We start from the raw sequence: 52,083 nt of genomic DNA, 5'->3' as shown, positions 1-52,083 counted from the left end.
CATTTCACAGTAACAGCTGACACCTTCAGTCTGTTTTCTAAAAAATGGTACCCCTTTCATCAGTACAAAAAAAGTGAAAACCCAAACCTGTTACATCAATCTCTACCCCTCTACGCCCTCTACATGCCGCACTCATCCAGTCATGACAGGGAAAGACTGACACACAAAAGCTTAAAAACTCTCTGCTTCGGGACATTTTGATAGGATGAATATGATGCTGGGCCGTTTTCTCACTCTCACGTCAAAAATCGTGGCAAATTTAGACCGAACACCTTTATCCATCCCTCCTTATTCATATTTATGAGAAGTGAGTGACAAACTCATTGTGTGGTAATTACAGTGTGGTGAACCTTCATTGTCTTTAGATTGGTAGAGACTGAGACATGCTGTGCTTTGGCTTGCTGCACTAATGCAAACCTCTTCCATGTAGATATTATTAGTCACTGTTTGCTTAGCAACCACAACACATGTCTGACAATTTTGTACAATGAAAATCTTTAGCCCAGAGTTTATTTTTATTTTTGGCTTTGTGGATTCACAAAATAAAGTAAAAAGGAGAGGACATCGGGGATGGCTGCTACATGCGCAGCACTGGAGAAACATTAACTCTTTTGTTATGACGTGTTTTCTACATTAAATGTTAAATCAATAGTCGAGGAAACTTATTGAAATAGGTGTGCTGATAACATTCTGAGTCCATCATAAAGGATAATTATCGCTATTTTTTTAGCCACTGATCGAGTGCAGTGCAGCCATTATCATATTCTCAACAGAGAGCATCATGTTCATCTGACCTATGGATTAATTCAGTTCAATAGGTCATGTTAGGCTCAATAACCTGCGGTTAAACACATCAGTAAAATGAAAGCATTGAGTCTGTAGAAAGAGAAGGAGGCAGTAAAGGGCATGAGCAGCAGGGGGCACCAGTAATTCACAAGCATAAATCTAAAACCAGTGACTGACAGACATTTAATACCTTTTTTTATCCATGAGGGTAAGATTAAATCAAATTCAGTTGTTTGTAAGTGTTAACAGGGCAGACATCATGTCTCAGCGTATGATTTGTCTGTATTATTCTTGTTTTTAAGCACTTCATGAATGTGTATGCTTTAGCAGTACAACATGTTCACTATTTTGACTGCCATTTAATATTCTGTATTATAGAGGATACATATCACTTCCACACAGTGCAAAACAACAGCCTGCCACCCTGGCTTCTTCAAATGAAGAAGTCCAAAAAGATGTTGCTGTCTGTTTACACTCATCCTGCCACAATAAAACTGCGTACACGCCTGTGGGAGCTCAGCCAATATCAATACAGCACCTTCGGTGTCAATTATGCTCATTAGAGGAATAGAAAGTGGCGAAACTCCTGACTAACTGCTTGAAAATCATTATCCCAGTAACTGAACCACAATGCAACTCAACTGTAAGTGTTGTGGGCTTTTTTTTTTTTATAACCCAGTCCAGCAGCTATAAAAAACAGCATGTGTGCAAAGAGGCCAAATATCAGGGCACTATAAAAGATTTGCAAACCACTTGAAGATTTATTTACGTCTTTTTTGGAAACAGTGCTGCTATAACTTGGAGTTGGTGCAGGAGAAATTTGCTATTCTGCAGAAATGTTGTGACTACAACCAGAACAACTAAGGAGTCAGTGTCTAAATTTTCTTCACAACATAAATATATTTTAATGCTCTTTTAGGAAGGTGGTTGTAGGTGGGGTTAGCATTTACTCTAAACTAAAATATATAACAGAAATTCATGATTAACAGTCTAACTGGCTATTTAAAAGTCAAATTAAAATTCAATTGTAGTCTTGTCTTTAATCACAAATGTGTGGAGTTGCACAATTCTAAATAAAGTATGCATTAATTGTAACCAATTTGATGTCTGCACATTTTAAAAGAGAAAATAAACAAACATTGATTTCTCATCTGTGTAACATGCACCAGCATTTGTTTTAAATCAGCGCAGTGCTCAGGTGATATCAGTGCATGTACCAGTGGGCTGCATGTCTGAAATACAGACATGATGACAGACAGGGGCCTTTGTGTTGCTCTCAACTAAGCTCATATATTTCCATAGTAGCACTGATTTCTGAATGAAGGCTGATCCTGCTGACTACATCCACATTAGTGTCCTGATGTAGTAAAACACAGGTCTTACAGCAAAACAAACCACATGTAATGACACTGATTATCCACATCTCTGCATTCTTAGCTTGAGCCATGGATGTTGCCATAGTAACACGAGTATGTCTTATCAAGTACGGCCCTTGTGATTTTTTTTCCCCCTGCAACTTATTTAGGCTGTTCACTGTAGGTATGACAACAGGCTGTTGAGTTGTTGCATTCATTTCCATGTTAATAGAGTTAACGGGCATTGTGTGTTAGCTTAACCTTTGATCCTGCCTTGTCAAACTGTTGTCAGCCAATATTAAATTAGGCTGCTAATGGTGGCTTTTTATGCAAATGATGTAAAAATGCTCAAAACTATAAATAGGCAGAACTCAGCTGAGGGCTAATATGATAGTTTCTAAGATATCAAAACATTTACATCATTCCAGTGACCAGACTGTGAGAGGTCTTTTGTAATTTGAGGTGCTGATATTAATCTGAAGGCTCAGCATGCAAACAGCAGATTCAAGTCTGCTTATGAGTTAAAGCATTTTTGATTTGCAACAAATTATACATAAATAGGAGTAATATCACTGACTTGACGCCCCATGTCACCAATCTGGAGAAACTCTTTAATCTCTGTTGCATTTTGCTTGCATAGCAGATCCACAAAGTGCAGATTTTATTTGAACTTGGTAGTCACTTTTTCACTTTGTAGCTCCAAACTCATCACACACTTGCGCTTCCTCTTTGGATAAAAAAATAATGAGGCTGTTTGATGTGAGACCACTACGAGCTGTAATGAGAGGAGTAGACTGTTCAGGACACATGAAAGCTCTTCAGTCCATTTGGACCACGAGCAGCCATTACAGCACGGGACTGAGACACCGTGGAGGTCTGGCTGACTTTATGAAGGGAGTACAGGATTTAATGATGGAGGCAACAGCTAAACCTGTCACCCTTTTAACTCCTCATGGAGACAAAATTCAGAGGTGTTAAACACAGGGAGACCCGCAGCATTTGGGGGCAGAGTGAATGGGCCATAAGAACAGAAACGTGGTCACATTAAAAATGGCAGTGAAACATTCAGGTGCAGTAGGAGATCACAATTGAAGAGATTCTGCTACATAAATTAAAGCCCTTGATTGTACCGGCACTGCGACTGTTTAAGTGATTGTTCAACTTCAATCATACTTCTCCATTTGTTCATAATGATAATTTCTTTGAGGGTTATTCACTTCAGAAGGAAAAAAAAACCCTGTTTAACAATCTACAAAGTGATGAGTCCATAAATTATCTTGTTCTCTCGTCCAGAGGCAGGAAACAGCACGTCTACCTCTCATCATATCAATCTCTGCCTCCTTCACAAGACGCCACTGTCAGTGGTGCCAGCAGAGACACAAACACAGAGAGAAGATGAGTAGGAGGAAGGACGAGCTGATGGTGATGGAAGGATCAGCATCTCTTCATTTATCTACAGGACGCTGGAGGAAGAGCCCCAGCTGAGAGAGGGTTAATATTTCTCCAGTTTAAGTTCTGAGAGACTTTGTGATTTGTCACCTTAGAAGCAAGCCGCAAGTGACAAGAATCTAGTTAATGGTTAGACCCAGCATCCTGCCACCAGGCACCATTTTGGCTCCATGACAAAGGAAGGCCTGCCTCAGCCTCTTAGGACACTGTGGACGAGCAGGGGGGACCATTACACGATCTGTCTCCCCAAAGATGGCAGTTCCTGATCAGTTAATAAGTAACGGACACCAGGATGCATCCATCCTGAGAAGTGACATGCAGTGTAAATGCACAGACACACAGACGGTGGGAGCCCAATGCTGATGCTGTAAACATATCTTGTTAACAGGAAGCAGACCCTATGCCGCCACAGCATTGAGTGACAGGATCACAGATGACTAACAACAACACAGCACAGACTCCTTTTTTTCCCTCTTCTTATGTGTCCTCACTCAGCGTTTAGGCTGCTAATTTTTCAACGCTGAATGAGGTGTTATTACCTCTGCTTGTCTTTGATACAGGAAAAGTATTGAGGAGCAATTAAATGCGAGGATGCATTCATGCTTTTTTTATGAAAGCTGAATGTAGCACTTTTCTTTGTACATGTTCGTAAATCAAATTGAGTGTTTATTGTCAGTCAGGTGACACATGCAAGGAAATTATGCTGATGTGTTTGGTGCATTACAATAAACATAGAGGTATAACGAAGGATAAGAAATTAACACAAAAGCACATCTTTTACCTAGAAAATAAAGATCCTTGTTCTAGCAGGTTATGAAAGTAGTGACACCTCTCTGTGAGCGACAAAAGACATGGGAGGCTAATCCGTTTTATGTAGCATTTTTAATGCCTGTAACCCTTGCCAGCCAAAGTGAGCTACGGTATGCTGTCAAATCATCTCCTGTTGACATTTTCCACTGCAAGGATTCTCAGTGAGTGGTACTTTAGACACCAAGATGAGGTTTTCTGCCCAAAAACCCAACTTAAAAAGGGACAGGATGGATCAATAGAAGCGTAAGAAAAACGTATTTATCCATAAGTGGTAGTACTTCAAATTTAATTTTATTAAATTCATAATTAACATGCGACAAAAAGATGATAATCCTGATTGTGTTTGTTCATGTAATGCATGTTTTAATGCGGAAACTATATATGACATCATAGAAATAGATTTGAGGAAGCTGTTAACAAGAAAATGGAAAGGAAACATGCCTTGATGACTGGAAACATTGACTTTCCGAAAACTCAGGGGTTGATAAAATGCATAAAACAAATAAAAAAAATTAAATTAAATTTAAAAAATGCTGTAATTCCTGAAGTGGAGAGTAAATGTATTTTAATGGGGCAAACAGTTATCTTTCTTTGAAATGCTGTAAAAGGCCCCTTTATAAATAAATGAAACAAATAAAAGAAGTTATTTTAAAAATGTAACCTCCCATTACAGTCTCTTTAAATTCTACATAAGCAATTAGAAAAACTACAACCTAAATCACAGTGTTAATTCACATGGTGATTGCTTACAACACGAGACAAGAGACTGTTGGGGCCTGCAGTGAGAGATTTGATGTTTAAATGTGTACTGCTGATCTGACTCATACATATGAAAGCCCCCATTTAAAGCACCAAGATTCACAGGAGAGGGACAAAACCTGTCTCCTCAGATTTCCAACACCCGACAGGATTAAGATCAGAGACGGCTTCTGTGTGATATACGACGGCAGCTTCTTAGCTTGGGAAACATACATACTGTACTCAGTGCACCCCTGGGTGACCCCAGCATGGCTCCTATACACTCAGACAAGGAGAGACGTCACTCTCCTTGCACTCCCCTCTGTGGAAGTGACAGTCCATCAGCAGCCCAAAACCAATGGGAGGGCAGAGTGGCCATTGTGCCAGGGGTGGAGATTCTGTGACGCTACAGCTTTTGCTATCATGCTAACAAGAAGCGGGGTTTAGCAGAAAGTACAAGCAAGCTGTGATGGGAGAGGCATTCAAACTGATCCTTTACTGAAGTCAGTCAAGCAAAGTAGAGAATTGGTTCAAACAGCCCTGTTTTCAAAAAAATTATGAGCATTTTTTTAATGTAAGAGACCTTCCACACATTATGCAGCTTGGTGACCTTGTATTAGAGCATTATTATTATTTTTTTTTTGCTGGATACAATTTTATGCCAGTCAAAACACTGTAGTAAAATCTAAATCTGCAAAGATAGTACGGCTGCCAAAATAACTGACTGATGTAGAAGAATTTATTTGCAGTTGTAGCAAGAGGAGAAAAAATGGCAACAAATTGACCTCTTCTCAAGAGCACCTCTACTACCACATTTATGGTTCATAATGTAGAAGGGGGGGGGTTCCCTTGTCAAATCTGATTAGTATAAATAACATTTAGTTATCTAGAATTGGTCATGATACTACAGAATAGAAAAGAAGAAAAGAGAAACCCGTTTGAATCAGGTCTCACTTACTCTGGGGGAATCCCACCTGTTCACTATACATCATCACACTTACTACCATATAACTGTTACCGGGTAACACTTCTATGGTAATGGAGTCTTCTCAGCCTTTTAGCAGTGTGAACATTAAACTGAGCATTTTGATTCCCTATCAACTTAAAACATTATAGCCTCCTTATTTGTTATAATTTGCTTCCAAGTGACAGTTTCCACTGAAGGTTATGTTAGCCAAGGTGAACAGGACCCCTGCTGGAATACTTATTTTTGACATTTGTGTTGTGATTTAGCTCACCTTCTGCTCAGAGCTTTGCAGCTGACATGAACATAGTGAAAAGGAAATGTCTTAACATTTTAAATCTTGTCTGTCATCACTACAGCTCATAGTGGGAACTAGTTTATGTTGATCTGCTGCCTCTGCCTGGTCTGCAGGGCAGGATCTTGCTCCACATGGATGACAGTTGGAGACCAGTGGCTTCTCAGGGGGATCTCACATCTGTGTCAGCTCTAAGTTTTTGCCACAGTGCCAACAGGCAGAGGTAAAATGTGTCATGTGACCAGGTTGCCTCTAATATTTCTTTGGCTTTTGAGAAGGGCTGAATGATTTTGGAAAATAATCCAATTGCAATTTTTGGACCAATATTGCCATTTCAATTTAGCATGCAATTTGTTATTATTATTATTATTATTATTATTATTATTATTATTATTATTATTATTATTATTATTATTATTATTATTAATAATAATAATAATAATAATAATAATAATAATAATAATAATAATAATAATAATAATAATAATAACTTATTTATTTTATTTGTTTATATTTATATATTTTTTATTTTATTTTTATTTTTATTATTATTATTATTTTTTTATTTTTTTGGGGGGGGGGGTCTTCTGTATTATTCACTAAACACAAGAAAAAAATCATTTTATAGTATTACCGACACAACAAAGTATACTGTCAATATATAAACAATTCTTTCCTGTAGGCTAGGCCTACATGTTACTATGAAATGAGATTAATTGATGCATGAATTGATTTGAAAAACATCTTTCTTTTACTTACTTGATTTTACTTCAAGCCTTGTAGATATGATTTTTTTTTTTTTTGCTGAAAAAAAACAGCATTTTGAATTTTGCTGGTTTGAAGGAAGAACAAGATGATTTTTTTAATTTTCTTTTTTTTATTGCAGCCTTTGTGATTTGTAAACTGCACTCTATTACATTGCAATGTCAGTTTCAATTTGATTAATTTTTCAGCCCTTTTTTTGAGAATTCATTACCATTTTTGTTTTTTGGTCGATTAAATTAGAGTATTTAATGCAGCAGGGGAACAAATACAGAATGGATTGAATTGACCAGACCACAGTACAGTAGGTTCAAATAGAGCAGAAGAAAGTAGGACAGATTGGATCAGATTCAACAGAAAGGATGAAAAAAATGAAGGGAAAATATTGAATCATGAAAATAGTAGAATCAAAGAAATGTAATATTGTCAGGTAAAAAAAAACAGAGCAAAGTAAAACAGTGGAATACAATCTGATTCATCAGCACATAACATTAAAATAGAAAAAGATCCAGAGTAAAACTAATGGGATACAGTGTAAGGGAACAGGGGAGATTAAAAGCAGTGTTAAAATTAGGAGAGTATAGAATATAATACAGCAGCAGAGTGCACTGAAAACTAACACAAAAGCCCAAAAACAAAGAATAGAATGAAATAGCTCTCCTCGTTTCAAAACAGCAGAAACGCACTTATGATCTTAAAACCTTACAAACAGCCACTGTCTGATTCTCTCCGTGTGATTCAGGTCACTTCTGTTCCTGTCCAGAAAATAATGGGGCTCTGTGTTCTCTGTTATTCTTCACTAATGGCTCCAATTCACAACTATCAGAATTTTAGCGCGCATTAAAACAACTGTTGCGAGCAGACAGTAAGAGGGAAAGAGAGAAAGAGCGGGCTGCTAAGGCTGAAGTAGCTACATTTTGCATACATTTCATGGAGCTTCAAAGAGCCATGCTTGATTTGGCTGGTTAATTTAGATGCAGAATACATACTGTAGTTGGCGTTTCAAGGCTGCTGGTGTGCACATGCAAATCGTCGCCCTGCTTGACGGCAAGGGGTGCACTGTATGAGTCGAGCATGTTCAGCCCACTCGTTTTTATACTACTAGTCTTTATGTCCCAGCTCTGCCTCCTCTCCCAGGCTCTGATTCCATCTTGGCAATGACAGACACACACACACACACACACACACACACACACACACACACACACACACACACACACACACACACACACACACACACACACACACACACGTCCTAATACACTTCCTCCTTCACTCACTTCTTTCTCTGAGCGAAACACACATGCGCACACTTTCCTTCAGACTTCGACACATTCTCTTTGCCTCTCTATGGGTGAGCCATCATTATCTAGAGAGAGTGCCAGTGTTTGGCCACACTATGCCTCCTTCCCAGCATTCAGCTGAAGATATAGGCTGCTGCAAGTGACACAGCTGTCACAGACTCGCCTCATTACTGCTGTAGCAAATGTCAAAGCACTAAAGTAATCACTCATGGCTCTACTGGACACCTGGTGATTCTCTCAAGATTTATTTTAAAGGAAAGAAGAGTTAAAGTTGTGTATTGATGGTGGTGTTTTACACATTTATCATATAGCTTTTATTTGCGATACTGCTGTATTCTAATGTGACAGTTAGTTTCGAGCCTTTTGCAATGAGTAATCGCATGATCGACATTTTTTTTTTTTTTTTACACAGGCACAAACTTTCTTCAGAGTCATTACTGTCAATCCAGAATCTAGTTACCTGCTCACTGAGTTCATGATACATTGTGTATGCACCTGGTAACTATTTCTAGTAGGGATGCAATGGTATCCTCAGTGTCACTCTATTACAAGGACAACTGATTTCTGGGTAAAAAGTGTAGTTTCATTTCAGCCACAGAGGAGCAAAGTGGACAGAAGTGGGAACTACAAATACCATCGTTCCATTCTTCGTGTTTTGCTTGATGCTTCAGACCCAATACTGAAAAAAAAAAAAAAGGAATTTGCCATCTGTGGATTTCAAAATTGTGGATTTTCCAGCAGCTTCAAAGTTTGTTTTGTGGTAGCATTAAGTTACCCTTTATATCAACAAATAAGAGAGGAGAAAAGGTGATGTACAAACAAAAAGCTACAAACAGACACTGCCAGATTGCAGTGACCTGCCTTACCACAAAAATGTTTTTGTTTTTCCTAATATCTCAATAAAAAAGTAAATATCACATTGTGGACTTTATTATCATCAGGTGTTATCATGTCATGGGATTTTAGATTGTTACATCCCTAATTTCCAGTCATTTTACAACTTTCCCCCTAAACAAAAATCCACATTCCTAGTCTTGAGTGTTAGTCAGATTGCACATCAGTCTAATAACAGTGAAATGGAAAATAGATTCAAGAAAAAAAAACATCGGAAAAAAAACACTGGTTGTTATCAAAACAGGATAATTTACCTTATTTTTTGTTAACATGCAACTGACATAACCACCTGTTCACTAAACATTATCCTGCTTGTTAGCTGGCTGCTTTCTCTCGGGCCTTATTTTGCTCAGATTAGTGCATTGGACCTACCAATACCCCATACTCCATGTTAGCAAGAGTTAGAGGAACAACCATACTTATTCCCACTACATACCTTAAAGTATTTCTGCCGACTATTTTCCTTTCTAAAAATGTATTTTAAGCTTTTTTCAGGCTACAAGTTGCTAAAAAAAAACAAAAAACACTGGCATTTCTTTGTCTTCTGTCTTACTGTAGATCCCAACTGTTTTGACTGATCAGTCACTGTTAAGAGGAAGTTGTAGTATCCTGCTGACAGCTGATGGGGTTAATGATTAACAGTTCATTCTATTGTCATTAGCAGCTGTGATCACAGGCGTCCAAACTGTCCTGGACCACAACCAGGCACTGTCAAGGCTGGTTATGTAAGTTTCCTCATTGGGTCAGTAGTTACTCTGAGTCTGTTGGTTGAAAGTGATGAACAAATCTGTCTCAAGTGTTAGCATGCTCAACTTTCTGAGCAGTATGTCCCCCTGAGCCAGAGCAGGGCTCAGAGGTCTGTTTGTTCTCAGGTCAAATCTGGTGTCCTGCTGTTGGCTGTGGAAACACTTCCACTCAGTATGAGGAGAGGACAGAAAGTGTTATTCAGTTTGGTTTGTATAAGGTGAAGAATTAGGAGATTTTTTTTTATGTACTGTCCCTTTTATTGCTGCAAGATTTTCCTAAAAAAAAAGTCTGACATCTCGTCTTTTTACTGTGACAGATTCATTTACATACAAGATGTTAGATATTGTTCAGATTTTGCTCCCCTCACCCTATTAGAAGTTCAAACTGACTGTGTATGTGATGTTTGATCCTTGCATACAGCACTCCAAGCTTTCTTTCTTGTTGTTTTCTCTTGATGACTACTCATGATACAAATTCTCTGTATACTCATTTGGGGTCATGGGCAGGTTGCATTATTTGAGAAGTGGTAATGGCATTTTATCCTTCAATTCTGACCTCAGTCGTTTTTTTTTTTTCTATCTGAAGTAGCTTTTGTGACCTCTTCACTAAATCATCTTAAAAATTTGTATGAAGTATACAACAGCAGGAGCAGTTACAGGGGAGCCATGTTACCAGTGCCTCGAGGAACGTAGCTCCATTATCCAGCTTGATCTTGGATTTTAACATCTCTTAAAGAAAATACATGAACCTTTGGTCACTCAATAACCAGTTAAAAAACTCCTGCCTGTCTTCTACTTTTCAGGACTGAATGATAATGAAGAGTAGTCAAGCTTTTTGGTTAGCTACACTACAAGGTATTTACCTCTGTAAGTTTGTCACATTTTGAAAAAAGTATGGACACATCACTGTCTTCAACAGATTAAAGTCAAAACACTTTAATTTCACTCTGCTAACCATCTGCGGTGCAGTTTGTCACCTTATGCATAGAAACAGGTGTAACATGCTTCTAAAACTCAACATCAAATGCCAAAGAATTATGTTTCGGACAAGCTTGATGTCATTATATTTATATTATTATGTTATTAATATTTCATATCTTAATATTTTTTGTGATGTGTTCATTTATCTGGCAAATTTTATTTGTTATATGTTGTTTATATGTTTGTATGAAATACTTTTTCTCTGGCTAGGACAATAGGCTTTTCTCGCAATTCAATTCTTTACAATTTTTGGGGTGCCAATTTGATTTAAATTGCAATTCTTTGATATTTTACAATTTTTGAGATTTTTAGTTTGCTGTTTTAACACCAGACCATGTGAAAAAGTTAAGTGGTGATGATAATGTCCACAGACTATATCAGGAGCCATATTTTCCCATAAAATGCACATCATGTGAGTCAGAGAGAAACGATGGGCTAGAGAAAAGTGGTAACTTTTTTCCATCCCAGTTTATAAACAAAGACTGAAATGAAGGATTTTTTTTTAAAGAAAACAACTTTTTTTGACAAAGAATCCCAATTTTGATATTGTCAAACAAAAAATCCTCATATATTGCATAACGTTTTTCTTTTTTTGCACTCCTAGCTTTTTGAATGCTCAGATGCTGCGACTCAGTATAAGACAAGAAGCTAAACTCTTTCTCAAAAAATCTTAGAGAAAGACTTTCATCCACTTTCTTATCATTCACTGTACTCTTCATTTCTAAAGTGAAAAGATACTGTAGCATGATGAATCCAGAACATTCCCTTAAATTCAGGCAGTGATGAAGTACATGCCAGGTCATTCTGGATTTGCTTCCTTTCTTGTGTGAAATATCTTTGCCAGACTCCTCGTCTCATGACTCTGACAACATAGTGTGTCACAAATTACATATTGTGTCAGGACTTCTGTGGACTGCAAAAGTTTAGTCTTTAAAAATTCAGTTTATTTGTTAGGAACCAAAAAGCAGAACCATTCATGCACCTTGCTGATCTCACATTTTTTATAAATGAAGAACTAGTTCCCAGTTGTATATGAGTTGATGTCTTGATTGCAGACTCTGTTGACAAATGCACTGACCATAACATTGAGTGTCTAATAAAAATGGGCACATGATTCTGTTCTTCTTGGTGCCTAAAATAACTTCAGACTTTCTGCTCTGGACTGTACCAGCCTGAAAACTCTGTCTTGTTTATGGGTAATTTTAATGCCTGCACATGCATTGGCTCTAAAATATGTCATCAGTGTAATATGTCAGCACCCATCGAGGCGACATGTTGGCTTAACTTCCTGTGAGGTGGGCAGTTAGAGGCCTGTCATCTATATTGATAGACAGTCAATGTTTTGTCAAATTAAGTTACCTGTTTTTGAATTCAAAAGTAAAAATGAACAAAATTGCTTATTGGAGCTTAGAGTTGTCAAGAGGTTTTGCTATGTCCTGTTCTGTCCTGTTCTGTCCTGTTCTCTTCTGTTATGTTATGTTATGTTATGTTATGTTATGTTATGTTATGTTATGTTATGTTATGTTATGTTATATGTTATGTTATATGTTATGTTATATGTTATGTTATGTTATGTTATGTTATGTACTACCGGGGATAATGTCTTTATTCTCTCCTAAAGCAAAAATAATGAAAATTCTGCATCGTCAGAGCAATAGGTTGAAGGCAATGATTACCGGCCATAAAGGTGTTCGTATTGACTGAGTGGTTACTTCCATTGAATGTGTCATGTAATGTGTAGTAGGAGTAAACTCGTGTTCTGCTGCAGCATTGTCAGGGCTCAAACCTGGAACGTTCCAAGGGCGACTATAAATCTGCCTCTGTAACTGAATGACTTTAGGGTCATTCAGCTCACTGTATATATGTTCAGTGCTTTCCATTCACTCCGGGTGCAAACCACGCTGCGAGGCATAAGGAGTAGTTTCTATGGCAATGTTGTGCTGCCCAGGACTAACGTGGTAGACTGGACTCCTTGACCCCCTGAGTTGAACTGTAGTTTATGAGCAGAAAAAGTTCCCCTCCTAATCCTTATCAGAAACACAAATGAAGAATTTGGGCAGCAGAACAATGGAAAGAATTAGGCACTTTAAAATGTTTGCATAACGAGCTCCTTCTGGCTGCAATGGTTCTCTTCTTTTTAATCACCTGCACTCTCCAGACCACCTACACCCTTCTTCATGATCAGATACAGGACCGACAGGCTGCTGTATGATCCGAGGAATTAATCTGCTAAGCCTGATTGCTATTACCGCCATGCGATTATGCACCTTGATTACTGAGCCCACCCCAAGGACCATGACGTGCCCGGGTGCACATTTTAAAGGTGCGCATAAAATTATGTGGTGATTACCCCACAATAGATCAATCCAGCGGCAAATGAGACCGTGTAGCCATATGGACCGTCTCAAGTAGGACTGTGATTATTAATAGGTACTTGAGGTGACCTGATACCTGAAGCCTGAACAGTAGAGACTGCCTCCAATCCTCCATATAAGCAAATAAATTCCTTTTTATACATTCTGAAAGTCATTATTGGATTATTGTTGTAGAGGTGGGACTGTTTGGAGTTCAAGCATGGATAAAAGGGATACTGCGCTCTTCAGAGACTACTGGGGCTGCACTTGTCCCTCTTAAGGTAGACTTCAAATCTTGAAGTAGTGGCATAATGTGGATGAGTTGGACTTTAAGGAGGGTGCAATGCTCCACTTCGCAGCCTGTATATTATACATCAGCAGAAGGTCAGTATGTGTCTGACGTATATGATGCAAAAGAAGTACAGATTATGCAGGGATTAAAAAAATCAAACTTTTGTGTGTCAGTCAGCAAAAAGAAAGCTTGTGCTCACTACATGCAAGTACATATCATTCTGCAGTGACACTTATCCTCAGAATTTGGGGCCACCTAATCCTTCACTGTCAATTTCAAGGTTTTTTTTTATTTAATCCTGAGCCAAAGTATTCATTTGGGAGAGCAGATAAATAGTGCTATTGACTTACCCAGGAGCAATCCTACATCAAGCGATTAATTGGATGAGACAATAAAGAAGAGAAATCACATCTGTTCATGGTTTTTACATATGGAATATGTTAGTCACACGGAAACATGGCCTCAGATAAACCACCCCAATGTAACAGTCCTAATGTTAACATATTTGCATTTGAAATCTCCTGGCAAGGACTTAATGGACTTGATGTGCTACCATTCACAGCAGAGGTCTACATTCTGAGAAAGCATGGTTCTCAGTGGCGGTCATGTGCCCTCCCTGCACAATTACTTAATGGCTTCAGCAATTACGCATATCTACAGGAGGAAAAAAAAACAAATGTCAGGGAGTGGAAAAGAACTGATTTATGCCTTTAGTCTGCAACAAAGAATGAGGTATGAAGGTTTACGACACTATGAATGTATTCTATAAAGACAACACGGCTAAAATTGTGCGCACATGCTGTAGATATATCAAGGGCCATTTACAGTATGCAAATGTGAATTTGAGCTTCCAAATGCACAAACGCAGAAATTCCATCACTGGCCAGAGTTCAATAACTCTTCAGTCTTCAAGTGTGTGGATAATGGTCACTGTGACTGCACATCACAGCAATTCAAAGCCTCAACTATCCATCACTGGACAATGTTTGCCACTAAAACAACATGAACAGGGGAGTGCTGGTGGATGCTGGTTGAGCTGTGTGCTGTTGTAAGTGATGAAGAGTGATGGACAGGGGAGGATGGGTACATACTATTCACAGTGCTCCATGTGGCAGCTCACATTTTCACACTGCTGCAGTATGTTTGTCAGCTACAGGCAACGCAGGCACTTACGCACTGCCGTGGGCAAGCAAAGTAGTGTTCTGCCAGTCAACTGCGTCATGGGGACATACATGTGCGGAGTCCCTGCTAATACATGTCTGCATAGTTGGCAGTGACAGATTGTAAGATCTTTGCATCAGAGGGAAGTTGCACAGGGCATCTTTCAGTCCCTCTTTAACCACAAAAACAACAGATTTCTCCTTTAAGTTTTTTTCTTTTTTGACACTCGCTAAGCTCCCTAAATCTGTCGCTTGCATGTCATTTTTTGACCTTAAAAATAAGTTCTAAAAGTGCTGGCGATTACGGCACTTCACATGTAAATGTAGAAGCAACTGGGTCCGTGTGTATAGTAATTTTTGGGCTTTTAAAACATGCTCTCAAAATCAGAAATGACTAGCTGGCACCACAGTTATTTCTTCATCTTTTTTTTTTTCAAATTCAAGTAGATATGTTTCTGGAGCGATTTCATCAACTGCATTTCCAAGAACGCACAGGCAGTTTTGATAAGAGGAGACTCCAGAACCACCTATCCTTGAGAGCATTAAAACGCCTCATAAGTGGATATAAAGGCGTTAAGCAGCTGGGGGAAAAAATTAACATCCTTCTTTTGGAAAACAGATGAATGAATGAACAAAGGATTGAATGAACTGAGAGCATCAGATCATGTCACTAGCATGGCAGGAAAATGTTCTGTTAAACAGGCTTCCTGTAGAGATTAGCATGACACCCATGCTGCTTCTCTCAGTATTTATAACACAAGAAATTCTTTAAAGTGGAGGGGGGTTCACAATGGAAGCACTGACTAATAGGACTTTCACTTTAATGTATCAACTCAAGTGTGTGAGTCACAGGAAAGATCTGTGATGTCTTATATTAGGGCTACAGTATGGTGCCACAGGTGGACTGTTGTAATGTACATTTTGGGTGGGATACAGTCATTTGCACGCTCTGTAACAAGGCCTGAACATGTATGACTGAGATTGAACATTTCAAACATAGACAAGAAACATGCTGCTTCAAGAAAATGTTTATTTTGTTCGTAAACTTTTCATAAAAATAACAACATCAATATTTATTTAAAGTATTGTAGAAATTGTGTATGTACAAAATCTTTACTTCAACAGTTAATATAACTTAAGGCGAGTTAAATTACTTTTTTGCAGTACCCTGTTGGTGACAATCTCACCAATCTCTCAACATCATTTGTTTTTTTGTTTTTTTTTCCCTTTTCTTTTTTTTCTTTATTGTTTTTCCAAAGATAACATTTTACCATACAGTATCTCCAAAAAAAAAGATACCGGAAGTCAAAACCTTTTCATCACCCAGGTCCACAGAAAGTCCACAAGAAACTCGCAGCAATGTGTGCTACCTGATTACTCAAAAGCAATGTTTATATGGTTTGCTAGCCATTTCTAGCTTGACTAAACATATTTCAGTACAGACTATAAAATCTTGAAAATCCGTACCACAACTAGTTTACATATTGGTCCCTTTAAGATCTAGAACAGCAGTTCAATGAAATAACTCTTATCATACCAACAATGGGATGAAGTGCGAAAATGTCTCTGATATCAAATTGTAACATTGAAAATATTATGTTAATAAACAGTAGCCCTCGAAAAACCAAGACATTATTAATGATTAAGAATACATTTCACCTCGATATAGGACGCTCAGAAGTGGTAAATGTAAAATATACAGTTATAGCTATAAAAATACAAAGAAGTACAGTTATACAAATATATTTATTTCCCATTTATGATATATCTTTCACAATTGTAATAATTCAAACAGTTGTCACACAACACAAAGACCAATGAAAAAAACAAAAACATTAACAACCAAATGATAAGAAATCAAACAAACAATTTAATCAAAAATGAACATCTTTGTAGACAAAAATATGTCAGCCTACATTCATGTCCTCATGTGGAGTGAAAGAGGACCTTGACAGTGGTTGATATTCCAGTTAAAGGAAAAAAAAACACTGACATAAACATGCATTTTAAGAAACATAGTCCAAACCATTGCTCTAAGAATGCTAAAAAGCAGAAAATAAGAATCTTAAATGGAGATATTAATAATCTGTAAGTGCAATCCTCCCAGGCTCAGAGGCTGGAGCTGTCCAGTAGAAGAGGTGCTGAACAGCAGTCATGCAATGCCGCAGCAGAGAGGTCTGGCTCTCCTGACAGGAACAGCAACAAGTCACTGCTAATCTGCTCATCCACTTTTACAACTTAAAGTCAGAAGCATCTGCAGCAGACAATATGGCCGAGGCAGACCCTTTCTCTCCATCTCTACTCCTCTAAAACTGCAAAACCTCTTGTCAGGCCGTGGCCAACTCAGACATCAACTCGTGGTCAGCTGGCTCATCTTCCAAGACGGAAAGATCCTAACATATTGTATGCGGACACAAAGCCTCGTCTTCAGATTCCCTCGGGGAGAGTGAAGGGCCACGCGCCTGTGCTCACCTGTGGCTTTAATTCCATTTTCTCTTTCTGTTTCAGGTGTACGCGTCCATGCCTTTTCCGCTCGTCGCTGCGGGCGAACCGTTTGCCGCACACATCGCACGAAAACGGCTTCTCCCCGGTGTGAGTCCTGGTGTGGGTGGTGAGGTGGTCGCTACGGCTGAAACTGCGCAAACAGATGCGGCATTGGAAAGGCTTGTGGCCCGTGTGGATGCGGATGTGCCTGTTGAGCTCGTCCGAGCGAGAAAAGCGCCGGTCGCAGCTCTCCATGGGGCAGGAGAAGGGTTTCTCTTTGGCGGGGCCGTGGGAGGCCGCGGGGCTCCTCCTGGCCCGTGGGGGTTTGGGCGGACGGGGGGTGTAACTTTGGGCGAAAGAATCTGGCAATAAGGAAGAGTAGAGGATGGAGTCTATAGTGCTGGGTAGAGCTGGTGATGTGTATAAAGGGTCACACTGGTTAGTGGGTTGTGGGGGCTCTGGGAAGGGTTTCAGGTTGGAAGAGAGGCCCATTGGAGGAGGTGGGGGGAGGTAATTATTGTACAGGGGGCTGGAGTAGCTCTGGGAGCAGGTGTCAGAAAAACACGGCTCCTGTTTGATTCCCCCCTCCACTTTAAACTCCATCTCTGGGTTGGGACAAATCGGGGGAAACGTGTCTAAAAGTTCCTTCACATCCATCTGCTGATCAGGGGGGAAATCGCTTGACATCGGGAAGGTTTCAGACTGGAAACTGGTCTCCAAACAGTCTGACTTATTGGTAAATGTGCCCCATTCGTAGCAGCTGCTTTCAAACTCATTTTTCACCACGACAGGGAAAGAAGCGGCCTCGGACTTTGGTTCATCCTTCTTCTGGTTTGAAGCTCGGGAGGAGCCGAAGCTGAGCTGGGAGGTGGACGGATCCTGGGCCTGGCTGCCGGCCTGATCGTCAGGATACCTTGGGCACGTTTGGTCTGGAGAGTAAACGGGGGGAGTGGGTCCGGAGCAGGTGTAGGGTTGCCTTTTCACATCCCCAAAATTGCCATTGCTGCTCTCCATCGGCGCAGGTGACGGGTAAGTTCCCCGACTGTTGCCGCTTTGTTGCACTTCTGAAAGTGGCATCGTGGAGATGCCCACGATCTCGGTGATCATATTGAGGAGTGTTTCGGTGCTGCACGGCGCTCCCTGAGATGCCTCCACATAAAAACTGCCGGAGTAGGCGAGCGAGGAGGGGGTGTAGGTGTCTTTTGGGCACTCGCAGGGGTTAAAAGCAAATTCCGAGTTGGAAGCTTCGGTTTTGAGGGTTGCAGGGGCTCCTTCTGTTGAATTAGACAGAAAGAAAACTTTGTCATCGCCGATGTTTTATAGCTATATTTGAAACCCAAATCAAAGGAGGAAGAAAATCTGCGTTACATAAACATTCGTGCGTATTTTGGCACAGGGCTGCCTTAATTTGAAGCATTTATACGACTGCAGGAAAAGAGTTTTCTCTCTCGCTCTCTGGGACTTGGATTTAACAGGTTTAAAATCAAATGCATGCACATTTCAACGACAGGGCAAAGACGCGAACTCACCGTGGCCAAACTGGGCAGGTACCCCACGCTCTGCATCGACATACACCTCCTGGTTATCCTTTCGCGTACTGCTTTCCATTCCCAAAGAAGAACTGTTGCAATTGTCAAACTGAGGGTAAAAAGAATCTTTCGCATTCAAATCCATATTGTTCAACATAGTGATGCTCTTAGAAGTCCGTCCTTTCCAGGGAAAACGACAAAAGGGGGAAAATATCAAATAAATTATTCAGACGCCTGTTTTCTTTCCACCCCCTCTGATGGTTTTCAACAAATGATCCAAAGTGCTCTGTGTCAAAAGGTGTAAAACAAAAAGCAGTTAAAGGTATTCCTTCTCGGCTCTGCTCCTCGGTAGGTGTTTGCTTGCTGTGGATTTCACATCAGCGACTTCCCCTCTCGCGCCTTTTATACACTTTGGCAGCTCCCTCGGCCCTCCTCCCCATTCATCAGCTCCAGTGAGAGGATTCCCCGCTGCGTGTAAACTTCATGCCCATATATGGACAGAGGATGTGACGGAGTCCCCCCTCCTAACTCTACCTCCTCCCCACTGGAAGGATGGAGTCTGACGTTGCAACAAGTGGCGACCAGTGTTTGAAGGTAATGTGTATTTTATTTTCCTTCAATTAACGAAAAATTGAAATGTAACAAAACAAAGCGTGTTTACATAGTGTGGGGCTCCGGTGAACACTGAGGTTGTCTTAGATACCACCGGTGTTCTGAGGTAAACTGACCTCATGGCTTGAGATGAGACATGGCTGCTCTGTTTGACAGACAGGAGGGATGGTCCAGGTTTTGGAAGTAGGAGGGCATTCGGCAGCATAAATAAGCTGTAATGTGCCAGGTAGTCTCTTTGAAAGCCTAGCCTGTATGGAGAAAAGGTGACTTCAAACTGAAACTTAAAGTCATTTTAACAATTTTCTAATCTCATTTTTGAATGCCTATACTTGTAGCTGAGCTTATATTATTGGTATTCACAGATGCACATCATAAGGAAAGGAGAATCATCCTTTATTTTGTCCAAAACAAAACAATATTCTTGTATGATATAATAGGTCAAAGCCATAAGAATAAAGCAGCCATGTTTTTAAAAGGACATACCTAGTTGACGATAAGTAATATGTAGAGTCCCTAAAAACAGGATATCAAGAGAGTGTCTGCTGTGGTATCAACAAAAGAACATGTGGCATATAATGATAATTAGGCAATCTTTGTTCATGTAAGGCATATTTTTTGTTGTTGCTGTTTTTAATCTTCAAATCAAGTCAGAAATCAAGCTCAAGAGGCACACAATAGATGTAACGGCACCACCAGTGCACTTTTCATGGGTTTATTTATTGCCTAAGAGATAGCTGTTCTTTGTAGACCTGACAGCAGACACTGCGGATGTGTGCGTTTCAAGGACATGTAATATCAAACTGTTACATAAGCTAATGTTAATGTATAAAATGTACTGAAGTGAGACTATAAGAGCCCCAAAGCAGAAAGCAACATATCAAAGAACGATTAGAGGCAAAACTCTGAAAACTACAAATGATATCAAGCCTGTTTCTGCAACACTCATGTAAAATACAAGCTGGGACTAGTTATCCTCATTACATGGTGCAACGTGCAGTCCAGCCCAACACACTTTGAGTCCAGACTGCATGGCCTACATGTTATTAGTAGTTAATCTTAGCGGCTCTTCCTTTCAGTCCACTGCTCAGATTTATACTCACAGATTCACTCCCTGGATACTGTGCTTGCTCTCACCATCAGGGCGAAAAACAGCAAAGCCCAGTCTAAGCGAACCCTTGGCCTTTAAAAGCATTGAAGGGAGTCGATAACACCCCTGAGGTGTTCAGTGGTTGAACCCAACTGTTCACATGACATTTCAACCCCCCAAAGCATTTTTTTTTCTGTTTCGCATCTGTTGCTGGGTGCCCTCCGTGGTCACACTTCCTATTACAAAAAGTCGATACTCTTTTATAGGACGATGCAGCCTGCAGCAGACCTCTGGCACCGGCTGGAGGTTCAGGACCATGGATAGCGACGGTGCTGCATTCAGCCTTTAATCACCCATGAACCAGGGATGCACACACATACACAAAGACTTACACACACACACACACACACACACACACACACACACACACACACACACACACACACACACACACACACACACACACACACACACACACACAATTTACATCTCTTTCTACACTAAATGGTGTCTGTGGGTATGTGAACTGTGTTTTCCTTTTGTATTAAAACAGCCCAAGAGAAGAATTACAGTATTCTTCCTTAGTGACAAATAACAGTACATTCTCCCCACACAATCCTATTTAGGGTCTTTAAACTCTAACAGTCTGTCTTATTCCCAAAAGATGAAGCCATGGACACTTTGTAGAAATCAATGCTTTTGTATTGATGTACAATAAAAAAGCCTGTACACCGTGCTCGGGGTGGTAAAAATAACAAGTACTTTAACTACTGGTTAGTGGAATTATGAAGCACATATACTTTACTTAAATCTCCACCTTTTTTTTCTTCTTTCTTCTTCTATAGCAGACAGCAAGGAGTATTTCACTATATCAGTCTTACATATTCAAACTATATATTTAAGAGACAGGAAAAAATGAGGAACTGCACAATTCCTCATAATAAGCTTCAGTTCATTCCAAATGTTTCCTCCAGTATTCCACTTTACTACATGTACCCTACCTCCCAAGCTATTTCATTAGCTATCTAAAGCAAACTTTGCACTATAGTTGTTTTTAACTCACTTAGGTATAACTTGCAGTTCAAATGATGGATATACAAAAAAAGAAATATTTCAAAGCCTTTGGAATCAGCTTGAGCTTCAACCAGCTCAAGCTAAGGGATTAATGTAATGGAAAAAAAAAAAAGAAACAAAAATCTCAGAGAAATTTGACCCCTAAAAATGTCAAACCCTGACAATTTCTGGATGCTTTGTGAAGCTTTCTTTGACAGCAAAAAGTGACAAGGTCACCAGTGCCCATGACTGTGTATAAGAAAGAGTGTTAAAACTTCAGCCTTGTAAGTAAAATGGAACAAGGCTGAAACAGAAATTCACAAGCTTCACACCACTACAGACAGTGTCTTGCCTGTAACTCTTTTTAACTGCAAGAAAGAGCTCCTGTGAGCTCAGACTGTTTGAATAGTATCAGAGTGTGATTTGTTATGGACAAGATTAACTGAGGATAAAAAAGCATGTGGGCAATATGGAACATAATATATTGTGTCTACTGCGACACAAATGCAAAGAGACCATTAGACATAATAGACAGTCTGCTTATGCTAGACTACTCAAATGTGATGCTATCTCCTTGAATACTGAGCGCTGGAAAATGTATCAAAGGATCTCTGCCCTGTCATCTTTTTAAGGCAGCGTATGATAATAGCATATAAGCTCTTTCATTGCAGCGGTGACATTCTCCCGAACAAATGGTTTTCACCTCAGATGTGCACTCTAATTCTAGGCACAGAGTTGTTTAGCTTTGAGGAACTGCCTCCAAGTAATCCAGAGTCTATTAAAACCAATCTGATCACACAGAGTTCAGATCACGGGATGCTGTTATGATAACTGCAGTGTGGCTAACCTCTCTCCTCCAGAAAATGCCACAGCACAAGGACTAAGTAATGGATTTATGTAATGTTAGCACTTACTGACATTATAGCGCAGGGGTAACTCCATACCTGCGGAAGTTAAATGAAAACCTTTGTCTTATTCGCTGGCATTGGAACACTGTCAGGCAAAATGCTCTCTTTTCTTTGAGAAAGGTTTGAGTGCTGAAAAAATATAAAGCAGCATAAGGCTGGCTTCATCTTTTAACTAGAATATTGACTTCAAAAGGGTTCAAAGCACTGGCTATGGAAAGAAGATGAAACATTACATTAATGAAAGGATATCTTGGCACGTCTACGGAATTGGTCATTTCATGAAGTTCCGTGAGAAACTGCAGTAATGTAGTTCTGACCTAAAAAGGAAAAGTACCAAAACATTTGACTTTTATAATTTTGTTTGTATATCTTTCTTTTGTTCTTCCAAATAATAACCATGCACTTATGGTATAACTACAATTTTCTACATCCAAATTTGTAGATGTAACTGTATATTCAATTATAACAAAGCAGTCTCCAGCCATGCTTGCAGCCCTGTAAGGCACTGCTTTGATCTAAATGCAAACAACATGCAAACATACTCGCAGTGTTGATACTAACACGCTTATGATAAGCAGGTATGATGTTATGAGTATACTCGCCATCTTTTTTTGAGTGTTAGCATGCTAATATTTGCTAATAAGAAACAATGAATTCCAAGAATCTGAAGGTGTATCCCAAATGTAAGGTTATATTTAATCTCCAGCCAAAGAGGTGGATAGATTGATATTTGGATCTGATGTTTTGACCTCAGGAGTCAGAATAAGTCGATTTGAGTCATCCTCTCTCTGGGCACTGTGGATATCTGCACCATGCAGATTCATCCCAATCCCCACAAATCCAATCCATCCCTTTGTTGTTGGAATATATTATTCTGAACCAATGCATCTGTACAGCATTAACGCATCTCATTTTGTGTTAAATGAAAGCTAAATCCAATTGAAAATGTGTCTAAATCTTAAATACAACAGGCCTACTATGTCCTAGATGTAATTTGTTTTGACAAGACACTGGAGAGTTTTGAAATAACATGTTGATTACTTTACATCTATGTTGTTCATGTTGAGTGAACTACCAATTCTAACTTTCATTAATGAAGTAAATCTGTGTGCCCAAGAAAAGGTTAAAAAGTGCTCTTCATGCAGCAGATGTGCCCCTCCTTGCTGTGTTATTTTCAGTTCTCTCCCGGACAGGCTGTGGGAGTTGAGCTTGCAGGTGGGAGCCTGCTAGAGTTGAAGAGGCAGTGAGGAGTAACTGCCCTCTGAGATGGCTGCATGCAAGATGCAGGATGGGCTGAACAGTCATGTCTGTTACTATTTTTTTTTTCTTGTTTTGACTTTAATAGTTGGCCTCAGTGTTCATTAGTGACATAATAGTGAAAGGCACAGTGCTGAGTTAACAGCCCTGTCACATAGAGAAAGCTGGATATGTCTTTCTGAAGCTGCAGCCTTTTGTTGATTTGCTGGACAGTGCAGCAGTCAAACTATTGACGGAGGCATTTCACCGGATCAAGCCCTATGCTTTCTTTGTTTTGTCCATGTTAGTTTAAGAATTTAGCTTCACTATTCTCCATGAGCACAAAATCAGTCTGAAACTTCAAGCCACAAGAAGCCATTCAACAACAATACCTAAAACATCATTGTTCCTGTTGCAGCTCTAATAGATGTTATCATGCTCTTATTGAGGAGAGCATACAAGATAAGTGGAGGGCTCAAAACTATTATTGAAAATCAGTGGTTAGTTTGTGTTCAGCTATGGATTTCCAAAAGGGATCTAAAATTAGACCACAGTACAGCCTCAGTGCTTTTTCCTCAGACCTTAATAATTATTTTACCTTATAAGACCATAAAATTGTGTTTGCTGATTTTAGTGCCACAAACTCATTGAAAGCAAAAGAAAAGAAAAAAAGGATGATCGATTTTAATTTTTTATTTCAAAATGAAATATGTCTCACTTCATGCACAGTAGCTCCTCAAAGTCTCAATGCTTGGCATTCTGTCAACCAACTATGCAGCCCACACTGTTTGAGAGTAAATAATAGAAGAAGCTGATCCATACCAGGAAATCCACTGAGATGCAGAGGCTGCCATTGCTGTTTGAAATACAAGCTCACTTAAAAGCTACCATGATGTGGAGAAGTTATACAGGAAATACTGTAGGTCTACATAAAGCTGAGAAATAGAAATAAATAAATAAATGAATAAGATTCAGCTTTTTCCTGCATCCGCACAGCAGAATTATGCACATATGTCATACAGAAACCCCATTTACAATAAGCCTTAAGTGCTTGTAGCCTTAAGTGCTGTGTTGTACTTGTAACTAATACCTCTTTAAAGTTCAAGGATGCAAAGCAGATTTTTGAGCAATCCCACGAAAGCCAGGGTTGCACAAGAGCCGGAGAAATCCATCTGCCTCCCCCAAATCACATTCTGACATGTCTCACAGTGAAATCTCCCCCCCAGGCACTAGATGAGGGAACATCTTCAATTTAAACCTGGATACAATAGGGCCTGTAAGACACCGCAAAATGGATTGGGAGTTCTAAAACCACAGAAACCTCTGCCGGAAACACGACTTTCTATAAATACAGGATACTCGCTTCAGCTGCCAAATTCGTTATTCTCACTCTCTCTCTCTCTGCCTCTCTCCCTCTGTCATGTCTCTCTGCATAGTTATATATACTACATCAGCATTCAAACACCAGGCAAATGAAAGGAAAATAGCACAACTAAGAAAAATGAAAGCAGCGGAAGCGTGGTTCTTCTTTTGAAGGAACATCTCTCTCCTGCTCTTCCTCTGAGAGTGGGAGTGGGTTAGGGAAGCCCGGTACCAGGCCCCGATGCTGCTGCTGTTGGTGTGGCAGGTTTCCCGTGCGATCCAAAAATACTTTCGCACTCGCCCACTTTGGTCCCCAGCCGCCTGTACTCTTTGGTTCTACAACAGGGATGGGTGAGAATTATACTCGGCTCTCCAATCGTGATCGCGGAATGCCCCTGTGTTTCTTTAACCATGCCCCCAGACTCCTCCACACACACTGCGCTTGCATGGCTCCCAACTTGCCCTCTTCTGTGCTGGATCCATGCTCGCAGCATTCTCGCAGTCCAAATCTTGGGCCTGATCCAGCTACTGTACCTGCTGTTACCTAACAGCTAGGAATCCATGAAACAGAAAAGAGCAGTTTCATATTTCTCTTAATGACTCCACAAATGGTTTAAAAATGTTTCATTCAACCTAAAAATGCCTGCACTCTCACAGAACTGCAGCAGAAATTTGCCAAAATGCAAATAATTGTTATTTATTTACCAGATATAATGAGTGCTGTTTAGACTGACATTCAATAACATCCACTACACAAAATCATTATCATACAACATGGGACTAATTGCATGTACTGTTGACCAACAGAAGTTAATACGTCTACATATTTTAGTCTCTGACTCATCTGCACCCACACTGATTTCTATTTGTTGCACTTTCTCTGGTCCATTGACACAGCAGCGTGTATGAAACGATATGAATGTTAATAATCAGAAATAACTGTTTCTGTCATGGTTATATTGAAGCTCACACACGCACAGTCATTACAGGGACATGCAATGCAAAGGGATTCAAACAAATAGCTAACAGCAGACATGTGAGGAAACAGATGAAGAATGTTAAGAGCTCACAGCTAACAAAAGTAACTATGGAAACGGCCAGCTCTACATTGCACTAGCTTCCACAGCTCTCTCCAGAAATAAAAACTGTTGAGCTACGAGCGAATCAGGTAAAGACAAAAGATCCCGGGTGAACCTATTTATAGTGGGCCTTACATAACATACATAGACCTATGTTGGCTGAGGCAAGTTTGGTGCTCAGCAGCAAGCTTCTGGGGGGCAAAGGCAGGGTACAGAGAGCCAGAGATACTGGATCCTGCAGGGTGTTTTATAGAAAGACGTGAAGTATAAACAGCAATTAGAACAGAGTGGAAGATAACGCTGAGGGCGAGTGATTTAAATAGGGAGAGGAAGGCTTGCTGTTTTGATATCAGGGAGAACAAACACTGATACACTGTCCTGAGAGGGCAGTGATGTCAAGTCCTCGGAAAACATTAGCATGCAGAGTGCAACTGAAAATTGACACATTAAAGAGTCCACAACCATGATGCCTGAGGAAGACACAACATGATATTGCATACGTCACATGAAGCACTAATTCTGAGTCAATCCCCAAAAAGCCTTGTTTTTGTCTGTGAGGCAAAAAAAAGTTAGGTCAGAGGAGTACACACACATTCACATATTACCATGTGGCCCCTGACAAAACATCTGACATCCCCTGTGAGGTGATATGAACATAGAGAGCCCACATACGCACAGAAAACCTGTGTGAGAGCGACTGTAATGCAGGAGGAATGATCGTCAAGAAATACAGCCTGCCACCATATCTTAAATCCAAATTGGGCCATTAGCATAATTATCCACTTATACTGCTTTAATTCTAAGTAGCTCTCCATTGTAAGTAAAATGATAGCTAAGCTGTATTCAAAAAGCCTCTTTTCCACTCACAAATGCCTTATTAATTAGCTCCCTCTAGCATAAGTTCCCAGTAATTACATTCAGTTCAGCAGTCATGGCTACAAGGGGGGTATTTCCAGCAACTATTAGACAACTTTATAATTACTCTGCAGATGTATAATGATTTCCATAACAAAAAAATATTCTCTTTCAACACTGAGGGGCAGCCATTTGGACACTGAATTCACTCCATGTTCCGTGCACTCACCAGCCAATTCATTGGCAGCAGGCAATCATAAAATATCCCCTATATAGAAGCTCTGATAAGGCTGGGATGATATGCAAATGAATAGTCCCTGACTCATCTGTTTATTATGCAGTCACATTAGTTAGCTCTGATGCTGTTTGGCTATTATCCCATCTCACTGTGAAAAAAGGGTCTTGGGTGAGGGGGATGGATTGCGCAGTGAGTGCTTTAGTCACACAGATTGTCCGCACTCTTCAAAGAAATAAATGCATTTTCAACTGTAGTTGCATTGAGGGGATGTGGAATCCATTTCCCTCAAAGAAATACAGTGAAAGGCAGAGGATATGGCTCATCTGTGTCCCAGTCCCCAGACACTGGTATTTGCGTTAGCAGGTCAGAAGGTCAAATGATAAGCTTGTGTCTCCTACGACAGAGCCTGAAGGCTATCTTTTCACACGGATACATGTTGGGGATCTAAACCCACAAAGATTCAGCCAGCAGTATTGAAATAAAAAAGTGAAAGGTAGAGCTGAAACCTCTTAAAAGATGCACACCATTAGTAGCTCATATTTCCACTTTAATTGTCAGAATCAGTTTTTTTTCATTGAGTATAAATCTGAGGAACATTCTGTTTCTTCAAATAAATGTGGTGAAACTACCAGCCTGTGGCTTCACAGCCGGTCTGCTGGTTCTGCTTACTGATAGCTGCATTATTTTTAGCCACGAAACCTTAATGCACCATGCCAAGCCTTCAACTATACAACTGCACATGTAGCACATTCAAAGGATTCATAAAAGTGTAGAGGTTGGAACCCAGCGGAGTGGCACACAGACTGAGAGCCTGTATCATTTCACTCAATACTCACGTTTTATATTTGGTGTCAAAGTACTAATAAGCACATTGCTACAGTATGCACCTCTGTGTGAATGTATGTCAGTATATGTCAAGAAGTGAAGACTTTGCTATCAGTGTAGCTTCCAAGGCTTCTGGTTTTAGCTAATTAAGCACCAAGCCCTCACAGCAACTGCGCTCCATGGAAACCATGCAAAATAGTATCTTGACGTCAGCCAGAGGCCTTCAAATGTGCCATCTCACAAAAGAAAGAGGACAAGGCTTCTGTACTTAAGGTCACACTGTGATAGAGCTCCAGTTAGTTTTGACTGACAGAGGGTTGCTAACATCTGTACTGAACATGTGAGGTGCGTTGACTGAAAGCTGAGGCAGGTAACAATTTTTGCTCTCCATTCTACAGTTTAGCATCCATTCATGTTATAGTGCATTTCAATAGTACGTAGTCTAGGCACTGTCCTATTATTAAGACCACACAAGAAACAGGGGTCATGCTGGAATTATACCTGCAGACAACAGGAGCTTAGTTCCAAGCTTAATAGGGATACCTGAGATGTAAAATCAGCATATATTTTAATCTTCTTTGTGCAGAATTATTAATAATTATGTGCCAGTCCAAAGAATTCAGCATTTAGAAAATTAATTGATGAGTTTTTGATTAAACATAGTTTAGTCATTGCTCCTTTTGGGGAAGTGAGATGAACTGAGGATTGAGCAAAATGCTGTAATGTAGCCAAAGCTTTTCAATATTTCATTACTCAAAAAAACAAAAATAAATCACTTGTTTATCAAAGTCAGATTACGCATGTGTGTGAGATTGTGGAGGGATGTGCTTTGTTTCTTTGTGGTAGAAAAGACAGATTCTCTTATCAGCCTTAACTTGCAAGTCACAGGACCAATGGTATGTTAGGGTGGGTCACAACAAAGAAGCTTCAATTATTACAAAAAGGATGTGATGAAACATTTTGTGTACGTAAATAGAGGTGACGCATCAAATAAGTACAGTAGGACAAAATAAAAGATGAAAAAATCATTAAACCGTTTATTGTTTGTAACAAAACAAGACAAATGCCATTGTCCATGAGGTATTCCCTGCCAGTAAAGCCACAGGCTAAAGATACAAAATGGGGCTGCTTTTAGGAGGGTGAATCTATAGTATGGTAAGCAAGACTTTCTGTAACACTTTTTTCATGGCTATGTTGAAAAATAAATTATACATCAAAAATGTCATCCAAAAAAGAAAAAAATTGAATCGAGGACACATGATTACAAAGACATGGCACAATATGCTGTAATGGTTCTTTTAGTTACTTGATGCAAAAAAAAATGGAATTCTTTATTTAAGACTTCACAAATACTTCAAGACTTTTTGCAAACAGAAGTCTTATCCTCTGTCCCCTATGTTTTTTCATAGTAAAAATCTGTGTGAAGCACCATACGGTGCTTGGCACCTCATACAGCATGTTGTTTTAAATCACATTTTAATTCAATTGAAGGTTTCATGTGGAAATGTGACACTAAATTGCATTTTTCTAGTTTACGAACCAATTGAATCTGCAAGGATGTCCAACACTTCTGGTAGATATGTCTGTTTCTGTCCTGCTCAGACAAACTTCCATTTTATCTAACTTAGGGAGAGTTTAATACAGGGGAGCCATCTGCGAGCCATTGAGACATTTTTAAGAACGAAGATGACTGCAGCCATGTGGAACATCCTGAATCTGTTACTACATCAGTATTTACAAAATAGACCTCAGCTCATGATACATACTTTTATTAGGTTTAGACAGCTCAGCCACATCCTGCAGAGCCTCTTTGCATCATTTTAAACCAGGAGTCTTATGAATCTGCAAGTGTTGCGAGCTATCTAGCCCTGCACGTCTCAATGCTCTTATGGGTTTTTAGACTATAAATTAAGTTGATGGGCCGTTAATTTAGTGTCCACTAAAATTGACTTTTAAAAATCAGATATGAAGTAAGAGGTCCGAGACTAAGACTCAGAGTTTCTGAATTTCCTCAACCAGAAAATGCATACAGCCATCCTAACACCTGATCATGTTGTTTTCAGATCAAATAAAGGCAAATATCAAAGAACAAATGAGATGATTCTACATTATCAGTACTGTTCAGCCATCATTAATACTGCCAGGGCAGACCAGCCGGTGAAGGGGTGGCTTCCCTGGCCCCTGCCAGTGCTGTCATTGTACTGTTCCCAGATATAGCCCGTTTCCATATACTGTCTATAAACATTATTGATAATGTTAGTCCTGAGTTCCTCGTAAAGAGCAGCTGCCTTCTCTTTGTATGGTCCTTCTATGTTGCCGTAGTGGTGTAGGGCCCTGACAGCTAAATAGTTGATGTTAATCCATATTGGACCCCTCCAGTACGGGGCATCATGTTCAGTGTTTCGCTCCATATACATCGGATCAGACTTAGAAAGCGATCGCAGGCCGTAGGGTGTCCACAGCTTGTTGGAGTCTCTCATGTCACGAAAGATGTGTTCCAGCTTGGGTGAGTCTGGTGTAAGAATGTGTAGTAAGAAAGGGAACAAGCTAACGTAACCCAATGCCTTAACAAACTGTTCTTTGGGAGCCCTGCGGACTGAGCGCACAAGGCGTGCCACAGGGAACTGATGACGAGGTTGTCCAGGTGGAACATACACCTTCTCCTGCTGCAAGAACACGGCCTGGGTGTGGTTTCCATAGTCACTGAAAGCACGAAGTTGTTCTGACCAGTGGAGGTCATTCAGCAGATTGTTGTCACTGAGCACTTGGTGGGTGAGTTCATAGTCGTCGTGGGGCTCGCCCAGAAGCTTGGCTATACTGGCCATGATGCCTGAGGACAGGGTCATCCAGCAATGTAAATCCACGTGGCGTTCTTCTGTAGATGGGTGTGAGGCCCGGGGGTAGTCGTCCAGTCCAGAGGTCAAAGTTTTTGGATTTAGGAACAGATTTGTGTCCTTGTCCCGTCCACGCCAGCGATAAGAGTTTGGTAGAGGCCCTGCCTGTGTCGTGTTGTACCACTCAAACCAGGTTTTCAATCTGGGGAAGAGTCTTCGGAGGAAAGGCAGGGTTTCTCGAGATGCTGCATTATCTGGATTTGAAGTGAGCTGTTCAATAAGCTCCTGGAGGGCCAAGAAAAGAGTTGGTGGGTTGGCGTTTTCATTCCGCTGAACTACAAACTCAGCCGGGACTTTACTGCGAGCCTCGTCTCCCAGTATCTGCTCCCGGGGGATCCAGCCCTCCATATTCATCAGGTTTATCCAGTGAGCAATGGCTTCCCTGGTTACCTGGGGATCCCACTTGCTGAGCAGCAGCTGGTGGAAGCCTTCATCCCAAAGGAAGCCTCTAGGGAAGAATGAGCGTGATGGTACGGCAGTGAACAAAGCCCCTTCAGGGTAGAGGAGCGGGTATTCATTGTAGACTGACTGAACTACTGACTGGCCATAAAAGTAGCCCATCCCACCAAGCATGTTGCTGAGTGCTGCTTTGGCAAACTTAATCTGTGACCAACTATAGCCTTTGTTCTCAAGCCCAAAAGTCTTTTCAAACTTTGTATCAAACTCCGCTTTCCTCCTCTCCAGTTCCTGAGTCATAACGGAGCCCACAAGTTGGTTGGGGCGGTTATGGAAGCTACCAGACTCAAACAGGACTTCAATCTGGAATGGTGTCTGGACAGTCACTTGGTGGACCACAAAGTCACTCTCCTTCCTGGTGTCTGCAGGTTTCTGTTGGTTTTGGTGATGCGGGGGCTTGTAGGTGTCGACAGCTATGTAATGCCTCTTCTCACCAGAAGGAGGGCTGTACACAAACCTGCGGTTCAGACTGTGCTTCACAATGTCGGTCAGCTTCTCCAAGCCAGGGGAAACAGTCTGAAGATGGTTGTAGCTGAAAAGAGAAGGAACTTTATATTTGACAGATTTCTGTTTTACAGTCTATGAAATCAAAGCAGTGGCACAAAAAGTTAAAGAAGTTCTAGTCATCGACTAACACAAGAGTGATCTCAACTGCACTAGCTATGCTTGTGAAGCCGAAGCACATTGTGTCATAGCCTGAAGGCCTGATGCAAGCTTTGTAGTCTCATACTGTACTGATGACTCAGAGGTTAGGTGACCGGTCACAGTGAAATCAGTCTCTAAGCTCCCACTAACACTTCATCATCTAGGTTGCTATAATAAACCATAGTTTGAGCAATTCTTATTATTTATATCAATGCGTAATGTACCTTTTTATTTTGCTATACTGGTCTCTGGCCCTCATGACTGTGCAAAATATTGGTGCTCCCTGTGAAAATCCTGATCCACTCAATACAGAAATACAAAACAGCAAGGACGTAGGGGAACACAGTCACTAATCAAAACAACAGCTTAGTGCCATCTTTAAAAGAAATATCAGTTCTAAAAATGAATGGTTTGGTTTCTAAATTGAGTTTCAAAAAATAAAGCTAGATCTTTTTAATTTTCTTCCATAATCAAGAGCAAAACGCCCCCAGAAAAGTTTGAATTAATGACGCATCATTCCTTGTAATTCTATTGTTCTCTGAATAGCAAATCAGAGAAACAAAGGATGAAAATTCTTCTTTTGCTGCCATCTAGAGGTGAGATTTTCTCTTAATCCCAGTACTGTAGTGTTTGGTTGGTCACACTACAATATGACGTGACATGATCACTGAGTATCATCCAGAGTTCACATGTCCGCTGTTGGGATGCAAGAAAGTTGCAACAGATTTCAACATTCAAAGGCTCAGTCTGTAAAGATTGAGTGCTTCGTCACACCATAAACATCCTCATGCAACTTAGTGTATGGACATCTTACATGTGCATTTTAAAAAGCCACTCTTCATAGTTACAATATGATGATGACATCTCACTTTTTTGAAGGTGTGATTACTGAGCACTGGCAGTATTTCTATCGTGTTTTCCCTGATCGCTCTCTTTTCACTGCTGCAGACTTGACCGTTCACACCAGTACCTGGCATATTTAGCGCTGGATAACTCCCCAGTAACTGGCTTTCGAAAGGTAATCTTGAAATTGCCAAGCTCCTCTGAGACACCAGTGATGGATGCGAGGCGATTTCTTTCCTCAACATGAGCCTCCAGTGACCCCTGTGTGTCTGCTGCTGCGTAAAACATGAGGGAAATGACTGGTGCTTGAGGGGCTGAGCTCTGCAGGATAGAAAGAAAAGAAAAATATTAAATACATATTATTAATAAGCCCAAACTTAAATTTATTGAAATCTTTACCACACTAAGTTAGTATATTTGGATAATTGAAGGGACAACTGTGCAGTATTCACATGCTGTTTAGCAGTTATCCTCCAGGTCCAGTCTCCTCCGTGCTCTCCTCCCATCCTCTTAACAAACTCTGTGGTGAGTGTGAAATCGTTGTCACGGATTTCCTGGACCCCAAATGTGATCCCATCATGCATCAGCCAGCCATAGCCTTGCAAACGATCTCCTTGTTCGCAAGTGTGCCTCAGGTTTACATCTATGTCAGAAAACTGACGCATCCACATCATGCCTGGGGAAGTGAAATCATAGAGAAAGAACATTATGGTTGTGCAGCACTAAAGATTAGAAAAATACCCAGTGATTCAACATAAAATGAAAGTGGATCTATGCACCATGTCACCAACCAGCTGGGATTTTGAGCACAGCAATGCTTAATTATCTGTTTTAACTCAATATTGGAAAATGTGATGCAGTTTGTGCTTTCAGCTAATTAACAATATTGGTCATCCAAATTGGCTGTCAGGGTAAACAGTGCTAGGAATTGGGGCCAAAATTTACTTGAATTTGACAGGTGCCTGGGCTTTTTTCCCAACCTGTCCACTGATGAAGTGCAATTAAACACTGAAGACTTGGTTAGAGCAGAAAAGCAAATATTTTGTCAAAGCGAAGGATTAGCTAGTGAAAAAAAGATCCTTTCCTAATACAAAGTGGTTTAAGATTTGAGTTCGAGTTTGTTAATATAAACACAATTATCTTTTAGGAACACTATGCTCACTTTTTTGTGGGCTATAACATGATTTATTGTTTTGTAGCTCCCAAATTGGGAAAAAAAGAAAAAAATAAATATATACACATATCTATACAACTGAGTGTCTGTTGCTCCATCTCTTGCAATCAATTAAAGCAAAATCATGATCACATACACAGAGATAAAACTTCAAATTACACTTACTGTTTACATGGCTCAAAACTTCCAATTACAGAAATGTTGAAAATGTTGGCATGCTATTAAGATTTGTTTTAACCTTTCCTCAGATTTAGACCTAGTACCTTTAAAATATTACGGATCTTAGCTACAATTCTGCAAAAAGCAGCGATAGATAGGGTCAATTGAACCATTAGCATTCACAACCAGTGCTTGTATACTAAAGTTATACTAAAATAATACTAAAGTAATCTATTTGCTTTGATTTAGGGTTCCCATATTGAACCAACCTGACACTGTTTGATCAAGTCTTTTTCAAATTTGAGTTCTCTTTTCATTCCCCTGCCATAACGTTACTCAGCTGAACTATGGAAATGTCAGCATACCTGTTACGATGGAACTACGACTCCTGGTTTTCATTCCAAAATAAGCCTGAGGCCTATACGAGCCCCAGAACCTCTCAGGCGAAACCTTGGCACTGCTGCTGTTGGCATCCAGGACAGAGGGTGACGGATGCAGTGTCACCACCCGTTTGGCCAGGCTAGACCGCATGTACAGAGCATAAAAGAACCAAATCAAACTAAATATGCAGAGGCCAATGGAGATGTTGATGAAGATTTTTCCAATGTCAACTTTCTTTTTCTTTTCTTTGCGATGAAACACAGAGGGCTTCTCATCTTTCCTTAGAGGGGGAGCGGCTTCACTAGTCACCACCCTCTTTCTCTGCCTGCCCATCCTGCCCCTCTGAAGCTGTAAGACATAAGTGAAAACCAAAAAAAATTAATTTTATGATTTGAATGAGTTAAATTAAAAACATTAAGATCACATGAAGGAAAAGGATGAAAAAAAGGGTGTATTTGGTATAGTTTCAGGCTTTGCAGTTTTTGAACTGTATGAACCACTTATGTCCCTCTAATTTCATTTTATAAGTTAGCATATTTAAAGCTGACTGATATTGGAAATGTTTCATTCAACTGGATGAGCCTTTTAAAAACCTGGGAACCGTGTCTCTTAAAAGTCTAAGCCCACTCAGGTGGAGTAGCTTTAACACTAAAACAAGATCTGAGGCCGCCCACTACACCAGGAAATTGATTCAAAGTCTGAACTTCACATTTCTGATGAGTACAATAGAGTGGACATGGCTAAGATGAAGTAACCACTGTCCACATAAACCCAGTACTGAGGGGGGTTCATTCAATGAACAAAGCTTTGAAAATGACTGTTCTTAATGGGGTATTTGCAATACAACGTTCGGCCACACATCTAAGAACATGCCATCTGCTTGACAGCAGTTCAGAGTCTAATGTAACGTACGAGAAGTTAACGTCATGCTAAATAAAAATAGCAGCCAGGCTAAGTACACGTCAACGCTTACTCATACATGATGGCAGAAACAGCAAAATTATCACCCCAATTATTTTACAGATTAACCTCAAACGCTACAACAAGTGTGTGTGACAGAGTAGCGAACAGAAACACCTGTTGTTTCTGGTGCATATTCACTTAGTGAGTCCCCACTATGCCCCGGCAATGCAAGGTTGCTTGCAGGCTGCACGTTACTCGCTAGTGGTGTTGTAATGCTAATGATAGTTTAGGTACAACAGGCCAATTCTCACAAAGTAAAACGTGATTTTGAGAGGCCGGGTACTCATCAAGTGCGGGTTCAGCACCTGGTTGTGATGTAAAGATAGCATCGTAAATGATAACTTACCTGTCAAAATATCAGAGTCTCAGCTGCTCATTATCCGTTGCTAGCTTACTAGCCACTTCCTGATTACTGGTTCAACTGACGTGTAGTACGCTCCTCAACGTAAAGATGTGACGTCACCACCACTCTTCAGATGGGGGATCTGACTCCCAAATAAAAGAAATGCAACTTAAAATATATATAATTAGAATTAAAATGACCAATTTGCCGCTATCAAATTTCAAAATATAAACCGTTTCCACTGGTACATGTTCTCACACAATGGCTGTATCCGAAATCACTCACTACTCACTACTCACTACTCACTACAGAGTGCACCACATTTAAATCACTATATAGGGGAAGGGAATGATAGTTTTGGACACAACCAATATTTCTATTAGCAGCAGGGTTAGATTCAGGCTTTATGATAGGGGAGACCTAGTTTGGCACCAATTCATACATTGGTGACATGAACTTCTGGGTGCCTGCAAACATAAATGATCAGCTATCATGTCAATACTACCCCAAGCCTATATTTTATAATCTGCTTCCGATTATTATAAATTCAATCACAGATTAAAAATTTTACAGCATGAAATAGAAATTTATTAGAAGAAACAAATCAAATCATTGTTTGAGGGAAATATGTCATTTTATTGAAATATATATATGATTTTATGAGAGTGTGTTATGAACAATTAGCTAATCCAAAAATGTGTAAATTTTACAAAGATTACTGTAGGAATACAAAACATCAACATTAGAGCCTCTATTTGGAGAAGATGGCTGCATGCATGAATGTTTCCCACAAATAACATCTGTTTCTAAATATGAACCATTTAACATAATTTCCCTCGACCAGTTATTTACACTTGGCATTAGACTTCACATAGCTGTGCTATGTTCTCACAGGGCAGGGTACCTGAAGTGTACTGTAGCTGGGTCCAGAGTAAGAGCCTGTAAACGAGGAAAAAAAAATAGCTTTGGCCTCAAACAGCTGCACAGGGACTGGAGCAAGTCTCAACATAATAACACCTGCCCTGATTTAAAGTCAAAGAAAGATGGAGGAAAAGCTACCAGTAGCAATTGTTAAAAAATGTGGACAGTGGCTGAGTAACAACTGAAGTTATGCAATTCCACATAACCTGCCATGTGTCTTGAACAAAAAACAAAAACATAACAGAAACATTGTGATTTTGCTTTTTTAATGAATGAAATATATTTCTTGTAGCAACATATTTAACTTTGGTCAACATGTAAAACTCTTACAAACTGTGGCAGGAAAGTCTGAGTATGCCCGACTTGTCTTCAAAGAAAAACTGTGTTGGCCGTTTAACAGGTTTAGAGACAATGTTGAAGAAATACTCAGCTTTAATTATTGTTTAAAGCCTGTACACACAAAAATGCTCTCTTTGTGAGCTGTATTAATCATAAACAGAGTGCCCAAATTTAAGTGTTTAATTACTTTTCAACATATTAACCCCAGTTTTTCTCTAGGTTTCAAAAAGTGTATTGCTCTCAACGCACTGTACCAAAGAAACACCCAAACCAGTTCCAAACAACACTTTGCTTTGACTGCTGTGCTTCACAAAGTGAGCATTTGGCCTCAGAGACCTAGAACCAAAGAAAGAAAGAAAAAAACATTGTTCAGAAAGGATCAATAAACCACTTGAACCTTGAAGCTACAAAGCATGTTGTCCTTGATACAATTTCACATCATTGGTGGCAGAAAAAAAAACATGTTATCTTGAGCTGAGTTTCTACAGGCCCACTGACTGTACAGTTAGCTCTTTCTTTTAAGTGCTTTATTCTTTTATAATGCGGTACATGAAAATAAACGTAACAACAGGTGAAGCTAAGCAAAAAGAAAATGACCCCGATTTTCATCACTCACAATCCTCAGCCTGTAATTCCATCTCTGGCTTCAATTTTTTCTCCAAAAACTGGAATAAAGACTGGCAAGAGGGGCACACCATACCCCAGAACAAAGAATATCCTTACAAAAAACGTACAAACTCAAAAACATTGATGAACAAGATGAAGAGAACTGAACGCCCAAGCCACTCGTCAGTCTACTTTCACCAAACGTCAACGCTGGTTTGTGTAATGACACCATTTGGAGAAGAACAGGGAAACTTGAAGCTGCCAGCATGTCCGGTTCAAGGGGGGAAGGACATGCCAGAGCAGAAACACGGTGCGTGATCTGAAGATAACCCCTCCTCCTCCCTTTGCTCTTGTGGATTAGCTCTTGATAACTCCTCCATCTCCTTCGCTGACAAACCGCTTCCGCCCTCTAGTGGAAGAAGCACAAAAAAGCACAAAACCTGAGGTTAGTTATGATGTGCATCAAACATCATCAAAGGTTAATACTTTAGGAAATGGCTAATGCTTGACGTTGCCCTAAAGTGCATCTCAATTCATGACTGAAAATAGTGCCAAAATCACACTGTGAAAAGTTTATGTAAAAATTTATGAGAACTGCACTTTCCATGTGTTACAGAAAATTACCACTGTCTCCATTAAAACCCAAAAAGTAAATTTAAGGCAGAAAGCCAGAGATGAAGTGGTAGATGTCAAAGTACTGAGAGGCAGACAAAAATCTTTATTTGTTCCACTTATTTTGGGCACTTGTCTATACCAAAATATTACCCTCAAAATGTAATATTGACATGGTAGTAATTAGTTAATGGAGAGCTAACCTAGAGGGACAGGCATCCATCAGCTGCTTGGTGATGACAGCCTCCTGGTAGCAGAGGTCCACAAAAGTCTCCATGATGGAGTGAGCATGTGGTACGTCAAGGTTAAGTTCTGGGAGCTCATCATAGACACGCTGGAAACCCTGCAATGAACACAGAACACACAATGGCCTGTGAGACTATGACTAAGTGGTGATGTTACGATCACGTCTTCAAGAGACTCCAGATAAAAACCAGTGCACTAAATAAAGGCACGGACCCTATTCATCTGATCCACAGTGATGAGGCCTGTTTTCCAGAAGGACTGCAGCAGCTTTACCATCATGTGACTGGCAGAGTCTCCCTTTGACTCCAGCACCATCACTATAGCCTGAAAAACAATAATCAAACACTTAATGAGGGAGAAGGAGAACCAGCTGCAATCATCTAATTACAGGACATTAGCAGAATCAGTGAGCTATGATTACAAGTAGTTTTTAGAAATGTGTACATACATATTTTTACCACTTGGTGGCAATATTTACCCCTTGCCATTAAACACTAAAAGGTTGTTACTGTATACAAACCTGTTACATTTTTTATAGCTATAGCCATAAACTGATAAGACAAGACAAAACCAAGAATATAGTAAACAATAACTGCTCACTATTTGTCATGAACCCTAATAAAGCCTAATGGGTATGCGCTGCTCAACTTTGGGGTAAATTTAGACTCAGGAATCTGACGTTTATGCGTTAAGTGCAGATAAGATTTGCAGAACATGTTGTTTGTGGCAGATTTAAGAAATTACAGTCACTGAGATCGATATTTTGGTGTTTTTTTGTTACCAGTTTTCTCTGCTGTTCACTCAACTGAGCACCAAGAAGAGAAAAAAAAATCACTGTGCTGACACAATCTTGTGTTTTATTGTCATAGCGTGGGCAGAATATGGAGAAATTTCCATAAAATTATGATGATACCTATTCATCTAAAATTTATGTTTTTTTAAGATTGTCTTTCTATTTTGCCTGCAATACTGTTTACTTTTTTTTTTTTTTTATAAATTCAAACAATTCAAAGACTGCTGTAATAATCTGCATCATGTCTCTAATACCTCGTAGACCAGTTCGTGGTGGAAGTGTGGAACCTCCAGATCCCTCAGACAGTGTTCTGCCTCCAGCACATCACCTGATACCAGGTACTCTTTCAGCAGGAGGTTCATCTGAAACACGGACACAGAACTCATAAACAAACGGCCTTCCTGTGTTCTAACTGTGTAAAGACATAAAAAATGCTTCTGTATTATAAAGAAACAAGAAAAAACCTTGATTCATTCCAAAACAGCTTGGATCGTTCGAAGTTATTCTTCCATCTTACAAACACATTGTATCCTCAACTGAGACAAAGGAGAAGAGCTGAACAGAAGGCCTGACAGCACCTGTAAGTACCTGTCCAAGTATTTCATCAATCCACTGTAGACTGGGGGATTTACTCTAGCAATAACCCAAGTTCCTAGGGAAATAAAAACTTGCAATGTCTGACCTCTGGGGAGAAAAAAAACTGTTGTTTTGGAGTTGTTCCTTGAATTCTTTAGTCTCATTTGTCTGCAATGCTTGGTTAAGTGACAATGTGCTTTAAAATGTATTTATAGAACAGTAAGTCATGTCCTATGAAAAGATGAGGAGCAGGACTGATGTAACAAGTGTTAAACTTTTGATGTAAAGCAAAAAAATGTCAGGTCAAATCTGGGTCTAATTCATCAATCTTAAAAAGATGTGTGGTTGCTGAGCACTGGATTGAAAAAATATGTAACGAGAGGGACTTGAAATGTGGACAGGTGGGAGGGGGTGAAGCTGCAAATGAGTACAGGACAATAACAAAGCATAAAAGAAACTCAGTGTGTTTGTCCCGAGGCAGCACAAGAGCGGGCAGGAATTCAAAACTGGACAGGAGAGCCTACAGGTCTGAGAGCTCCTGAAACTCACACACTCACTGACCACAATCGCTCTTTTCTAAACATTCACAAAGCCCTTCCTAATGTTGCGTAACGCACAATTTGCAAGATGTACTCTTAATACTCCCACACCATCCACACCCACATCAGCACAAAGAAATTTAGATCATGGTTCAAATATTACAAACAAACACAGAGGATGGGGCATGTGGTGTGTAATGAACGGTGGAACAGAGTGTGTGTTTGTACACGAGTTGAAGATTTGGGTGTGTATCGGTGTGTGTCGGCCCCTCCTGTGCCCTCGTTTTTGCTCATCTCAGGGAGAGAAAAGTGTTCTGCTGACACAGCAACACAGCAGAGAGCCGGCTCTGTGGCCCTCTACCCAGCATGCATTCCTGCCTTCTGTTCACTAATATAATGTCAATAAAGATGCAGGGCTAAACAAGAGTGTGACCCAGGGTGTAAGGGATTACATGTCTGAAACATGGAAATGAGCAGGTGCCATCAGTATTCAAAGCAGGTGGCCTGAGCTCACCTCTTTGATGAGATGTTTGACAGGTCTCTGGCCTCCACCAACGCCCCACACGTTATCTAGACGCATCATTTCCCTCTTCATGGTCAGCAGCACTGCAGCTCGGTCCAAGGCCACTCTAAAAGAAAAACAACCAACCACAATATGATTGTTTAGCAAAAAAAATGAGCAAAGATGATAGAGTGCAGTTTTTTTTTGCAGCATTGGTTCAAGCAATCATTTTGTCTCTTATATTAAAATTACAGATTCTTCTTCAAGAAGCCTTAAAGGAAAGATTTCTTGATCCTTCATTTGCTACAGAGGCTCAGAAAGGAGATGGTTCGACTACAGTTTGATGGTGGTGCAATACACAGAGATGAAATGACAAATTCAACATGAATCACAGCAACAAAAAAAACCTTACACTAAGTTTGCCTTTTTTCTTAAACATCAACAAGACTCAGCAAAAAGCTCATTGCCTATTTTAACTCTAACATGAAAGATGAGTTTTTCTTAAAAGATGTATTTACTGCAGCAGCTTTACTGCTGTGTTTCCACTGTATTTCCAAAATTAAAAAGTTAATATACAAAAAAGAAATCAATCATATTGGCTCACCTGGCGTGCTCACAGTCCACTTTACCCTTGTAACAGTCCAGGAAAGACATTGGTAGGATGTGGTCTGCTATGGCTCTGGCTATAAACTGGCCCAACATCTAAGAAAAAAAAATCTTTAATATAAACTTTTAATATTTAAATTATTGAATTTGAATTTATTTGATAGGGACGATGCAGTTTAGCATAGTTCACAACAGAGCATGCATCTGATGTGCTGCACAGAGTTTATAGCTAATTGCCAACTTTTGCCCCTAGTTGGGCCTTTAAGTAACAAGATCATAACATCTGCATTTACCAGCAATAAATGGCAAGAAAAAAATACAGGATAACAGTACAATACAAACACATCAACCTAAAAAACGTCAAATTCCCAGTTCAAACAGGAAATTAAAAATATGGCAGACTGAAAATGGTAATAGCTCTGTTTTGCTTTCAGCCAGCACTTGACCATATGTGAATAAATGTAAAATGTGAAGTCACATGAAAAAAACAAAATTTTACTAGAAAGTCCTTCTTTTGTTATTACAAACAGTGAGAAATGTTTTTAAAAGGACCACTCAAAGTCTGGTCAGTAAATCTGAGGCTAGGCCTGCCACCTCGTGTGTACCTGCGGCGCGTCTGGTGTATCCAGTATGAGGTCTGGCAGCTCTTTCAGGATCTTGTCGAATGCTCGGGCCATATCGTTCTGCGACAGCACCTTACCCGTCAGGTCCGACAGCAGGCGTGAGGTCAGCTCTCTGTGGCTGGCCTTTCCTTCCAGGGACAGGGACACAGCCAGGGAGGAGAATTCGTACTTGTGTGGACCCAGGTTCAGCTCCCTTAGCAATGTCTGACCATAGAGAGAGAAACAGGGGGAAGGTTAAAACACTGACCAGTATCAATCAGTGCATACTCGACAGGTGTCAGTATACTAGAGTAATCTGTTAACTTGAGTTCTACAACGATCAATTTACAAACTGAACGACACTGAACGCTCTGTTTACCTGGACCTCTTTTGTGTCTCCGTGTTCAAAGTACTCTTGTACGATGGGGTTAACCATCTTTTCCAGTTCCTTTTCATCGACCTCAGGAACAACTTTTGCATAGACTGTGTCTCCCTGAGAAAACAAACATCACCTTAAGAAAAGTCAACAAAATCAGACGCATTGCAAAAACAACCTAACCCAACTTTGATTGTTCATGAAATGTAAAAAATCAGACACAAGACTAAAATGTGTCTAAAAATATGACAATGATTTAAATAAGAAACAACAACAACAACATATCTTGTACAGGATCCAGGTCATAAAAGTTGTGATGTGGCTCTGTGAAGTGTGATCACTGTTTGACAAATATCCTGTTTTTTCAAATAGCCTGTGTTTTCAGTGTCTCTTTCACTTCTCTTTTTTCTTTCTCTGCTTTACTTCTCAAGAATGTGGGTCATAAACCGGTCCCACTAACTTCCAGGTAAGTGTTCTGTTTGACACAGAGAACAAAAGTCAGGGAAACCAAACGCACGGGTTGAAAAGACTATGGAACTGCAAACTATAAAAATATGAAGAACAACTATTTTCGCTGTTTTAAAAAATAAAACTTGCTCACAGCAAATTTGCAGCATGTAAAAAATGTAATGCTTAGAAATACTGATTGTGCTCTTGACACCCTTTGAAAGCCCAAGTTCTTTAACAGGAAAACAAATATGAATATAACAGTGGCAAAAAGCCAGCAGTCAAACAAGCTGATTCACTTTCCTGTTTTTTGCGTGGCAGTATGAAGTGATTGTTAAAGTTAAAGGGTGATGGAAGAGAACCAAAACAACTTTCTATTGCCAAGAAAAAAAGAATGAACCAGTGTTCAACATTAAAAGTCTTTTTACTCTGTGTGATTAACATAGAGGGGAATTATACTAAAGCCAAACATTTGTGACAAGGTATCAGAGGCATTTGTAAGCAGGTTAGAGTTAATACTGGGAGTTAAAAGACAACTAAATTTATTTGTACATTTTGTCACCTTCCCTGGGGACATGATGACCTGAACTATTTGGAAATCTTTTATCAGTATCATGATTCAAAGGTCAGCACTTGCCTAATGAGTTTCTTCTGTCCCACTCTGACCCAGTTCCCTGTTAACATACTGACATCTTTCCACAACAATCAAGGACGAAGCATAACCGGCCCATCTCAACCACTATCGACATCTTACTGACAGAAGCTCCGTTCCCACTCTGCCACTCAGTCAACACAGCCACAACGGAAAGCGAACAAACTTGCTTAGAGCATTTGTTTGATAAGCGGGTTAAAGATTAAAGATACTGTTGATTGTGATGGGACACAGCCATCTGGGCTAGAAAAAAAAATTCATGTGAGTAGGCGTGTTTAAATGAGCTGCAGCTAGAATCATGTGGACTTTGATATAGAAGTCCGGGATTTCAAAATGCATTCATAATCCAGAATAAATGTCAAACTGGTCTTTGATTTCATGCCATTTCAAATTTCACTGTTCTTTGTTCAAGTGATCAAAGATGTGAGTGTGTGTATGTGTGTGCCTTTTGTCTGAGAGGTGACCATGATTATCTTTTCACAAGTCAGAGCCTCTTTTTATTTTTACTGTTACAGCAACGACATCAGCATGTTTGTTTGAAACGAGTAATAAAAGGAGTCCACAGCTCTGATCAGTGGGCCTCTTTGGAACAAAAAGCTGCTCCACACAGCAGTTCTGACTGAAGTCAACCAACCTCTGCTGGACAGACCATTTCATTTGTAGTGAAAACAGGTCAGATTGGAAGCACACATTGCTGATACTCAGAACATTTTATGTTAAACTTTGTCCAACATTTCTTTATATTTAATGTTCCCCATACTTTCAATGTTGTGAAGTTTTTAAATCAAACATCAGTGTGACGATGCATAACATTTCTCATTTCGCCCAAGCTTGTCTTTCCTACCCTCTGCAATCAGACATGAATTCAGACAGGCTCACCTGAGCAGATTCATCATAGTTGGGGTCTCGTACATCAGGCTCCTCATCTTCATAAACCATCCCAGCAGCCCCCCAAACTCCTTTACCACCAGCTCCACCTGCAGACAGATGACGGAGAAAACAGACATGTATGATTAAACAGTACATTTGACCACATACGATGCAAATTTTCATTACTTTTATCCTGCTGGACAGCATTTCTACCACTGTTTATTTTTCTTTTTTATTACAAGCAGCTCCTCTACTAATATCCCCCTCTTGGCATGGCAGCTCCTAAACAATACCTCAGAATTATTCTTGCACCACTTTGGCACTTACGCACCTTTTTTTGGCAGGCCTCTGCCTTTGCCTGTTCTGGACTTGCGGTCATTGGTGTTGACTTTGCCCTTAGGACTGTTTGGGTCGTTTCCTGTCACATCCCCGGACTCCGAGAACGACTCGCTAGTGGAGTTGCGGGATGAGGACTTGCGCATGCGTCGCTTTGCTTTGGCTTTGAGTCGTGCCTCATGGAGCGCTTTCTCCTGAGGCGTCCAGTTTCCATTCACTTCTGCTTCGTTCAGATCCTCATCACCACTGTAGGTGCGGTTGGCCTCTGCCAGGTTCTCCTCGAAAGAAAACACCCCTGTGGGCAGAAAATTGGAATAGATTAAGACAGGTACTGTTGCTATAATGCAAATAAAGTGTATACTATAGACAATTCTGACATTAAAGATGGGTAAAAAACTTATGGAAAGCTTTTTGAGTTACACAGGGTTGACGCACATCGACGACACCTCATTTAAAGTATTCAATGCTGTTGCAGATGGTCTGTGTCTGAAAAGTGACAGTGAAACTTTTGATGTACAATTGGACTTTTTTAACTGATTTCTAGTCTTAACCATTTCAAGCAAACTGGTTACTTTGAGTTTGAGGAGGTTCTCGTGAGGGCACAGTCAGTGCCTTTTGAATTACTCAGATCTTGAGTCCCAGGAATACAGCCAGAGAAATGTGGCCATGCTGGTCAATGGACTGTGGTTGCTCGATGGGGATATACATAGAGAGATGTGTATGCATTGCTTTTTTCATAGGAGATCTCTCATTTCTCTTTGAATATGACACAAACTGAAAACATTATAAATTATTTAACTGCATATACAATTCATACAAAATGTGGCATGAATCTCCTCCACTTTTCAGGGCTGACCTCTTCAAGAAACAAAATATAAAAATGATGCAATGAAAAAATAACAGACTATGAAGTTTTAAAACCCCTATAAGAGATTCAAATCTTAAAAAAATATATATCATAATCATAAAATTTTAGATAATGATAGGCATATTTGATCCCATTTGAACTTGGAAGAACATTTCAGTGTAACTCATTATTTATGGAAATACAGAGAAATGTTTGGCATGTTACTGCTGCACATGAAAGATTTAGTATGAATCTTAAAGACTGCGACTACAGTAAAAGCGTGGGATTCATGGACTCAGATCAATAACAGGTGCATTCGGCAGCTTTAACATAACAGATACTCAAAGTCAAATGAGCCTGCATGTTCTACAAGCCACAGCCATGCTTTGCACAACTCAAAACTTAAAAAAGGCAACAGTCCACTTCTTCACATGCATTGTTGGATCACTCACCGGCTCTATCAGCAGCCATGAGATGGGTCAAAGTGTAAACCAACGTTTTACAATTTGGTCCTATAATACTATTATGCTACTCCTGTGCATGTAAAGAAAACACTGTTCAGAAGGAGAACAGCACTGCCTGGTTTGCTTCTTCTAGAGACAACAACAAGTGGAAATAGAGAGCTACAGGCAGGTGGGAGGGAGCATGGAGAAGCATGGTGCAGAAATGCTGACACCAGTTTTTATTTCTCAGTCTTCTCGCGAGCAGTGGCTAGAGTGGACCTGACTACATATGGCTTGGTTGGGTCTATGACTGGTCACATGACAGGGCTACAGGAAAAAGGAGAGACATAGAGAGAGAGAAAGAGAGAAAGCATGAGGAGGAGGAGGAAGAATGTCTGAGGGTGTAATGAATACTCTGAGTCCTTATGCACGCTCCCCAAATGGCAATTTGAGGACTTCTGGGCCTATAGATTACAGGACACGTGGACAAAAGTCCCAGAGGGAGAGGGAATATGTCCAAGCAACTGGTCAAACTAGCATGCAGCAGTCTGAATGTAGCCCAAGTTGCACAGCAAAATTCTAGTGCAGGGTAAAAAGTTGCAATTTGATACAAGAAGTAGCACCATTTAAAAAGCAGAATCTGAAACATCAGCTGTTACTATGTCTTTAGTTTGCTCAGGAAGATGAAAAAGTAATGAAAAGGAAACACCTCTAGCAAAGCTGGACACCTCCCTAATTCAACCTGTAGTACTCAGTGCAGCGCCACACCCTTGGCCTTCAAAAACTGTAAACAGCCACCCATGTGTCATCTCCTCTTCTTGCTGTTCCTCCTCCTTACCTCATGTAGGTCACAGGGGCTGCCAGCGCAGTAAATAAGGAACTAACCAATGGTAACTGGCCAAATAAAACACTGGCCAATTGGAGTGCAGCAGAAATATGGGAAGGCAGAAAAAGTTACTGCTGTTTGCCAAGTCAAGAGTTGCAAAACAAGCAGAAGAAAAAGCAGAGATCGAGTGCGTCTATAATGCAGAGCTTTACTGCAACTTTGGTTTCAAGGTTTAACTACACAGAAAGTGTCTCATTTTAGAGTCCCATTAAAATGATCAAACAATAATTTAAAGCAAACTTTTTTTTTAAATGGGCCACCAGCTGGGAATTGTTTTTTTTTTCCCACAACACACAGTGATATGCAAGCCAGCGCAGACCTCTGCCCTACATGCTGTGTGGGAGCTTTCCCCAGTCAGAGAGACGCACTGCTGAGGCATTCAGTTTTAGGTGTCTGTACAGTAGCAGTGTTTGTGAACGTGAGGGAGGTCAGTGGAGCACGGATCTCATGTATCTCCCAAGGGACAGACCTTGAGTTTACAACAGCACGCGCAAAACATCCTGAGAGTAGGAGGGGACTTTTGAAAATCAAATATAGCGACTTATTTTATCTTTTTATTTTGACATGCAGAGAATTACAGCGCTGTTTACAAATTCTCTGTGCTGGTCTTCAACCTTCATTTACGACATATACGAGCTGGTTTTGGGATAATGGTTTGATCAAAATCATGTTTTTTAAGTCATTTACACAATAAATAATTAGTATTTTCGCCTCTTTGGTTTGACTAATAAAAAAAACAATTTCCTATGAAAAAGTCAAAACATTAAAACGCAAAGACAGGACCTTAAGAAACAACAGTCATATTGATAAAACAGTGCACTGGTTTACATGTTAAGTTTGTTTTATGCTGAGGACAAACTTAATTTTGTATCAAGTTGAAGATGACAAACAAAAAGTTCACTTAATGAACCCTCAGTGACAAATGAATGACAGAGTTAGTGCAGACAAACAGATCTGCCTGTGTGATAACTGAAAAGGATCGCGCACGCATACAGAGACACTTTCTTAGCTTTCATACTTTTTCTTCTTTCACTTATTCCTCAAACAAATCTTAGTTAAAAGGGTCAGTTAATTAAAAATCTATCCACAACACTCAACCTCCATCTGTCAATATTAAAACATAACAGAGAACATTTGGCGTCCTGTATGGCCAAACAAGCATCTGTACAACACTACAGGGCACAAAAAGTAAAAAACTGTCCTGCTGCATGTGGCCTTGTGGTGATAATCTATCAAAGGACAAAAGGGTGTGGATGTCCTGGAGGTTAAACTGTCATTTCAGTAAATGAAAGGAGGCAGTATTTGACTTCAAAACAAGTTTAAGATGCATCACATTAAAGGTACAGTAAGTACAGAAGCTGGCCACACACATTTGACAAATCATATAATAAGGTCACCACATCTGAGATTATTGCCCAAATCACTTTTTATGAATGCAGACAGAGATAAACAACTTGATTTAGAGTGAGCTGACTTTGCTTATCTGACAACAGTTCTACAGTTTCAGCAGATAAAGAAAACTGATCAGAACTCAGATACTTCAGGAAGGTTTTTTTCCAACTGAAAAACATCCTAATTGTTTGCATTAAGTTTTCACTTTGATCTAAACCACCCACATATGCAAACATGTGATCATGAATGTGTGCAGGATTTAAGAGGGTAAAAAAAGCATTAATGTCTCAAAATGTGTGCTCTACAGGCCACACAGAGATCTGACTGGACATTAAAAGCAGTGGGGATTTTTCTTTCATGTTCTTACATGTACTTATCCAAAGATGACTGAAAATTTGCTTGCTGACTAGGCTTAAAATCTGCATTGGCAGGACATTCATCACAGCAAAGACAAGATCTGTGTTAATCCACAAACTCGCCCACACACTAACAGGTTATCAGAGGTGAAACACTGCTTTAAATACGCTCAGACATAAGCCCGTTTGTAGTACTACCCTAATTCCTAAGGTCTATTTTAACTTAGAAGCGTGAGGCAGAAATTAAGGATCTCAAAGATATAGTCCAAGATTAGAGATGGGTACCTTTCACATTTGAAACTACTGATTGTCAGGTACCAGGCATGGGTACCTCACAAACTATATAGGTACTCCACGGTACCAATTTTTGGTACTTTTCTGTGTGTTTATGTGACATTAAATACGGATATGTTTAATTATGAAAATACTCTCAATTTAATATATCTATTTCACAGTATATAAACTTGCAGGCTGTGTTCATGTCCAACAGGGAAAATCACCACCTCTTCCACTCCCGGTCAATAGCTGTAGAGTACCAAACTTAGTACCCATCCCTATCGAAGATATAGGGTTTATACATATTCTACAATAGACATCATATGACTGGGCCGCATAATGTGACAGAACTATGAACCAATGTGTGAATTACTTTTAAAGTGTCAAAGGAATAAAAATACTTGGAAATAATAATGGAACAAAATATCCATAAATAATATTTTAAAGCTTACAAATTTTTGCTGGCACAAATGCTATTTTGCTCTCACTGTTTAGAAACACTTGAAGCTTTAGAATGACAGCAATTTACAATCAGATTGTTAAAGGACTGTTTTATTCCTTTTATCATCGCTGCAAATCGCTATTTTGACAGGTGCATGCAACACTTCAAAATACTCAAAACAACAAAGACATTTGGACTCAAAGTTGGCTGTCACCAATCTATCATTTTGTGAGCACAGCAGTAATAAATAATATGTTTTATCTATAGGCTTTACACTAACACCATGTAAATAATACAGGACTTCACTTATCACACAGGTGGATTATTGATAAGATTTCACTCAGTAAACTTTTCATTTTTCCCTGTATTGCTGTATGAGAGTTCAATGCCCTGCCCAGACTGACCCGCATCATATAGAGGAGTTGTTTTTCCCCCACAAAACAAAAGACTCTTTCAATGTGTGTGACCACTTCATCAACAGACTACTGCCCAATCAAGCGTGGCCAACCTCTCTTAAGAAAGACAGCCTGCAGAGTTCATGCAGAAAAGCCCATCTGTGCACCGAGACACCACCACGGCAGTGTCATACACCACGTGGTGTCTGCGTGCACAGATTCGCGTCTGTATTAACAACACAAAACATGTCAAAGCTACAACTGGTTAAAGCGTTTACAATGCATTTATACTACTTATGTAACCTTAAATACACGGGTAGTGTACAGATTATGTAAGGCGCTCCTATTGGCTCTTATATTAGGCTATACATGTCGACGTCATCGCTTGTCTGAGCGAGAAAAGCACGGAACTCGATGTGCCATGAGCAGAAGTATCAAACAGAGGCTCTGCGCAATGATAACAAACGCTGCATGTACACTGTATGCGTAAAGCACGCATGCATGGTCGATTTAAATACCCAAGGCAGTCGAAAAGTACAAGTTCAAACAAGACTGCAACCTAAATGTGTATACAACACGGTTTAAATTGAGCCCTTCAGGCATTTCGCCATTTAGAATGTATTATTTAACGCAGAAAAGGACTAGTGACATCATCTGCGGTGCATCCAGGTCAAAATACGTCCTAAAAATAATATAGGCAAACATTGAAAGGTAAATGAAGGACGTGGTGGGTGGAAAAAACGTGCTGATATCGAAGAAAGTGATGAGGAACCACTGCAACAATATCCTGCCTATCAAAGAAAGAAAGGTACAGCAGCTCATCTAATTCGTGTTTAGGTTTAACAACCACAATATGTGGCCTATAAAGATCTCCTCTGATAATAAGGATACATTCCGCAGCTGTTCCAATGTGTGCAAACAACGACTTCACAAAGCGGAAGTGAGCAATGTGTCCTCCAATCAGACACGTAAAAGGGTTAAATGTAAACGAAGTCAAACAAACCGAATGTAATCCAACAAAACATCAAAATGTAAGAGATTTGGTTGGTACTGCAGTGCGAGAAGCAAAGCTGCAGCCGTGTTTACATTTATTGTTGAACCAGACCTCGACATTTCTGTGTGTGAGTGTGTGAGTGAGGCTTTAACGGAGCACATGGTGGAGCGTGTCCAGAGCTCGCTGCAGCCCATCCCATGCAGGGACAATGGATCCGGGAGAGCATGCCATCAGGCCCCGCGGTCGCTCCATGAGGTTTGCACGAATGAATGCACCATGAAACACAACTGGGTTTATCACTCACCGTCGGCTTCGGGAGCGGAGGACCACGTATCCACTTCGGTCGCCATGGCGCTTAGCAAATGCTCGGTTTAAAAATCTTCACAGTGCTCTCTCCTCCTGTCGAGCTGTAACAAATTCCTTCAAAAATGTCAGGAAACCCGTCTAGAGGGATATCTAGAACACTATGTTTTGAAGAGAGGCGAACGAGAAGGCAAATCTTAAATCCAGAGTCTCTTATTCGTGCTGCTCGTTATCAGCTGAAGAAAATGCAAAACAATAAGACCCAGATAAATTACAAAGAGAGCAAATGTGCTACAGCGAGTATGCGAAATGCTAAGGTTGGAAAACTCCTCTCAGCATTAAGGGCTGAGTAGAGTACAGTTTAGGAGTGAAGGAAAGGGGAAAGAAAAACAGGTTAACTAGTCAAAGAGCATTTCAAACAAACAGGCTTCAAGATAAACAAAGTCTGTTTTTAACTTTGCAGGAGCGAGCAAAGCGCGGTCACGTGAGGAAAACGCGGACGGGGAGTGGTCCGTAGAGGGGGTGGGTGCTGGCCTGATCTGACCAATCACAGAGCAGGAAAAAAAAAAACATTCGCTGCAATGTAAAGCTTTTATCCGGCCATATCCTTCCCCAAATATAGGAAATAGGTCGCAGGTTTTTGCATTACCCAGTATTGATTAATATCAATAACCCTCCATATAAATAGTAGCTAGCTACATTTCGTCGTG

General features: G+C 40.0%; 3 protein-coding genes across 3 annotated transcripts; all 3 read right to left on the bottom strand.

The window, feature by feature from the left end:
* Window positions 1–15,950: 15,950 nt before the first annotated feature.
* On the bottom strand, window positions 15,951–19,294 carry LOC141808118 (uncharacterized). Its single transcript, XM_074694491.1, has 2 exons — window positions 18,904–19,294; window positions 15,951–18,648 (listed from the first exon to the last, which is right to left on the bottom strand). The coding sequence occupies exons 1-2, from the start codon at window positions 19,058–19,060 to the stop codon at window positions 17,318–17,320; spliced, it is 1,488 nt and encodes a 495-aa protein (XP_074550592.1). The 5' UTR covers window positions 19,061–19,294; the 3' UTR covers window positions 15,951–17,317.
* Window positions 19,295–29,196: 9,902 nt separating this feature from the next.
* mogs (mannosyl-oligosaccharide glucosidase) lies at window positions 29,197–36,129 on the bottom strand. Its single transcript, XM_074665353.1, has 5 exons — window positions 36,020–36,129; window positions 34,695–35,058; window positions 33,449–33,672; window positions 33,124–33,317; window positions 29,197–32,040 (listed from the first exon to the last, which is right to left on the bottom strand). Exons 2-5 carry the CDS (start codon window positions 35,041–35,043, stop codon window positions 30,270–30,272), a joined length of 2,538 nt encoding a protein of 845 aa, XP_074521454.1. The 5' UTR covers window positions 35,044–35,058; window positions 36,020–36,129; the 3' UTR covers window positions 29,197–30,269.
* A 1,057-nt stretch (window positions 36,130–37,186) lies between these two features.
* On the bottom strand, window positions 37,187–51,842 carry pdcd4a (programmed cell death 4a). Its single transcript, XM_074689511.1, has 11 exons — window positions 51,375–51,842; window positions 45,035–45,334; window positions 44,713–44,810; window positions 42,738–42,851; window positions 42,362–42,583; window positions 41,755–41,852; window positions 41,163–41,277; window positions 39,788–39,895; window positions 38,954–39,064; window positions 38,698–38,837; window positions 37,187–38,291 (listed from the first exon to the last, which is right to left on the bottom strand). The coding sequence occupies exons 1-11, from the start codon at window positions 51,418–51,420 to the stop codon at window positions 38,240–38,242; spliced, it is 1,404 nt and encodes a 467-aa protein (XP_074545612.1). The 5' UTR covers window positions 51,421–51,842; the 3' UTR covers window positions 37,187–38,239.
* Between the last annotated feature and the right edge of the window lie 241 nt (window positions 51,843–52,083).

Source organism: Halichoeres trimaculatus, unplaced genomic scaffold (assembly GCF_033239565.1).
Source record: "Halichoeres trimaculatus isolate MK-OKI-2021-1 unplaced genomic scaffold, fHalTri1.1 fHalTri1_scaffold_2, whole genome shotgun sequence".
Classification (NCBI taxonomy): Eukaryota; Metazoa; Chordata; class Actinopteri; order Labriformes; family Labridae; genus Halichoeres; species Halichoeres trimaculatus.
The sequence above is the reverse complement of the archived record's forward strand: the minus strand, read 5'-3'. Positions and strand labels throughout refer to the sequence as shown.

What these genes read in the sequence shown, in the direction of transcription:
- LOC141808118 (XM_074694491.1), bottom strand. Translation starts at nt 19,060, where the DNA reads ATGTTGAACAATATGGATTTGAATGCGAAAGATTCTTTTTACCCTCAG. An exon ending in ACCTGCCCAGTTTGGCCACG is followed by an intron (nt 18,649 to 18,903) that starts GTGAGTTCGCGT and finishes CTAATTCAACAG; the next exon opens with AAGGAGCCCCTGCAACCCTC.
- mogs (XM_074665353.1), bottom strand. Translation starts at nt 35,043, where the DNA reads ATGGGCAGGCAGAGAAAGAGGGTGGTGACTAGTGAAGCCGCTCCCCCT. An exon ending in GGATAACTGCTAAACAGCAT is followed by an intron (nt 33,318 to 33,448) that starts GTGAATACTGCA and finishes TCTATCCTGCAG; the next exon opens with AGCTCAGCCCCTCAAGCACC. An exon ending in TCCAGCGCTAAATATGCCAG is followed by an intron (nt 32,041 to 33,123) that starts GTACTGGTGTGA and finishes TTCTCTTTTCAG; the next exon opens with CTACAACCATCTTCAGACTG.
- pdcd4a (XM_074689511.1), bottom strand. Translation starts at nt 51,420, where the DNA reads ATGGCGACCGAAGTGGATACGTGGTCCTCCGCTCCCGAAGCCGACG. An exon ending in CTCCGCTCCCGAAGCCGACG is followed by an intron (nt 45,335 to 51,374) that starts GTGAGTGATAAA and finishes TTCTGCCCACAG; the next exon opens with GGGTGTTTTCTTTCGAGGAG. An exon ending in ACTATGATGAATCTGCTCAG is followed by an intron (nt 42,852 to 44,712) that starts GTGAGCCTGTCT and finishes TTGTTTTCTCAG; the next exon opens with GGAGACACAGTCTATGCAAA.